Source organism: Balaenoptera physalus (genome assembly GCF_965194825.1).
Source record: "Balaenoptera physalus genome assembly, chromosome: 1".
NCBI lineage: Eukaryota > Metazoa > Chordata > Mammalia > Artiodactyla > Balaenopteridae > Balaenoptera > Balaenoptera physalus.
In genome coordinates, this window is record NC_138882.1 from 166,242,323 (window position 1) to 166,314,144 (window position 71,822).

At 47.6% G+C, this 71,822-nt stretch overlaps 1 long non-coding RNA gene across 2 annotated transcripts; it reads left to right on the forward strand.

Moving 5' to 3' along the window:
• Positions 1-11,266: 11,266 nt before the first annotated feature.
• LOC309655655 lies at positions 11,267-34,481 on the forward strand. Of its 2 annotated transcripts, none has more exons than XR_014260916.1 (3): positions 11,267-11,953; positions 17,425-17,551; positions 19,077-20,052. It is a non-coding gene; the product is annotated as an uncharacterized lncRNA (long non-coding RNA). The 2 variants fall into 2 exon arrangements; XR_014260917.1 differs by lacking the exon at positions 11,267-11,953 and adding an exon at positions 23,762-34,481 and having other exon boundaries at positions 14,569-17,551; positions 19,077-19,211.
• The last annotated feature ends 37,341 nt before the right edge of the window (positions 34,482-71,822 follow it).

Genomic DNA, 71,822 nt, shown 5'->3' on the forward strand with positions numbered 1-71,822 from the left:
GAGCCTAAAGCCTGCTTCTCAACCTTGACATTAGAATCACCTGGGGGAGCTTTTAAAACACACCAGAGCCTGGCTACACCCTGGACCAGTGAAGTCAGAATCTGGGGTTGGGGCTCAAACACACCATTTTCCAAAAAGTCCTATGTTAATTAAGGTAACCTTAGATCTGTAACAGACAAACCTTTACATCTTTTTTAAAAAAAATTATTTTATTTATTTATTTTTGGCTGCGTTGAGTCTTCGTTGCTGCGTGCGGGCTTTCTCTAGTTGCTGGAGCGGGGGCTACTCTTCGTTGTGGTGCGCGGGCTTCTCATTGCGGTGGCTTCTCTTGTTGTGGAGCACGGGCTCTAGGCACGAGGGTTTCAGTAGTTGTGGCGCGAGGGCTTCAGTAGTTGCAGTGTGTGGGCTCAGTAGTTGTGGCACACGGGATCCAGAGTGCACGCTCAGTAGCTGTGGTGCACAGGCTTAGTAGCTCCGGGGCATGTGGGATCTTCCCTGACCAGGGCTCGAACCCGTGTCCCCTGCATTGGCAGGTGGATCTTAACCACTGCGCCACCGGGGAAGCCCAGACCTTTGCATCTTAATGGCCTAGTGCAGGAGGAGGATTTCTTGCTTACGTAAAGTCCATTCTGCCTGGGGGTGGTTAAGTTCCCTGTGGTCGTTTAGGACCCGGGTGAGGGAGGCTCTGGCATCCTCAGTGCATGGTGTCCAGGGTCATCTGGGTTTAAACATCTAGTCAGCCGATGGGGGACGAGAGAGTGGAGGATTGCTTGGGAGGGTTTTTATGGGCCAGCTCTAGAAGTGATGCGCACGACTCCCACCCACATTCCATTGGCTAGAGCTCAGTCAATGGTCCCATCTACATGCAAGGGAAACTGGAAAATTTAGTCCTTGGCAGGGATGCCACTTCCTAGCCACCCTAGGAGGGAGTCATAAGTCTCGGTAGCCAGCTGGCCACTCTGTCACAGCTTCCCAGGTGATTCTAATGTGTAGGCAGGGTTGAGAAGAACTGGTCCAGAGCTTCACGACTTGATCAGAATACTGTTCCAAATCCTCGCCACTCAGTCTGGTGTGATGGAGCTGCAGATGAACCCCCTCCTGGGTTGCCATGCCTTCCAACATCATGCTGTTTCTCCCAGCCCAGCATATAGGACGGGTGGGAACCTGCAGAGAATCTCAGGATGCAGCCCTCCTCCCCTGGGGAGGTCCACACAAGGGAGTGATGGGAGGTGAGGATGACCCCAGAGGGGTCAGCCTGGGAGGCTTGGCCTCTGCTCTGAAGCCATCAAAGGTTTGGAGGCGGGCAAGTGGCAGGATGGAAATGAGCTTTAGGAGGATTAATCTGGTTGTGCAGAAGCCTGGAGGAAGTGAGGCTACAGGTCCGTTGTGTTTGGACCAGGCTCTCTGAATGGTCCTGCCTGGTCCGGGGTCTCTTCAGTGTCCAAGAGAGTGATGGCTGTAGGTAGGAGAGAAGCTGAGTCTCCGCTAGCTTTAGGGACAAAACCTTTAGGGAGAATCAGAGTGCCTGGCAGATAGTGGGGCTCCATGGTTTGTTTCCAAGAGGAAGAGATGGAGCCTGCCTCCTGCTTTACCTCTAACATGCCCCCCCTTCTAGGAGGTCTTCCTTTGACTCTTCGTGATTGGCCATCCAGAGACTATTCAAAGGAATACATTATAGACTCTGGAAGCAATTCTACAAAACTAATTTCTAATGTTTTATGCCATGGGAGCGCCGTGTAAGAACTATTTAGTCTCCCAAGGGGATACTTTTGTGAGGGAAACACTCCTTTGTGTATACAAGGTCTGGTGTGTTTGTAAGGGGGAATAAGTACTTTGTAGTTAAATGTATTCACTCATTTATCTAACAAATACTTATGGAGCCCAGGTCCGATGCCAGGCCTTGGGGACACAATAGTGAGCAGGACAGGCTTAGAGTTCCTGGCCCTCAAGGAGCTCGTGGCCTTTCTCTCCTTTGCCTAGACTCAGAAATGTGTTCTTTTGCAGATGATTCTACCTGTTCTGAAATGCCCATTACCGAGCCCCATTTAGGCCTATTCAAATTCAAGCCATCCACGGGCATCCTTTGATAGAGAACTAATCGGAACATAGACACAAAGGTACCTTTACATTGTGTGGAGTAAACCAAACAATTTCCTCTTGAGAAAGTGTTTGTAAGGCATTTGGGCTTTGAAAATTTTGCCCAAAGATGGTGAAAGTCAGAGGACTGGTTTTTGTGGAGGCAATGGTTTGTCTGTGACATTCCATTTCAGTCAGACTTAATAGTCTTAGCAGTTTAAAAAGAAGGATTTTATTGTGTTTCTGATTATACAAGTAATATATAAAAGTAGAACATTTGGGAAACAAAGACAATAGGAGGGAGAAAATAGTGATCACCCATGATCTTACCTTTGAGAAATAACCAGCAGTAACACTTTGGTGTTTTTCCTTCCAGTTTTTCCACTAATGCTTACATTAAAAAAAGTCACTATCAAAACATTACATTATAAGCATTTTCTCCTTTTATTAACATTTACTATAAGCATCTTTTAAAATGACATCTTTTGAATTTGAATACATGCATATCATAATTTTCTTAACTAATTTTCTATGTGAAGCATTTAGGTTGTTTCTAGTTTTTTGATATTATAAGCAATGCTGTGCTGTACATCTTCATGGATGAAGTTTTGTCTGCTCCTCTGATTATTTCCTTAGTATTGATTCCTTTAGAAATTTAGAGTTAGAAAAAACAGCCAAACAATTCGAAGAGACACTTTACAAGATATGCAGAGAGCCATAAGCACATGAATAGCAGTACAATATCATTACCCACCAAAGAAATGCACATTCAAACCACAATGAGATTACGTGATACACCAGATGGATAAAATTAAAAAGACTAACAGCATCAAGTGTTGGCAAAGATAAGGAGCAACTGGACCTCTCATACATTGCCGGTACAGTTGAAAATGGTACAACTATTTTGGAAAATGGTTTCTCCTTAAGGTAAACACAAACATACACTATGACCCAGAAATTTTACTTCTAGGCTTATACTCAAGAGAAATGAGTGTGTGTGTCTAAAAAAAAAATATACAAGAACACTCATAGCAGTTCCATTCCATTGTAGCCACAAACTAGAAATAATCTAAATACTCATCAATAGTTAACTGAATAAGTAAATTGTGGTACTTTCCACACAATGGAATATTATACAGCAAGAAAAAGGAATAAACTTCTGGTACATGCAAACATATGGATGAATCTCATAGGTATTAAGTTGAGTGAGAAAAGCCAGAAAAAAAATTCTGTATAATTTTGTTTATATGAAGTTCAAGAACAGGCAAAATGAATCAATGTTTATTAAAATCAGAATGGTGGTTACTTCTGTGGGGAGATACAGACTCCAAAAGTGCATGAAGGAAGCTTATGGGGTTCTAGAATTATTCCTTATCTTGATCTTGGTGGAGGTACATGGGTGTAGAGAAAAGTAAAAAATTTATCAAGCTGTATAATGAAAACAAATACACTTTATATGCTTTTCTGTGTGTAGGTTACCTTTCATTTAAAAAAAAAATAAATAAATTGGGGTGGAATTTCTATGACATCAGAAGGTATTTCTGCCAGAAATTCAGAAATGCCAGAATCCGGCCTCCCCAGCCACTGTCACCTGCATTTGAGGATTTAAAGAAGCATAACACCAGAAACGACAGCAAAACTGGAATCAAGTACCATTTTGTTCATAGCTATGAAAGTACCCGAAGTCCCAAATTCAGGACTCTGGTGCAAGGCGGAGTGGGGTGTGTATTAGTCAGGGTTCTCTAGGGAAACAGAACCGATAGGATATATATATATATAGGAAGAGATTTATTATAAGGAATTGACTCATGCAATTATGGAGGCTGAGAAGTTCTACAATCTGCCATGTGCAAACTGAAGACCCAGGAAAGCTGTTGGTGTAATTCAGTATGAGTCCAAAGGCCTGAGAGACAGGAGATCCGAGGGCAGGGAAAGATTGACGTCCCAGCTCAAGCAATCAGGCAGGAAGAGCTGAATTCTTCCTTCCTCCACCTTTTGTTTTAATTCAGGCCCTCAGTGAGTTGGATGATGTCCACCCGCATGGGGGAGGGCAAACTATTTTACAGAGTCCACCAATTCAAATGCTATTTTCATCCAAAACACCGTGACAGACACATTCAAAGTAATGTTGAGCTCAGTCTCTGGGCACCTCATGATCCGGTCAGATTGACACACAAAATTCACCATCACAGGATGCGTAGCTGAAGCTTGAGTCTCGAGTGAGGCCAAGTACTTCCCTTCTCCTTGGATTTAAGCCGTGAGAACAGCATCTTTAGGTGAGCCCACTAATTCCATCCCCCAGGATAGAAGCAGGAAGTACCATCAAGAGCTCGCCACAGGGATGCTGACTTTATTTATTTGTTTATTTATTTATGGCTGTGTTGGGTCTTCATTTCTGTGCGAGGGCTTTCTCTAGTTGCGGCAAGTGGGGACCACTCTTCATCGCGGTGCGCAGGATTCTCACTATCGCGGCCTCTCTTGTTGCGGAGCACAGGCTCCAGACGCGCAGGCTCAGTAATTGTGGCTCACGGGCCTAGTTGCTCCGCGGCATGTGGGATCTTCCCAGACCAGGGCTCGAACCCATGTCCCCTGCATTGGCAGGCAGATTCTCAACCACTGCGCCACCAGGGAAGCCCCAGGATGCTGACTTTAATGCACAGTGACCTCATCTGCCAAAGGACATGGGACTGGTCAACACCCACCCAACTCTGATCAATCAGATGGCAGCTTCTCCTTCTTTGGGGGGCAGTGTGGAGTCCTAAAGGGATCAGGCAGGGGATGACTTGTATGGGGGAGTAGCTGAAGCATTTCTTCCCACTCCTGATTCCAAGAAGGGCAAAGGGAATGAACATTTTGAAGGTTTTGGTCAAACTGTCCTCCAGAAAGATCGCATCAATTTCCATTCTCACCAACAGCACAGAGGAAAGTGCATCTTACCACAACTCTGCCAGAACTGATTATTATTATTTTGTCAGGCAGGCTATGAATCTGCAAGTTGCTTGCCTTGGACACCATCTCCAGAACTTGTTCTTTCTTGTCTAAGTTGCTCTGACTCTGATGTCTGTCTGGGTGAAATGAAACTGGGCACTTCTGCCACGGTGGATTAGATTTGGGATTGAAGAAATAGGTAGACCTTAGCTAGATCTGAGCATGACCCCAAAGGTATGGGAGTCCAGGGTAGAGGCTCCTTTTTGGGTGGAGTGCCCATCGAGTCCTCTCTCTGGGTGCCATGCAGGTGGGCATGGACACCCAGAAAGCAGTGGCTGGAGCTTAGCTGCATCCCAGAGCAGGCTGAGCTATTTCTTTCTATTTCCGCTGGGCTCTGTGCCCACAGTGGCCGAAAAGATGGTTCCCTTGTGACCCATTCCACTTAGGTGTCTTGATGATGAACCCTCCACAGCAAAGAAATCTGCCCAGGGTCTTGTCTCTGTTTCCCTACAGACCCAAGCTAACATGCACGTTTTTTTTTTCAAAACCTTTTCTAATTTGACCCACAAAAATGGTTGTTATAATTGGCATTTCTTTGACTACTAGTGAGGTTGAACCTTTCTTCCTAGGTTTATTGGCTATTTGTCCCTCCACTTCTGTGGACTTGCTGTTTCTGTCCTCTGCCAGTTTCTCCCTGAGGATTTCCTGGTGGTTTGACTGGCCTCAGAGCACTGTCTTCCTTTGCTGGGTGAGGCATGGTCTCTGTCAGCACAGGCCTTTTGGGTCCTGAGCCTTTATGGGTGCGCTTGGATGTATTTTTGTTGGTGGTGGTAGCACTTGGCATTTTTGTCTACAAGTACTTTCCTGGGAAGCTGTGTCAGCCCTGCAATTAGCTCCCTCAATCAGGAAAGCAACTCATTGTGAGATTAGACACAGCTCACAGGCTGATTGCTGGGAATTTGGGAGAGAGCTGGCGGGCGATAATCTCCTGCTTTCTCTCTTTCTCTGTGTCACTTTTCCTTTTCCCATTTTAAATAACTGCTTGATTGTAAAGAGGGATGATTCACACTTGAGATTTATTCTGTAACTTTGTGGGGAAGTTAAGAGAAAAGAACTACCTCCCTTCTTCCCCCTCCCCTCCCCAAGCTCCCAGATCCCTTCTGTTCCATTTGCTCCCACAGAAAGGCAGGAAGAGGGAAAAAAGTGTGCAGCTTTGGCTGGGCCCTCCCTACGTGGGTCGGGGCAAAATCAGACAGCCTCCCTCACTCTGACCCTCGCTCTGGGAACCCACATCCTAATTGCAAATCTCCTCCTAACCCACCACCCCATCTAGATCCAGTACCTTACGTCTCGCACTGTCAAAAAAATACTTTCTATGTCTAACTCCAATCCCTCTTAATGAATTTCATTTTGGTTGGTTCGCAAGAATAATTTATTCCCATCTTCTCTGATGCCTTCCTCTGTAAGTACTGGTCAGCCTTCCCCTCCCTCCCTCCCAGCATTCCTGTATTCCTGCTTCCCTTCTTTCCTCTTTGCTCCCTCTTCCTTCCTTCTTGCCTTCCTTTCCTTCTCTTTCTCTCCTTCCCTTCCTCCAACAAATATTTATTGAGAACCCACCACGTGTCATGTATTGTTTTAGGCATGGAGGCTAGACATTGAATAAACCAGATATAGTCCCTGCCCTCATGGAGCTTACATTCTATTTGGGGAACAAGACAATAAAGAAATACACATACATTCATATTATAATGACAGGTAGTGATCAATTCAATGGAAAAAGGCAGAACAAGGAGGTGAATAGCAATAAGGGATGCTTTTTCTGGTGTGCAGCGACAGCCTCTTTGAGGAGGTAACTCTTAGTAGAGAGCTGAATGAGGTCACGTGGGTATCTGCGGGGTGGGGGAGTGTGCCGATGCAGGAGCAGCAAGTGCAAAGGCCCTGAGGCAGGAACATATTGGTGTATTGTGGCAGCAACATCATAAGTGAAGAGTAGAGATTTGGCAACGAGGCTGGAGAGATGGGCAAGGACCAGTCACGCAGGGTCTGGTAGGCCATGATGAAAATTTGCTTTTTTATTCTAAATAGGATGGGAAGCTACTGACGGTTTTTGAGCCGAGGAGTCACGTGATCTGACTTAGCCGCTTAATGCCTCATCTGGCTTTTCTCTGCTGATTAGACTGTAGAGGGGCAAGAGTAGAAGTAGAGAAATAACCCAAATAACCCTTCTTTTTCTCTCAGTGAAATAACCCCCTCCCTCCAGCTGATAGCAGGGAGCATTTCAGCTGGAAGTGTCACAGGCAGCTCAGTGACTGTTCAGTGAGGCAGAGCCCAGAAGCCACCAAGGTGTAATTCGCCTTTTACAAAGAGGGGAGTTAAAAGGACAAATTATAAAACTCAGCCCAGTGGTTTTTTTTTTTTTTTTTTGATAAGCATCTACTGATTTCTTTCTCTTTCAGATGTTTTGTTGAACAAATTATATTCTTGACATTTTGGGGACCTTCTATGTTTTCCCAAATGCTGCCTAATGATACCACTGTGCAATTAAGACTCATTTGTTGGCAGAAATAATGGGAAGTTGTTCATTTCTACAAAAGAACAAACCTCTGTGCTCTTATTATTATGGTTCTTATTATTGAGGCCATTATTATTGCTAGAAGCATGTGTCAGGTGGAGAGAAGCAGGAGGGAAGATAAAAAACATCTGGGAAGGGAAAAGGGGGAGCCTCTGGGGAAGTCAGAGCATTTGGAGTCAACCTTCCAGGGTACAGATCTCACCTGCACCACCCGCTTGTTGTGTGACCTTGGACAAGTGACTCAACCTCATCAAGCCTCAGTCTCCTTATCTGTAAATTGGGTACATAAATATTATCTACATCATTGGATAGTTGAGGAGTAAATAAGATATTTAAATTATTTCTAGAGAGATGGAGTATTGTAACATTTAGGATTAAGTCTGGTTGTGACAAACTCAAAATAACAGTGGTTTAACGAGAGGATGTTTATTTCTCTTTCACCTACAAGTCTGATGTAGGCAATGCAAGGCTGGTGCCAAGTCTGCTCCATCAAGCCCTCAGGGACCCAGGCTATTTCTAGTTCCCTGGTCTATAACAGTGGCCAAAACTCCATCCATCATACCTACTGTCCAGGCAGCAGGATGAAGAAGGGAGACAAAGAGGGTGTCAAAGGACACACGCCAGCTACCTTTAAGGGAGGCTCCCCAAAGCAACCACATGGCACTTCCATTGATCTCATTAGCTAGAACTCAGTCATATGACCATATCTGACTGCAGAGGATGCTGGGAAATGTAGTCTTTATTCTGGGATGCCGTTTGTCCTGCCTAAAACTGGGGATTCTAATGCAATGGAAAAAAGAGAAACTGGATATTAGGCGATAAGTGGAGGCTCTGCCACAGGTGGCCCTGTGGAAGGAAGAAGAGGAAGAGGAAGAAGGCAGGGAGAGAGACCCAGAAACTACACCACACATTAGATTCTGTTTCTCTTTCTCCCCCTCTCTCTCTCCTCCATAGCCAGTCAGCCACCAAGTCCTGTTGGCTCTACAACCTAAAATTCTCTTAAATCCACACTCTCCCGCCAGTGTCTGTGGAGATAGCCCTAGTTCAGACTTCATCATCACTCACTAGGGCCATCATTGCAAAGGCTCCTCACTGCCTCTTTTCCCAACCTGTGGTCCCTCCTTTTTGCTAATGAGTTGCTCATGACTGAGATCCAATGGAGTCCCCACTGCCCACAGGATAAAATCCAGCCCCTTGAGCTCAGCCTTCAAGACCCTTTAGGATGGTGCCCAATTTCTTGTTGCTTCTGCTCATATGCTCTTCCTGGCAGCCAAGCAGAATATTTTGCTGTCAGCTGAATAAGCCACATTCTCTGTCTTTGAACTTGCTTTTTCCTCTACTTTTCTCTCTTTTCTGCTTGCAAAGATACTATTCATGCTTTAAAACCCACATCAAATGTCCCTTCTCTGTGAAGGTTTTAGAACTGTGCCACTTATTTGACTATTTGCCCTCAAGTCCATCCCTTGTTCTTCCTCTTCTCTTCTTATCATTGGGGGAAGGGGATTGCTTACTCCTGCAGGCTGTGTTTTCTAGGCTCCTGGCAAGCTGCCTTTTGGCTGGGTTTGACCAATCAGAGGCATTGGCAGTAGACCGGAGGTTGGAAGGGAGAAGCTGGGGGCATTTCTCACCTTTTTCTCTGCCAGGAGCAGCCATCTCTGGCAGCAGCTACATCTTCTGCCAGACAGTGGCCCCCTCTGAGGTTCAAGATTCTTCTGTGCAGGCTTTCATGCGGTCTAGCTCTCTGTAGGTAAAATATGGTTTCTGGGATCTCATAAAACCATCTCCTCTCACTGTTCTTTCATTCCTAGGGGTGCTAGAGGCTTCCTGCCATTGCAAATTTTTGGATGGTGCAAATTTGACCTCTCAACTCTTATATCACCTGTGTAACTAATCCCCTGCATTAAATTCCCACTGTGTGAAACACCTAAAATGGTTTCTGTTTTCTTAACCAGACCCTAACCGATTCAAGTGCCTAGCCTAGTACTTGGCATAGAGTATGTGTTCAGTAAATAGCTGTTGAATGAATAAATGAATGGAGCTTTCCCATCCCCTCTAACCACGGTCTTCCCTGGCTCCTCAGTCATTAATTGACTATAGCATGCATTGCACTTGTTTGTGGATTCATCTCTCTTGGCCATGAGACACAGCTGGTAGTTGGGGATGCAGACCTGAGAATCCAGACATCCTGACTCATGGCAATGTTTCTTCCACCTTCTGCAGCTGGGAACTGGGAAGAAAGGGAGAGGAAAATAGAGTGCAGGGGGTGGAGGGTTCTCTACGAGCCTCTCTGCCTCTCTTATATTAAACACAGGGCCTTGCTTCTGGTTCAGGCAAGGATTTATGAGTGAGCTTAGGCAGTAACACGAGGGAAACTTTGGTGAGAAATGCTCCTTGTCACACTCTGACAGCCTATGGAGGAAGGCAGCTGAAAACATCAGAAAGATTTTCTCAAGCTGGTAGAGGCTCCCAGCCCATCCCCTTTCACCCTTCTAAATGCCACCTGGAAATGTGTGGGGGGAGAGTGGAGGGTCCTGTTTTTTTTTGGTTGGGATGATGCTTTGTCAGAGAGGGGTTGCTGTGAGTGTTCTCCAGTTTTAGTTTGGGGTTCACTGAAGACAGAGCAAGGCAATGAGGTTTACACGGCAGTTAGGAGGATTTGGATTAGACATTGGGAGGAATTGTCACCTCACCGTTGATGATGATGTGAAGATAGACTCAGGTGCAAACCTTATCAATATTATCTCCTAGCAGTCTCCCTGGTCCCTCCACTCCAGCCCAGGTGGTCTTCATTTTGTCCCTTGAACGTGCCTTTACACTTACTGTCTTCTCTGCCTTGCCTGCCCTTCCCCCTCACTACTGGCTCCTTCAGATACTAGTTCCCTTCCTCAGCGAGGCCTTCCCCAACCTCTATATCTAAAGTGTCCACCTACTAGATTATAAGTTTCACAAAGGCAGGAATCCTTTCTATCGCTTTCCCACTCATACCTGACACCCAGAACAGCGACTGGGTCATACGAGGCACTCACTCATAATTTTATTTTATTACTTTTAATTTTATTGGTGTAGTTGATTTATTCAATACAATGTTGTGTTAGTTTCAGATGTAGAGCAAAGTGATTCAGTTATACATATACATATATTCATTCTTTTTCAGATTCTTTTCCCATATAGGTTATTACAGAGTATTGAGTAGAGTTCCCTGTGCTCTACAGCAGGTCCTTTTCGGTTATCTATTTTATATAGAGTAGTGCGTGTATGTTAAGTAATTTTTTGAATGAGTGAGTAAATTAGTTAACATGCCTAAGAAAGCTAGTTATGGTAGCCCAGAAGTGACCCTGGGTGGGCTTAGCTGAGGTCAGTTTGGGAGATCTTGCTGGGAGAAGGGAGAGCATAGGCTTAATACTGGGCTCTGGATTACAAGCTGATGCAAGGGTTGAATGGCATAATGTCTGCAAAGCACTTAGCATGGGGTCCAGAACATCACTGAGGGCTTGGTAAGTGTTGGCAGCTCTTAGGTTCAGACGTGCTCCGTGATGCTCCACGTGGGAGACCCTCCTGAGTGCTGGGGGCGGTGCCTGGGCTCTCTGGGCTGAAGACGGCTGGGTACCAGGCCTGGGCTGGAGGTTGCCTGAGTTGGCCCGACTGTGGAGGCTGCTGGGGTGGAGGCCAGGAACAGCTTGCTTCCTGCTGACGGGAGAGACCGCCTGCACTGCCTGTGAGCCTCTAAGGACCGTGTAGCCAGGCATAGAATACAGTTGCTGAGAGTGTGGACTCTGGAGCCAGCTGCCTGAACTTGCATCCTGGCTCTACGGTTTACTAGTTGGCAGGTTACCGAACCTCCCTATACCTTGGTTTTCACATCGGTGACGTTGGGACAATAGTAACATCTGCCTCATAGGACCTACGTGGGTCCCTGAGGACTTCATGAGAATGAGTAAAACACTTAGATCCACACCCGGCATGAAGTAAGTGCTACATGGGTGTTGGCCAGTTACATCAACATCAACAACAATGATTTTGTTGTTGATTCTCTGGGTGTTCTGGGCTGAACTGTGCCTTCCTCCCCCTCCTCCCACAGAACTTATCTGTTGAAGCTCCCACCCCTAGTAACTCAGAATGGGACCGTATTTGGAGATAAGGCCTTTAAAGAGGTGATCAAATTAAAATGAGGCATTAGGGTGGGTCCTAATCCAATCTGACTGGTGTCCTTATAAGAAGAGGAGATTGGACACACAGGGATTCACCAGGGATGTGCGCACACAGGGGAAGGGCCATGACAGGACACAGAGAGAAGACAGCCATCTGCAGCTAAGGAGAGGCCTCAGGCGAAACCAAACTGGCTGACACCTTGATCTTGGACTTCCAGCTTCCAGAACTGTGAGAAAATAAATACATCTCTGTTGTTAAAGCCATCCGGGTGTGGTATTTTGATATGGCAGCCAGAGCAAACTAATATACTAGGTGAGGAAATTCAGAGGCGCAGAGAACTGGGCTGAGTGTCTTCACCCTCTGGAACATTCCAGGGATGGCGACAGCCACTGTGCAGCCCAGGCCTCCCTCTGCCTGGACCTCCCTGAGTCCACCAACAGCTCCTGGGCCTCAGCTCTCCCTCCTGCCTGATGGTCATCATCAATGTGGTTGTAATTCCATCCCTCGATCTGTCTCCGACTCGCTCATCGAATCAGAGCAGCTAAGGAGGCTGAGGTCAGCCTTCTTGAGATCTGTGCCTGGTTGATAAGAAAGCAAACAAGTAAGAAGGCTGCCTTCTTGGGCATCTCCTTATGGGACAACCTCTTGATCATTGGTCTGTGGGCCGGGGCCAAGCTCAGCTCTTTCCGAGGATGTTATCAGTTTATTTTGCTTCAGTCGCAGGGATGCCCTGAGGAGACTGAATGGGAGTGTATGGCTGAATCCGCACCAACCTCCCCCACGTCCAGACAGGGGAAATAGCTCGAAGCACCCAGCCCTGTGGTGGTGGGGCAGCTGCAGCACCCGAAGTGGGGTTCCTCAGACTGAGAGGCCCTCAAAAAGCGAGTCTGGAGGGCCCTTAGGGGCATCCTATTTTACAGATGGGGAAACTGAGTCCCCAGGAAAGCCCCATTGGTTATAATATACCAGGAATACTGATTAGTTTCAGGGATAGTGACAAACTGGAGAGGGTGCAGAAGTGGAAGTTAGGATAGGAAAAGGGGGCTTGAAACTATCCTGGAAAATCAAGTGAAAAGAACAAATAGTTCAGCCTGGAGAAGGTCAGACAATTCAGGATTGCTGAGGGCCAGAGGATGCAGATGGGGGCTCTAGGGAACGAGCAGGAAGAACAGCAGGATGGTTTACAAAATGTAAGGAAGTCTCTTCCACAAAATAACCATAAATTTGGATTCCAACAGGTGGCGATCCCTTCCATCCACCTCACCCCCAACTCCCAACTCTGCCTCACCCTTGGAGTCTTATATTCCCTTTCTTCAGTCAGAGCCAATCCCAGAGAAGCAGTCAGGAACAGGCCTACCTGATTGGAGCAGGGAGCACCTGTGGGTGGGGCCAAGTGGCTTACTGACAGGAAGGGTGGTCTGCCTTGGCCAGAGCTGTGGCTGCAGGGAGAGACCAGGCGCTTACTGCAGGGCAGGGTGGGTGGGCAGAGGCTCCGGAGCAGCTGGGCATCTGGGGGCCTTTGGCAGTGGCGGCAGCTCTGCTCAGCTGGTGAAATGATGTTCTCTGATTGAGCTAATTATGCTGATTGAATTCCCTCCTCTCTTCAGGGCCTCCTTCTGCCTCCTCCTCTCTCCTGTCTCTTCCCTCCCCTCTCCCTTTAGAGAGAAAAGGAAAGATTTCCTTAATGTGACTGGTAATTGTTATGCACACAGTGTCAGATGTTAATGTGGGCCGTGATTGACAGCTAATCAGCCCATCAGCTGCACAAAAAGAGTGAATAACTCAGTAATTTGATTTCCCCTGATTCCCCTGCGTGGGATGGCAGGAAAGTCTAAATTAGCAATCAGGGAGCCCGTGGCAGATCCTGGAGAATGGTGGTGGGGATTCAGGGGCTGCGGGTGCAGCTGCAGCATTGTGGGTCTCCGTATCCAGGATGGGGGAGTACCCTTTGGCCTCGACTTGGGTGAAGGAGGGGCTTTGTGAGTCTAAATGTGAAGAGATGCTGGCAGTGGGTAAAGTCCCCATCCCGAGGGCCGCCCCTTCCTTGGTGGAGGTAGGGGAGACAGCTCGGGCCGGCCTCCAGCAGGGTGCTGGGGCCTGGGCTGGGGGGTGCGCTCATCCTGCTGTCCAGGAGACCACCATGGAGGTGGGTGGGATGTGGCAGACAGGCGCTCCCACACCCCCATCCTTTGGAGCTGGTTGCCAGGGTTTTCACTGTGTGACCCAAATTCTTCCAATTCAGAGAAATAGCTGTCCCCCCACTCAGCTTCCGGCAGATTCCATTCAGTTAAAATGGAGCACAAGAGAAGCACATGTGGAGGGTCTGGTCCCTGGTGAAGCCATCTCTCGTCCTCTTGGGCAGGCGATAGTAGCTAAGCACCGTTAACATCCACTGGGGACGCGCTGTGACCCAGGAACCGTGCCAAGTGTTTTGTCTGCATCCGTTGTATGGAGGAAGAAAGGTTGAGCGCCTGCTCCAAGTCCCACAGTGAGAGAGTGGAGGAGCTGGCATTCGAACCCAGGGTAGGTCCAGCTTCTGGGCTGTGGTGGAGGAGACAGCCTGAGCAGCGGTTTCCACCTTGGTCCAGCCTTGGGTGGCCACTTCCTGGTTAGAAGACCTCCCATCACTCCCCATGAGGTCCTAGCCCTGGACACCCGCAGCTAGAGAAATGGCTGTGAGTGTCTGTAGTCACACAGACACGTGTGTGAATGTTTGTCCTTTTACAGGTGGGGAAACTGAGGCCCGAGGAGGGAAGGGACAAGCCTGAGGCCACTTAAAGAGCTATTGACCCACCTGGAGCTGGAGCCCAGCTCTGCCGCCCCAGCCTAGCAGTGCCCAGCCCGGGCCTCCTCCCTTGCTTGTCTCTCCTTCGGCTCCTAGTCACCCCCAGCCCCCGCTCTGCCCAATCCCTGGCCCCCACCCCCAAGTGTGGGAGACAGAGGGGAGCTGGAGGTGTGGCTGGGAAGCCAGTGGGGTCTGGAGATGCTGAGGAAGACTCTAGAGGGCAACACACATTGCTGGGGGGCAGCAGCCCCCAGGCAGCTCCTCTTGCTGTGGGAGAGGCAGCTTCTTTAGGGGGTGAGGCTTGGCCCCCCTGGTGTTCTGAGCACATGGTGGCCTGGGCCTGGGGGCCAGAAAGACTGGCTGTGCCTCCCATTAAAAGAAAGACTGGTATGCCTGGCCCACCTCCAGCCTTGAAGCCCTTGTTCCTACATTGCTTTTCTGGATTCTTCTTGAGAATGAGGGGAAGGTGGGGGCATTGGTGATCTTCCCTGATGGAGACCTATTTACCTGGGTCACTCAGCTGCATTCTTGGGTGGTGCGGCCCATCTCAATCCACACTTGGTGTGTGTGCACATCTGGCAAATCGGAGTGCATGTGTAGGTAGCCACGTGTGTGCACCTTTGTCCTTATTGTGGGTGCTCACACATCAGTCTGTGTTCCCCTGTGCGTGCACTGAAGTGTACGCAACCTTAAGTGCATGCCACAAGCACCAGCCCATCTTAGATGAGCCTCCCGGGTGCTGAGAAAGGGATGAAGGGTCCGGGAAGAGACAGGATGCAGGAGCCACAATCTCTGTTTTCAAGGGAGCTTGGAGGCTGGGATTATTGAGGAGCCTCATCCAGTTGGAGCAGGAGTTGAGTAGAAAAGATGTGGACCATGGCCTTGACCTTGGGGTCAAGAGTAGGGAAATGGCCTTGGGAGGGGCTGTGGTCAGATCTGAGTCAGGAAGTGGTGAAATCCAGTAGGGGTGGGATTGGGAGAGGCAATGTCCCTGGGAATAGTTTTGGGGCCTAATTTTTTTTTTTTTTTAATTTTTATTGGAGTATAGTTGATTTACAATGTTGTGTTAGTTTCAGGTGTACAGCAAAGTGAATCAGTTATACATCTTCATATATCCACTCTTTTTAAGAATCTTTTCCCATATATGCCATTACAGAGTATTGAGTAGAGTTCCCTGTGCTATACAGTAGGTCCTTATTAGTTATCTATTTTATACATAGTAGTGTGTATACGTCCTTCCCAATCTCCCAATTTATCCCCCCACCCCCCTTATCCCCTGGTAACCATAAGTTTGTTTTCTACATCTGTAACTCTATTTCTTTTTTATAGATAAGTTCATTTGTATTGGGGCCTATTTTGTTCCAGCCCATGTGCTGGTGAATGAAGGTAATTACCCTCATTGTGCAACCAACGAAACTGAGGCTCAGAGAGCTACAAAAGGAGCTGTTCAAGGTCACACACTGAGGGAGGGGAAAGTGTAGATTCTGCTTTGTGCTGAAGTTCACCCTTGTTTCCCTGTAAGACACAGCAGAAGCTGGAGGTGGTGGGGGAGGTGGGGGGGAGCAGCCATAGTCAGGAGCCGGAGCTTTGAGGAGGGGCATGAAGCAGAGTCAAGTTGAGCTCGCTGAGCTGCCGAACTCAAATATTTACCTGTCTCTCAGCCAACAGGTGTTTATTGGGAAAGTGCTGTGTATAAGGCTCTGAGCTACCTCAGTGAGCCAAGCAGACTGCTTGCCCACTCTTACTGCCCAGTGTGTGAGTGTGCCTGTGTGTGTGTGTGTGTACATGTGTATGCGTGCATGTGCGTGGGCATGTGTGCATGGTGGGAGGAGGTGGGCAATGTTAATCACAATACTGGCAGGAATGATTGTAGCCAATGCTGATGGAGCTCTTATTACCTCATTTAATCCTCACTGCAGCCCTTTGGTGGTGCTCCTATTCTCCCCATTTTACAGATGGGAAAATAGAGGCACCTCAAGTTTAAATGACTGGCCCTAGACCAGCTAAGAAGTAGTAGAACTGGCTTCTGAACCTGGGCTGCTTGGCTACAAGGTCAGCACATTTACTAACCATACAAATAAATATACACTAGCAAATTGTGATGTGTGCCATGGAAGAAGAGTAAAGGGACTGCTAAGGGATGCTAGGTAGACCCTGAGCATGCCTGGAGCACTGGAGATTTTGCAAAGCACTTGCTGTTCATCATGTCATTTCGTCACCCGAGTGGCCCCGGAAAGCTGGCTTAGGACCCCCTCTGCCAGATGGGGCAATGCAGCTCGGAAGAGACAAGTCACACGCCCGGTGTTGTGCAGCTTGTGAGACTCAGAGCTGACTTCCTGAGCACCTCACTCCCACCCCCAAGGGGGCCCCAGGGGCTGGCTCCTGGGCTGTTGAGGCCACTCAGTCTTATGCTCACCCTTGGCCATCTCGGAGGCCTATGGGCAGCAGACCGTGCGGGTCACCAATCCCGATGTCTCTGAGTGACATTTTCATAGTCTGACCGCTCTGGGCTGTAAGCTGTCCCTGAGCGCCACCTGGCACACCTGAAGAGAAGGCTGACAGGGCCTCAGCTGGGAGAGGCCTTTAGATTCTGCCCCTGAACTTGCCCATCCTCTTTCTTTCCATTTTAACCAGCTGCTGCCCCCAGACTCTACCCAAGTTGCTGGCCGGAGCTCTGTGTCTCCTGACCCGTGTCTCCTTGGGGACCCCTGTCCCCCCAGGGAAGCTGAGGCTCTGGAATCCCAGATCCATGAGCAACACCTCTTGACTCTTGACTCCCACTAGCAGCCTTCGTGGACCCACAAGGGCCAACTGCCCAGCAGCACTGGGCATTTCCAGGGCTATCTCACCCACGACTGGTCCTGACCCTTCCTCTCCTGACCCATCCTGACCCTCAGGCTCATCCTCTACCTAGGTAGCATCAGAGAAGACCCCGCTGACCCACTGACACAGAGTCCGTGCATGGTGCTGGAAGCTGCTATCACATACCCATTTTACAGATGTGTGGACTGACTCTTGGAGAGCATGAGTGCTTGAGCAAGGTAAGAAGTAGAGCTGATCTTCTGGAATCCAGAGTCCACATTCTGGAGATAGAAAGAGGTGCTGTCCCATTGCCCCCTAGCTCACCTCCCCATCCCTGAGTTGGCTGGAACCCTGAGCCCAGGCTATCTGTTTGGGTGGAGGCGCCTTCCTGGTCAAGCTCATCTGAGGAGCTCTTGTCACACCTCCAAGCCTGGATGGCTCGTACGGGGTGAGGTGGGGAAGAGAGAGGGTTTTTAGGATAAACTGAGTCAGAGGCCAGGTACACGGGGATGAAGCTGGGTCAGGACTCTGAGCTAGAAGCCGAAGGGCAGAGGTGCTGAGGGCTCTCTTGCACCAGAGCGGGACCTGGGGACTGGTTGCTTTTGCTAGCGAGCCCTCCCCCGTGGTGGGGCTGCAGTGGCGGTGGGAGGGGATGGAAAGGACAGCCACAGTGGCTCCTGTCCACTTTCACTTAGGTGTGGAAGCTGGGGAACAGAGATGTCCTGTGAACTGCCTGAGGCCACATGGACAGAGGGCGGTTAGTCAGGAACAAGGACCCTGGTGTCCTGGCCCCCAGCCTGGCAGCTGACAGCCCCAGAGGACCCTGCTTCCCCAGGGCCAGCCATAGCAGCCAGCCCAGGCTGGGGCTGCGTGAACTGCAAGGCGGGAGACCCTGCTGTATGTGGCCGAAGGGCCGTGGACTTGGGGGTGCTGGTCAGAGGGGCTGGGCGCCGGCCTGCGGAAACTCTCCTGCACCCAGACACTCACAGACGCACGGCCGCTCCCCGCCCCCACCCGTTTACACGCAACTCACACACAGACGCAGGAACACAGATGTCCTAGCTCACAGACGTGCACACTCACACCCAGCAGACTCGCCAACCATGCACACACAGCTCACACTCACACACACAGCGCAACCAGGTGAGCTGGGGGCCAGGCGCCCTGGAGTTGTGTGTCTGTTACGTCTTTGCTCTGTGACCTTGAGCAAGGTCGCCTGTTACTTTCAACCCTTTTCTGGCGGCTCCCCCCATCTTCCCCTCCCCCGGGGCTGACCACCCCCATTGTACCGCTGCAATCTCAGCACTCTGGGGCCCCTTCTTGTTGTCTCTGCCACAGACTGGACCACCCTCCAGGGGGGCTGCTGGGGCCTGACATCAGGGAGGTGCTCAGCTAGTGTCCTCCAAACAGGTGACCGAGCCATTCTCTTTTCCACGTGCCTTGCTCCTCCTCCCAGCCCTCTAACCCAGTGCCTCTCACCAAGGATCTTGTTAAAACAGAGATTCTGGTTTTGCAGGGCTGGGGGCTGAGATTCTCCATTTCTAACAAGCTCGCAGGCAATAAGATGCTACTGGTCTGTGGACACACTCTGAGTTCCAAGGCTCATGTCTTCAGGCTAAACCTTCATAGACCCACCATCCCCTCTGCCACTGCCCACAAACAAAAGTGGCTTGAACCCTGCTAAGGACAGGAATGTTACTACCCGTAGGGTGAGGTTCCTTTACTATACAAATCCAGTAACTCAAATCCTCTTTTCTCTACCAGGTTGAGCTCCATCTCCAGGTAGCCTTCAGGGATTGCAAACAAAGGTCAAGGTCTTCTGCGTTTACCTCCTCCTTGGTGGGTGGCCACAGTTCCTTCAGTGGGCCTGGGGCTATATCCTGTGGACATTCAAAGTTGGTAAGTTTCCCCCTGAAATGTAGTGAGAACCACATGCAACATTCCAGGGAAGTCTGGCCAGAGCAGGTGCAGGGAGGCAATGACCTTTAATCTGTACCTCACACTCCTACTGATATAGCCTAAGAGTGAACAAAATTTCTTCCGCAGTCACCTCACTCTGCTGGCCCATGTTTATCTCATGGTCACCTATGGACACCAGAGCTTTGCCCTCACACATGTTCTTATCATGTAACAGTCCTAATAGGTGACGACATCGTTCCACAGCAGTCCTAAGGAATGTGCTAAGTGGGGCCCCCTCCTTCTTCCCTCCTGCCCCTGTACGGACTCAGAGATCTCTGCAGTTTCCTTGCTTGATGGCCTGTTGGTACATTCTCTTTAGCACGTGTGGCGCTCCCTCTGCATTTTTGTCTTACCTGTTCTCTGCTGCCCATCACAATTCAGGAACTACAAACTCTACTTGCTATTTTCTCTCCCTTGTACTTTGGGAACCAGCTGCAGCAAGAGAATGTCTAGATTAGGGAAACTGCTACAAATGCTAACCTGTCTTTTCCCAAGGAGTCACTTTAGCGCCCAGGCTTTGAAGACCTACCATATGCCATGCAGCGGGCAAAGCTCTGTTTGCCTGTGTCATTTGCCTGACTCCAAAGCCCTCCAGAGAAAGGGCAGAAGGAGGTGGAGTCAACTGGAACACTTTATTCATTCATTCGTTGGTTATTCATTCATTCAATAGATACGTGTTAAGCAACCATCTTGGCCAGGTACTGCTGTGGTCCTGGGGAAACAGGAGAGAATAAGATAGAAGAGGCTCTTGTTTTCATGGACTAGTGACATCCAAGTGGGATGTCACTTGTGTGTGGGACACACAAGATAACCAAATAAAGATAGAAGGGAAGAAGCCACTTTAGTCAGAGATAGTGTAGAGCACAATGGTTAAGGACCCAGACTCTGAAGCTAGAATAGCTGGGTTCAAATCCTATTTGGCCCTGGACAAGTTAACAGTTCATGCCTCAGTTTTCTTACTCCCTGGGTTGTTATAAAGTACCTGATGCAGTGTTGGCCCATAGTAAGTTCTTCTTAATGCTTGGGGTGGTCTAAAAGGGCTTCTTTGAAGAGGTGATATTTAAGGTTAAGTAGGAGCCAGCCATGCACAGATCAGGAGAAAGTAGAACAGCAAGTGCAAAGGCCCTGAGGCAGGAAAAGTCTTGGCTTGTTTTGGGGAATTGAAAGAGGCCCTTGTGGCTGGAGAGGATGAGTAGAGGGAGATAAGATCAGATTCAGGGGTGGGAGGGAGAAGATCAAGTGGTCTGGTTTGGAGGCCACTGTCAGTGGTTTGGAATATAAGCTAAGGTCAATGGGGTATCACTGAAGGGTTCTAATTAGGAATACAGTCTGGTTTACTTTTTCAATCTTGTGTGTGCTCTGGTATAGAGGTGGCTTGCAGGGAGCCAAGAGGAGGGACAGCTGAGGACTAGAGTCCCAATCCTAGGCTGGCTCTGAGCTAAGCCCATGCACCCAGCCTGGAACTCTTGCCAATAAGGGTGTTTGGAGAAGCTCCTCCCCACTGTTCCTGAATCTTCTTAATCCACTAGGGCCTTGAAGGGAGAAGCAAAGAAGCCTGGAGGGGAGCTTTTAAGGGATGTTATTTTGCATCTTAATTGCATGCTAAGAGGCCCGTGGGCAGGGCCAGCTGCAAAGCATTAGCTGCCACCAACTCCAGTGACTCAGGCCACAGAGTCTTAAAATATTTATTTTTCGCTGCATTTGGAATTCAGCATCTGCGAGGGAGCCACCGCCAGGAAGAGAGAAACGGAAGCAGGAACCTGTTGGCAACAGCAATCTGGAAACAGCGCAGGGCTGTGCGGGTCTTGCCTCCTGAGCAGGGAGCCAGTGCAGCAGGCAGAGCAATGCTCTGCAGTGGCTGCTGGTGCCTCGTGCTTGGCTGCCTGGTCCTCCCAGGCACCTGCGGGAGATCAGATAGTGGCTTCCTCCATTACAAATTGATCTTCCACCTTATAGTTTGAGGCTGTACTTTGCGGTTTGTCTCGCATTCCTTCTGGGTCCATTTGAGGGAAAAAAAAAAAAATCAGATTTTGAATCCCAGACACACGAGTATGTGAGTGGGTGTATTCTGGGAGTATATGTGTGCAGCTGCAGTGACGTACACTGACCCTCCCCAGGAACCTTAGCAACGTGGTTAGATGGGGGTGGATTTGCAGTGCATTCCTGCCACTGGCCAGCACTGCGACCTTGGCCGAGGCACTGTACCTCTTGGTCTTTTGTCTAAAAAATGGGACTAAAGCTCCCACCTCACAGGGCTGTCCTGAGGCTTGTATGAGGTTATTCATGGCCCAGTGCCTAGACCATCTGAAGTCTCCATAAATGGTGGGTGTTAATATTATTGGTGCATTCTCTAGGGTGTGAGCCCTGTTCAGGGGCGGCCCCCATATGACCGGTGGGGAGGCTGGTCATGGACTTCTGGGTGCCTGGACGCAGGGGAAGGCTCAGACAACATGCAGCATTATCCCACCCCCCTTCAGAGGCGTGACTGCTGGAGGGATGGGTTGATGGGGGAACTTAAATGTTCAATGACTCAGATCCATCTCTTTTATCTTGGAGAGTCTGCCGAGGCCGGGAGCAGGACTAGATTACCATGAAGTGCTCCTAATTTGCAGAGAGAGATAAGGAGCTCATCATGCCTGAGGGAGGGGGTACTGCTCTTCCCCAGCAGCTGCTGTGAGCTGGTCCTTGGTGAGCCAGACTCTCTGGTCTGGGGTGGGATGCCTGAGCTCACTCTGCCTCAGCGGCCCATCACTAGGCGATCTCAGTCCTGGTCACCAGGGTGGGAGGTGGCAGGGAGGGACAGATACTCCTAGACAGAGGTGCTTGGGAGAGAGACATGGACACAGAGAAGCCTGGACTCATATTTCTGAAAATTGGACAAGTTATGAGCTTTGTGAACGCCTGTCCTGCCCAAGGGATGCACAGCTGTAAATTGGAGGCTGGGCTGCCATTTATCTGTCCCCCTCCCTTAGTCACTCCCCTCACCCAGACGTCTCAGGGACAGGGGAGAGTGATCCAGCTGCCTTTAATTACTGGGACTTGTTCAGCCTGGGGCCTGGACTCCTGATGCCCAAAGGATGCAGGGCAGATCTTGGGAAGAACTTTCTAAGGAAGCATCAAGAGGGGCCAGTGCAATCCTAGCTTCTGGTGGTCTGTAAGGAAAGGCCTCTGTCTGATGCCTCATTTCCTGGCTCTGAGTGCCAAGCAGACATTGGCCTTGGGAGGTTGACAGGCCCTGGGAAGGACAAGATGCTGAACTTTCTTAGGCTTAGAAGGAGGTCAGATGGGCAACAGAAAGGTCTAGGGGACTTCTTTCTGGTGAAACAAACTCGTCTGAGCAAGTGGACGGTTTTCACGGACGCTGTCCTACAGGCTTCTCAGAGCAGTCTGAGAAGGAGGAACCATCATCCCCATTCTGCAGATGAGGAAGCTGAGGCACAGGGAGGGCAATCCCAGGAGGAGGGAGCCAGGATGGGAATGCAGCTCTTCAGGCATGGAGTCCTGAGTGCTGTCCCACGGTGTGGTGGGCTGGACACCAGGATGCTGCCTGGGACTATGGCTTCAAGGAGAGGAGGGCCCTCCAGGGTGGTCAGAGCGAGGCTCCCCTTGGCTGTAAGCACGACGGCTGCTCTGCAGGGCTGGGGGTCTTGGAACCGAGAGATTGTGCAGCAAGGGGGCTGATGGAAGCCACCTCCTTGCCTTCAGTCCTGTTGCCTCGTGGGTACTGCAGAGGGGCAGTGTTGGGGAGACTGCAAGGCAGAAGAGCACTGGACTGGGAGTCTTGGGTCCTGGGTGGGAGTCCAACCTCCATTTAGTCAATAAACATTTATTGAGCACCTTGCTATTATCCCATTATTAACCTATCTGGTCCCCACACAGCTCTGGGCGGTGCACGCTCTTTCTGTATTTCATTGATTCTGATATGTACTCTTAGAAATGGGAAACGTGATTGATGGGGTTAAAAGTGATAGTATTCTTCTTTCTTAGTGGTCTATGCAATAATGGTTTTATAGCCTACAAATAGTTCCACGAAATATGGAGCTATTCCAATTTTACAAATAAGGAAATAATTTTTTTTAGACTTTTTTATTATTTATTTATTATTTATTTATGGCTGTGTTGGGTCTTCGTTTCTGTGCGAGGGCTTTCTCTAGCTGTGGCAAGCGGGGGCCACTCCTCATCGCGGTGCGCGGGCCTCTCACTATCGCGGCCTCTCTTGTTGTGGAGCACAGGCTCCAGACGCTCAGGCTCAGTAATTGTGGCTCATGGGCCCAGTTGCTCCGCGGCATGTGGGATCTTCCCAGACCAGGGCTCGAACCCGTGTCCCCTGCATTGGCAGGCAGATTCTCAACCACTGCACCACCAGGGAAGCCCATAAGGAAATAATTTAATGGCAATAGTATTAATGGGTAACATTTGTTAAGTGTTGATAGCATGGCAGGCACTAGATTAAGAACTTTATTATTTTTGTTATTGTTTCCATTTTGTAGATGAGAAAACTGAGGTTGAAGAGGTTACTCAAGGTCACACAGAGCATAAATGGTGGAGCAGGGACGGGAACCAAGTCTGGCCGACTCCAGCTCTGCGGGTTCTTGACCAGCACAGGACTCCACTGGTCCAGCTCCTCTGTGCTGGGCCCTGGGGAAGAGCCAAGAGCCAGGCAAATGTGGTCCTCGCCTGCTCAGACCTTAGCCATCAGCAATCTGGCATAGGTGGGCGGCAGTGGGGGCTGAGATGGCTCTGAGGGCCTTGAGGAACTGCTGATGAGGGTGGGGGTAGGGAAGGTGAGTGGAGTGGGTACCAGGGTATGCTTGGGATTGAAGGTTGGTTTGGGGTTGCTGAGGAAAGTGATGCAGCTGCTTTAAAAAGGACATGGCCTTTCGCTCTCGCACCACTGCCAACACCTCCTTCCTTCGCCTCTTCTTTGCCATTGTTTCTTGTACATGATCACTTTCTCCAGGGTCAGGGTCAGGGTGTCCATCCAAGGTAGCACCAGAAGTCATGGGATCAGTGTGCCTCAACTGGGTCTCGCCAAGAAGTGACTGAAGCCTCAAAACCCAATAAAGTCAAATCCCTGAACAGGAGAGCCTTGGACAGGTGGATGAGGGGGATGATGGATCCTGTGTCAGGAAGGCCACTTGACTTCTGCATTATTGGGCCCTAGAGAGGAGGCAGGGGTGCTTGGTGGATAAGAACTCAGGTTTTGAGGTCAGATCAACTTCGGTTCTAATCTGGGGTCCTCCACTTACTCACTGTGTGGCCCAGGCAAACTTGGTGATTTCTCTGAGCCTTGGTTCCCTCATCTATAAAATGGGAATCATAATTGTATTAGTTATCTGTTGCTGTGTAACAAATATCCCCCTAAATTTAGTAGCTGGAAACAATACACATTTATTATCTTGCAGCTTCTGTGGGTCAGGAATCTGGGCATGACTTAGCTGAGTCCTCTTCTCAGGGTCTCCCACAGGCTGTAGTCAAGGTGTCACTGGGCTGTAGTTTCATCTGAAGGCTGTGCTGGGGAAGAACTCACTTCCTAACTCATGCACGGGTTGTTGGCAAGACTCAGTTCCTCAAGGGCTGTCGGACTGAGGGTCTCAGTTCCCCGTTGGTGGTTGGCTGGAGACTGACTTCAGTGTCTTGCCACATGGGCCTTTCCAGCTTGCTTCATCACAAAGAGCCAGAGAGAGTGCAAATGAGACAGAAGTCTCAGCCTTTAATAACCTAGTCTCAGACATGCCATCATGTTTGCCCTATTCTATTCATTAGAAGCAAGTTGCTACACACTCAAAGCAGGTGGATTATTACACAAGGGAATGAATACCGGGAGATAGGGATCATTGGGAGCCATCTCAGAATATAATAATATCTATTTTGTCGGAAAGTCATAAAGATTAAATGAGATCCTGCCTGTAAGTAATTAGCATGGTGCCTGGCACATAGTTTATGCTCAATAAGTTGACTACTCTTATTATTGTTGTTGTTTTTATTCTCAAAGCCAGGCTGAGCTGAGGCTGACAGGACAGACTCCAACAACTATCCCCAGCTCTCGTTGGCCCAACACCAAGGGAGATCATCCAGCTGCATACCCTTGTCGTCAAATCCTGTCTGTTTCCCTGGGCTCACTTCATATGCCTCCTCCCCCAGGAAGCTTTTCCCCTATCACCTGTGAGCTGCATTTCCCTGAATGCCCCCTCCTTGTTTGCAGGGAAGGGAGCGCCCGCCCCCAGCTGCGCTGACAGTCACGAAGACTCCACTGGCATTGTCTCTATCTCATAGACTTTAGGCAGGGTGGAACTACAATGTTTGAGGTTTACAGATTTCTTGGATGTAGCCGTAGAAGATTGATGTTTTTTTATCTGGAAGGAAGAATTGTGAAGTTTACATCATCGTAAAATAAACAGAACTCTGACTTCTGTTTCACGATTGACGTGGCTCCCCTGTGTACTTTGGACAGTTATTACATGTTCTTGACAGTTAGAAGATCTTCTCTCCCTCTGAAAAATTGCGGTGGTCCAGGGGAGGGTTCATGTGACACCTTCTCACTCTGAATGCCCTGCTTGTGTTAAAGATGAAGAAACTGCCACTCACGGGGGTGATTGGCTCAAGATCACAAAGTGGTAGAACTAGGATATGAAGCCAGTTATCTGGTCCCAAGCCTACGCATGGTCTTTATATTATATGTGCTTATTCATTTATTCAAGAAATATTGTGTAGTCCCTAGTATGTGCCAGTCTCTGTGCCAGGTACTAGTAACAGAACGATGGGCAAGTTTTTGTTGCAGCCCTAAAATGCTTTCAGTGTTTCCCTTCTCCCCCGACTCCCACTGGATTATAACTTTCCCTAGTAGAGCCGTCGCTGTCTCAGCATCTCTCCTTCCCTGTGTCTACTGCATGGCTTTGAATTTGAAGTGTGACTGTAGTTAAGGAGAGGTTCTATCAGCGATTGGTTTGGGTGGAAAAGTAGCAGGAAATGGCCTAAGGTCCCTCGAGAGAAGAATCTAACCAGATACAGAAGTCGGATGGAAAGTGGTTAGAGGCCCAGGTGGAAAATAAGGAATGAGGTCTACAGATTAAAGAAGCTGATTGACATTTTTTTCCCTCTTTTTTTTTTTTTTGGCCATGGCACATGGCATATAGGATCTTAGTTCCCCGACCAGGGATCAAACCTGTGCTCCCTGCAGTGGAAGTGAGGAGCCCTAACCACTGGACCATCAGGGAGTCCCAGAAGCTGATTGACTTTTTTTTTTAAATTTTATTTATTTATTTATTTATTTATTTTTGGCTGTGTTGGGTCTTCGTTTCTGTGCGAGGGCTTTCTCTAGTTGCGACGAGCGGGGACCACCCTTCATCACGGTGCACGGGCCTCTCACTGTCGCGGCCTCTCTTGTTGCGGAGCACAGGCTCCAGATGCGCAGGCTCAGTAGTTGTGGCTCATGGGCCTAGTTGCTGCGCAGCATGTGGGATCTTCCCAGACCAGGGCTTGAACCCGTGTCCCCTGCATTGGCAGGCAGATTCTCAACCACTGCGCCACCAGGGAAGCCCTGATTGACTTTTAACAGCAGGTCCTTTCCACCCGTTGCCAGCCCCAGACCTCTCCCCTCTTCCCTCCAGGGCCCTCGAGGAGTTGAACCCAAGCCACTGCTTTCCTGCCCAGTGAGCCAGGTGATGGGTTTGCAGCTAATGGTAATTTGAACAAGTTTGGTCAACTAGAAATACATAAGGAGATTGAAACATGACAATGTCCTTGAAATTTACACAATTGATACATTGCAGCTCAGCGAGCTGTTAACTCCATTGTATGAAAAATGGCAGAAATAATTGGTAACCAACCTCACATTTGTTTACTGAAACTTTGCAAAGGAGGACATGGAGGAGTCAGCGTGTCACCAGGAATACCCCCCATGTCCCCAATATGTCCCCCAGAGCAACCCCTCAACCAGGCACGAATTGTTGCTCGGTGGGTCATTTGTGTCCCAGGCAATCTTCTGGGCACTGGGCATGTGATGGTCAACAAGAGGGAGAGAGCCCTGCCCTCCCGGAGCACGCTTACTAGTGGGAGAGACTGACCATAATGGATACATGAATACTTGGGTAATAAAGTCAGGTAGTGAGAAGTGCTATGGAGAAAAGAAGGCAGGGAGTGGGTAAAGGGGAGGCTAGGAGAACTTCCTGACAGGTCACTGGGGACTTAAATAATTCTTGAGATGCTATAAGTGCAGGCCTCACCTGGCTCTCTGCTCTGCAGCTCCTGTTCTATTTGCTAGCTGTGTATCTTTGGGACAGTGACTTGACCTCTCTGAGCTTCAGATGTCTCATCTGTCAAGCGGGAATAATACCTGTCCCAGGATTATCTGAGATAAAATGTATTAAAGCTCACTGTTCACTGTAAAGTGCTCTATATATATGAATTGTTCGGATTGCAGTTGCAGTGAAAGGTCATTCATTCATTCATCCATCTATCCTTTCCTTCACCAAATATTTATCATATGCCTTCTATATGCATTGAAGGGCACCCCACTCCTGACTTGTTATTCTGGTCCAAGCATAGAAAGACTTTGGCCTAGTTGAGACTGGGCCGGAATATTTAAACAAGACTTTACCAAAGGCTTGGGGATGAGAACAGGGAAATAAACATGGCGTAATTTGTAGGTTGTGTGTAAATGAGCATGTGTACATATCTTTGTCTATGTGTATATGTACGTATTTGTGTGTGTGTGTGTGTGTGTGTGTGTGAGTGTGTGTAGGTGTTAGGGAATCATGCTTCATTGCAGGGGGCAAGGTGACTTTGCCCTACTTGGGGTCTGTAATATTTCCAAACCTCTTACATCCATCACCCCATCACCCTGCAGGGCACAGCACAGCCCTCAGGGGACAGTCCAGAGGCTGCTATTCCCATTTGGTACCCATGGAGGTTTTTCAGAATCTCTGGCTTAGAGAAAGCAGCACCACACAGCACCACGCTCCTAGCCCAGCCTCCATGTCACATAGCATCCTGTACCCCACACTTTGACTTCTTGGGGCTCTGAAGACCCTCGGATTCTGTTTCGTCCGTTCTAGGGGTGGGTGAGGACCTGGCCTGGCAGGAGATTGGTGTTGCTCACTTCCACCAGAGTGCCTGCCTTTCTGGCTTCAGTCCTGAGAACATCCAGCCCACCACAGGGCAGCATGGCCCCTCAGCCTGGGGCCATGGAAAGAGCTTTGCAGCCAGACCCTGGCTGTGACCAAGCTCTCTGAGCCTCAGTTTTCACATCCGTAATTTGTTCATAATTTCCTGTGATTGCAGGGCCATTGTTAGGAGTAACGGGATGATAGACCTGGAGCCCCTGCATGGGGCCTGGCCTTTAGTAGGTGTTTAGGGAATATTCATTCCCTTCACCCCACAATGCTGCCACTATTCCCGGTCAGAGGGGCTTCTGGTTCTGACCGATTCTTCCAGGGCAGAAACCCAGCCCTGAACTTTTGTCCAGGAGGGTGGAGTCCTGGGTCTTCTGCCCAGTTCCTGCCAGATTCCTCCTTCCTCGGGGCAGGACCATGCCCCTCCTGGGCACCTGGCAAGTGATCGGGGACCTGAATGTCCTCAGCCTTGGCCTGTAATGCTCCGACCCTTCCAGCCAGTTCTGAGTGTTGCTTCTGTCCAGAGACACCTGTTGCACTGTCTGCAACCCCCACTGGGCTCTGCGGGGGCAGGAATCCTGGTGACATTTTTGACTCCTCTGTGTTCTCCTTTATGAAGCTTCAGTAAACAAGTGTGGGTTGCAAATTAACTCCACCTCTGCGTGGCTCTCTGATGGTCCTACCTGCTCAGCACTGTGTCTCAGCTGCTAACGTCCTCTACCCAAGAGCCAGACCTCGGCCCAGCACCGTCCCCGCTGCTCACTCCATAGCCATCCTCTGCTGGTTCACCCACAGTGGGATTCCAATGTATTAGGACAGGAACTTCCATCCACTCATGTGTGTTCTGTTCTCTGGAGGTGTGCGTCATAAGTGCCATCCCTCCTACCTGTGGCATCCTTTAGAGTAGTGGTTCTCAACCTTGGCTGCACATTGGGACCACCTGGGGAACTTTGAAAAAACACTAATGCCTGGGTCCACCTCAGACCAGCTGGAACAGAATTTCTGGGAAAGAGGTCTGGGTATTGGTGTTTTCTAAAGGTTCACCAGATGATTCTAAGAAACAGCCAGGGCTAAGAACCACTGCTTTAGAGAATGAATGATTTCTAGCTTTGCTTTTCCCCATCCTCATCTGCCAGGAGCTACCTGCAACTTTCATAGGATTCAGTTTTTGGACTTTCATCATTCTAGCCACTGTTTGCTTTATATGTGACTGTCTAGGTCAAGACTAAACCTCCTTTGCTCATGATATTATACCTCTATTAATATGACCCCAAATCAAATGAACTCCTTCTGTCTACACCCCACTCCATGACTTATTTAAAGTCACCCAGCCTCTCCCCTTCAGCAGCTCCTCCTCTATTTTTCTACTGTTTCCACCAACATAATAATGCCTCTTCAAGTAGAGTGAAAAGTTAATTCCACAAACACAAGCAATCAATTCCAGGAAAACCTTCCAGGACTTGGTGCAACCTTCTGCAGTGTTCAGAGTGGTTACTGGCTCTCCTTCTGTTTCAACAGGTCTATCCTGAGGTTAGCTCCATTCATTGCCCCTGATTTAAGATATACATAACAGGTATCTAACTCCCGTACATTCAATACCCGCTCTTCTTAAACTTAAATAACAGATTCCATTAAAAGAGCATTAGCATGGCACTCCCGTAATTAATCTTCTCTGGCGAACTAATAGTCTAGAAGGCACGCAGTGGAGCAAGGGCATCGTACATCACTAAGCTCATTTATCCTGATTGATTTATCTAATAATTGTTGGGGCAGCTGGCCTTGTGCCCACTGACACATGGTGGGGGCCCCGTGGGTGCTTGGAGTTGGGAGAAAGGAGTAGTGTGGATAGATCCAGGGCTGGAAGGGGCTGACTTCATCCTGATCACAAGGCAACAAACAACATAATGGGCCAGCCTCAGAGACGGGCCGGCTCAGGGAAGCTTTTAGAGGCTCTCAGCAGCCCTTGTAGTGCACCCAGATTACACGTGGAGCTATTTCACATCATTAAACCCCCGTTTCGTCCCTGGGTGCTGCACACTCTCTCTGCATCAGGCTGGGCTTCAAAGTAACTGCTTTGCCAAAGCAGGTGTAGCCACTGCAGCAGGATGACTCTAGGGCACAGGGACACATTTACTAGCTGTTTGTTTGTTTGCTTGCTGGCCTCCCAGCCCTGGAGCTAGAGATGATGTGCTGGGGACCTGCATCTGCTCAGCCCGTCTGTTTTGGTTCCTACTGCCATTGGTGCCAGGAGCTGGGGAGTGGGCAACACTGGGCTCCAAGGCCCATCAGAGGCCACTGTGGTGATAATCTCCCTGCCTTCCCCACTCCCCAGCCCCAAACATGTCCTTCCTCAGGCTAGTCAACAGTATGTGGGCATTGGGAATGGTCCTCTAGTGCAGGACGAGCCTGGGCTGTGCTTGATCCTGCATCTATTTTCCTTAAGAAGCAGGAAACAAGGCACCAACAAGGGATAGAAGAGCCCAAGGGGACAGACTTCTGTGCCAGGTAATACCCTCTCTGGCCTCCTGGAGCTCTTCTTCTCAGTGTTTTGTGCCTGTACTGACCCTTCCCCAGGCTCATCTGCTTTTCTCTCATAACTTCCTGTCTGGAGCCCTTCCCGATGCCCAACCCATAGTGTTGAATCTCCCTCTGAATCCACCCCCAGCCAGCACGTGTGTCCTGCCTCCCCTGCTTCCAGGCTCCAGCCCATCCTGATCTCCATTCTTCCAGGCTCCATCCTTCCCAGTTTCTCCTTTCACACAGTCACAAGCCCAGTAGGCCCCTGGACTGCAGTCCCTGCTGCCAGCCCCTGTGTTATTGCCTGGGTTTATGTACTGCCTTCTGCATTGATTTCCTGGTTGTGTCTCCCAGGTCCTAGCTGGAAATACAGTCCTGCCCTGCATATCAGCCCATCTGTCTGGAGCACTAATGCTCCCAATCCCCATCCAGCTTTTGCCAGCTTTGTCCTCTCCTCAGGGCTGAATCCTGTTTTCTGTATCCCTGGCCAAACCTGACCGACCACAAGAAGTCATGATGTTGCTATTCTCTGCCCCATGTGCCATTTTTGTATCCCACCCAATAGATCTGACAGATCGTTGCATATTGGACCAAGGTCACTCCTCCTGGAAACTGAAAATTCTGGCTCCTGTTTTTTCCCCTCCCCTCATTTCCCCTGCTATAGTCCTAACTTGCAGGAAGGCTGCAGAATGTGGGACATCTGCAGACTCAGTGGCTCATGCTTGAGTGACCTTGGGCAATTCCCTTCCTTTCTCTGAGCTTCAGTTTCTTTATCTGTGAGATGAGATGGTTGGAAATAATGATTCCCAGGGTTCTTTTACCTTCGAAACAAAATGGAAAACAAGAAACCCTGAAGACAAGAGGGATTAATACAATGGTCAAATCAAGCTGGGTCTACTCTCCTCTCTGCCTGGGGCCTCCACATCACGCAGGACTTGGCAGTGGATTTACAGAAGACTCTAGCACAAGGGCTCTGGGCTCTCACCTTTGGAAAATGGTGCAATTTAATGGTAATGCAATTACAGATGTGCTGAGATTGAAACAGCCCATCTTATCTCAAACTCATCTTCCCCACCAAGTATCAGGGCAGGTGCTGATCCCTAATAGCTGCTGAAATAAATCCACCAGGCAGCTGGGGGCTCCTAGAGAGGAGATCTGTGTGCAGAGAAAGAGAGGATGGGAGGGGGAAGGGAGATGGAGAGAGGGAGGAAGGGAGCAGAGAGGGAGGGAGAGAAAGGGAGGGAGACACAGAGGAAGAGAAATGACACATAGAGAAATGGGGAGAGATAGAAGGAGGGTTGGAGGGAGGGGATGGCTAGGAAAGAGGGGAAGAGAGGGAGGCAAAGAGAGAGAGAGAGACAGAGAGAAAGTGACAAAGCAGGAAGAGAAGGAGGGAGCTAGTTAGAGTGAGGGAGGGAAATAGGGAGGAAGAGAAAATGGTGGGAGAGGAAAAGAGAGGGGGAAAGAGGAAGTGTAATGGAGAGAGATACAGAGATGGAAAGACTGAGACAGACCATGAGGGAGACAGCTGGAGAGAGAGAAAGGGGGGAGAGAGAGAGAGAGGAGGAGAGAGGAGAGGAGGGAGTGAAAAAGAGATTGAATGGGTGTCAAGAAGTGGGTAGGCAAGAGGGAAGGACCAAGGTAGAGGGTGGAGATGATGATGAGACAGGAAGAGAAAATGAGGAGAGGAAGCATGGGTAAAGGGAATAGAGACAGTCTGTATTTCTGAAATATTGAGCTTCTCGGACACACCAGAGACTCTGTGCTATCTTAAGGAAGAGTCCAAACGAAAAAGAAAAGAAAAAAAAAAAAAAGAAAAATCATGACATAGCTAGTAAGTGTGTGTTCCCCAGGAGGAAGTCAGCCGCCAGAGAGAGCAAGCAGGGGCGAAGGCACCTGAGGATTGGATCCAGAATTATAGAGAGGATTGGGAGCCCTGGAAAGAAGGAAAACGTAATAATCCAAGACTCTAGAATAGGCACAGCTCCCCAGACAGTCAGCCAGTCCCTCTAGCCTGCATTCATTCCCACTCCCTGGCAATTCTGGGACGGCTTGGGTTCAGCACCTCGGACAGCTCCCAGCATCCCTCCCGGATTCGAGCTCCACAGACCAGGGCAGCAGTACACTGATCCCTCCCTGCAGCCCCCTCCCACGTTGGCCCCTGACTTCCCCTGAAAATGGCTCTTTTGGGCGGTTGGAATGCAGGCCTGCTAGCTGCTGAAGAGATCAATTATTTTTCAGAATGGTTTTGATCCCGATGTTACTTCACTGGATCACTGAGTGAAAAGGGCTCACAGAGAAAATGGCATTTTTTATAACCCTGGCAAAATGCTCCCGCACTGATGAGATGAGCCACCCAGCGAGTGTGCACGTGCACATATGACACATAACTAACCAGAAGCATAATCTTCTAAATTGAAAGCCATAATGTTTGCTGTTGGAGCTAAATATTAACAGGGCGTTGTCTCCCAATGACCCTCGGGAGGCAGCTGGCTTAGCGGGAGGCTGTCGTCATATACAAGCAACATGATTAAATTCCTTTCTGCCGTCAGAATTAAGAAATGAATAGTTTTATGAGGGTCATGCCACAAAGGACAGAGAAATGAGATGCTCAACAGAGAGGGCGGGGCTGGACGCCTGCCAATACCTGCTTTGTAGTTCTGGAGGGTGCATCATCACCCTTCCTAGGGTGGGCTCAGGACTGCAGGCTGTCTGCTGGTTGATAGCCGCTATCTCCTTCCTTGGGGCATCCCTGGTGACCCGGCTTTGCAGCCTCCTTCCCCCCCGTTTATCTGAGAGCAGAATGGATGTGTGGGATCCTCCTCAAGAGGCCTCTCAAAAGTTCACACAGAATGCAGTAAAATCTAGTAGCTTAAATCATGGCCCCTGAAGCTAGACTACCTGGGTTCAAATGACAGCTCTGCCACTCACTAGCTGTGTGATCTCAGGCAAGTCACCTAACCTCTCTGTGCTGAAATTTCTTTAGCTGTAAAATGGATTTATAGTAGTACCTACCCTGCAGAGATGTTGTGAGGATTTAATGAACACTAAGATGCTTAATACATAATAAGCACTGTATAAGCATTTACTATTATTATTATTATCATTATTATTTGATTTAGGTTGAACCATATAAAATTGCTGTATTGTAGATTAAAAAATTCAATACTGGCAACTTGATATGAAGTTTATACAGCAAGATTTTTTTTTTCTTCTGTGGCCATTCTTTCCTACCCTGTGGCCCTGACTCAGCTTCAGCAGTGTTGCAAAGGTTCTGTTACATACAGATATATTAATGACGTGTTACTTTTATACTCAGAAAAAATGCTTTAAAAAAAAATTGGAAAAATTCCAGCTAACCTCAGACTCAGAAAGTTTAATCTGCATTTCTTTTGGAAGGAGGAAAGCATGCAGAATTATTATTTATTGGCTACTTTAGTAAGCATCATGCACTATGCTTGTTGTACTGCGTGTGTTAAGTTTGTTTAATTGTCTCAATAATTCTGTGAAGTGGGCATTGGGACTCCATTTTTTAGATTAAGAAACTGAGATTAAGGGAAGTTGAATGATTTACTGAGAATCACACAGCCAGGGAGGTAGAACAAGAATTCAAATCTACTACATCATTCTGGAGAAAGAGGGTGGAATGGAATGCATGTTTGATGAAACCTATCTGACCTCATCCATCATTCTCTTTGGATTTCTCCTCCTGCCCTCTTCCCCTTGCATCTGTATGTCCCACACGGGCCTCTTCCTTTTCTCTTTTGTAAAGTGATGAAAATATAAGATCATGCAAACTGCCCCACAGCCTTTCCAGAAAGCCCACTCTGACTTTTAATAACCTGATCTTAGGAAGAGCTATGTTTAAATGGGTGGCCCCAAACTTCTGGAGACCTGCTCCTGTAAATAAAATCCTTTTCATAGTAAACAGTCCAGAGAAAAGGGGGGATGGAGTGGAAATTAATAGAATTTGAGCGAGTCGGATGGTGGGACGGGGGACTTGGAAAATAGCTACCTGAAATGTCATTTGTATTGGAAAAGAAATAGTCCTGGGGGAAAGGGAAATAATGTGTGAAACCCCAGTTTTTCTTACTTTGAGTCCATTTTGCCCCCAGAGAGAAGTGGGCAGAGAACATTCTGTTCTGACCATGAATACATCATGGTCAGCCTGACCTGGGGAACTATTTGTAGTGGTTCTTAGGAGGGTGAGGGAGAGGGACAAGTGGTCTAGAAAATCTTGGTGGGGGTGGAGCCTGTGAGAGGGGCTGGCTTTCAATTTATAAGGGCGCTGAGCCCCTCATGTGTCTCCCCAGCAGGAGCTCAGCCTAGGAGGGCCTGACCATAAGAAGTACTCTAGGGGTAGTTGGGGACTTAGATGTGGGTGGAGGAAGAGACAGGTAGTAGCATTCATGCTTTCACATTGTTATTTAATGCTCATCACAACTCACAAGATCTGTATTATTATCTCTATTTTATAGAGCAACTATTAATAAAAATAGTAGTAATAGCAGTGGGGTGGTCATGGTGGCAAGCAGTAGTAGAAGTAGCTGTTGTAACTACGTACCATGCATCCAAGATATTTTTGTAAGCACTTGTAGACATAAGCAGACATGACAGCGTGTCTGTCCACCATAGGCTTGTATCTCCCCTACACCCCCTCCATACTGTAGAGTTGTCACTGGGAAGTGCTACCCAGCCAGGGACTGTTTCTATTCCTAATCCTTCTTACATCTAGATGAGGACCCTGTCTTGGTCTCATCAATAGAATGTGAGGAGAGATAATACCTGTTCCTTCTGGTCCAAAGTGGGTAAGAATACGGTGTGTCTTCTCCATATTCTCTTTCCTGTCCATTGGCTGGATGCAGAGAGCTTCATGCCTCTAGGGGATGACAAAGCCACTAGCTAGAAGTAGCCTGGGCCCCCAAGCCACCAACTAAACAGAAACAATCTCATTCAACTATTATGTGAATGAGAAATACACTTCTGTTGTGTTAAGTTACTGAAATATCAGGGCTTATTTGTTACAGCAGCTTCTATTACTCTAACTAGTATATGTACATGATCTCATTTATATATTCACAACAACCTTTAGGGGGCATGTATCAAGAACCCATCTTTTTTTTAAAGGAATTCCTTTATTTTTATTTTTTATTTATTTAATTATTTATTTTTGGCTGTGTTGGGTCTTCGTTTCTGTGCAAGGGCTTTCTCTAGTTGCGGCAAGCGGGGGCCACTCTTCATCGCAGTGCGCGGGCCTCTCACTGTCGCGGCCTCTCTTGCTGCGGAGCACAGGCTCCAGACACGCAGGCTCAGTAGCTGTGGCTCACGGGCCCAGTTGCTCCACGGCATGCGGGATCTTCCCAGACCAGGGCTCGAACCTGTGTTCCCTGCATTGGCAGGCAGATTCTCAACCACTGCGCCACCAGGGAAGCCCAAGAACCCATCTTAAAGATGAAGAAATCTAAACTCAGAGGTTAAGCGATTAATTGCCCAGGACTACACAATTAGTAGGTGCTTCAGCCAGGATTTGGCTCTAGGTCCCTCCGACTCCAGGTTTATAGCATCAAGTCCCCTCACTGACCTTCAAGTGAAAGGATGACAGGACTTCTAGGGTGGAACTATGGTAAGAAAGCCTGTCCTTGCCCCAGAATTAGAACCAGTCTTGTGTGTGAATTTCAGAACAGCTTTAGGGCTAATGAGTCAGAAAGAGAAACCTTCAGAGACCACCTGCTGGGCTTAGATGCAGGAAAAGGGAGGCAGGGAAGAGAATGGCATTTGGCGGGACCTGAACCTGAGAACTCTGCACAGGCTAAAGGGGCCTCCACGAGGCTAAAGTGAGGTCTTGAAGCCAAGGGCAGGAGCTTGATCTCTCCCTTCCAGGGTCCTCCCTCTGAGACATGGAAAACGAGAACAAGAATGACAATCCCAGTAATGATAGCAGGAGATGTAGCGGTAGAAGTAGTGGGAGCTGGTACTTATATAGCACTTACTACGTGCCAAGCCCTCTTACTCCACGATGCATGCTCTTCACCTCCCAGAAAGAATGGGGCTGATTACAGAAGCATGACTGGGGCCAACACTGTCTGGAGATAAGTATCCATGTCCAGCCTCAAGCAGAGCTACCTCATAAGACCAGGGGGAAGATTTAGAACCCTGTGTGCCTGGGCTTAGTTAAAGCTGACCTTGGTGGCTGTCTAGATTTGCCTATGAGCCTTCCAACCTCTGACTTAGTTTTCTTGGGCAACTGTCTCTGAAATTCCAGCTGACTTCATGTGGGGTTTTTCTAGGGGCAAAGAGTGGGTGAGGTCAGTAATTGGGATTTACCAGGGAAGGGAGTTTATGGATGTGAGGTGGTGGATCAAGGAATATGCCTTCCATATGTTCTGAGAACAGAAATTCAGAACTGAGCAAGTCCAGGTCTTTGGGGTGAAGAAATCACCCAGGCTGGATCAAAGCTCAAAAATGGCAGAACAGGGAGAGAGGGTGGGCCTGACTACGTATGGAAACACTCCCTGCCAACAGTTTTCCTACAATGAGAATTAGTGCTACCTGTATCAGTTTTTGCGGTGCAGCAAATCCTGGCACTTAGTGGCAGCAGGACAAGTCTATGATCTGGGTTTGGCTAGGCTAATCTCAGCTGAATCACTTATGTCAGCTGCACCTGAATGGATTCAAATGGCCTCACATACACATCTGGTGGTTGGGCAGCTGTTGGTTCAGGTGATGAGGGTAACTGAACCACGTATTTTTCATCTTCCAATAGGCTAATCTGGGTTGTTCACATGGTAGTTGAAGGAATCCAAGGACAGCATGGGGCGATAGGCAAGGAGCAAGCACTTTTCAAGTTTCTGCTTGTGACGTGTTTCCTATGTTGTCCTCCTGGTGAAAGCAAGTCCTGTGGCCAATTCTAGAGTCAACGTGCGAGGGGGCGCACCAGGAGCACAGATCTAGGGAGGTGTGGACAAATCGGGCCATGACTTTGCTTTAGTATCTACATCTGAGGTAGAGGATGTGCAATTAAGAAGAGGGTCTCTTAGGGAGACCCTCCCTAAAGGGCTTTGGATCTAGGAGATCTGGGTTGAAATCCTGGATTTACTCCTAAATGTCCTAGGACATGTGACCTCAGCATTATTGTGAAGATCAAATGAGGTGATGCTTGTGGAAGCCCTTTGCGAGCTGTAAAATCCCGTACAAATGTCAGTTGTTACTTTTCTTCCCCACTAGGAATGTAGGTGGGCCTTATTAATTCCTCACTTGGAATTATCCACTTAGTGGCAAAACCTCAGCCTCCAGGATGACTTACTTTGGCTCCCCACCCACTTCTGGAGCAGCTTCACTCATCACCAGTATGCTCAGGGAATGCAAAATCACTTTAATATTGGCTAGAGACAAGAGTAATTAGGAAGGTAAATCTGCTGAAAAAAATCATATTATGCAAATATGATTAACAACGACTTTTGGGTTCTTTGTTATCTGAGAGTTTCAGTTCCTTGGCACAAATGTGGAGAGTTGGCTGCTGTGTTCACTGGGGTGACTCCTAGTAGGTGTTCAGGAAATGGGAGCTTGTGAACACAGAAGTAGGGAGAGGGGCCTGCAGCCCTGGGCACTGGGAACGGGGCTCCTCTGTCAGTCCCTCAGGGAAAGGCTGTGGGTCTCCCAATCAGGTCCTGAGCTGATCCCTGTGGAGGAGGTCTAGGGAGCAGACCCTCACTGGTGATAAGGCTCCCCAGGAGGGGAGGGGGGCCCTTTCTTCCTGGCTAGAGCTGAACCTAAAGAAGAAAGAGCTGGAGGGTGGTCCTGGGACAGCTGGTTCCTGCAATGGGGCTGCCCCTGTTAGGGACCGGTGGCATCACAACGGTTTGACGGTGTGACCTTGGCTCTGCCTATGTGGGTCACCAGGAGGTATGTGGTGAGAGTCTCGGGCAGTCTCATGCCTGCTGGGGTCTGGTGTGTTAATTTATAGTAAGGACATTCCTTCCAGGATTAGAATACACGATGGATTCTGCCAGATTCAGGTGTTCTCTGGACAGGGCTGGGGAAAGCACACACTCTGGCTTTTGGAGCTCCTTTTATAAAGGTGATGATGGTCAAAAAAAAAAGAGGCACCAACTTAGCGAGTGCGTACTAAGTATCAGATGCTGTGCTACGTGCTTCATGTTATTACCTCGCTTAACTTTCCTAACACTTATACAAGGTGGGCACTATTATTATCATCTCTATTTAGGTTAAGAAACGGAACGATGTAATGGATGTTCGCTAAATTTATTGTGGTAATCATTTAACAACATATGTAAGTCCAATCATTATGCCGTACAGCTTAAACTTATAGTGCTGTCTGTTAGTTATATCTCAATAAAACTGAAGGAAAAAAAGAAGCAGAAACTGAGGCCCAGAGTGGTTAAGTGATTTTCTCAAGGACGTCTCTGTCACTAGCAGGACTGGGATATGAACTCAGGCCTGGCTTGATTCTGAAGTCTAAGCTGTGAACCCAAGCCATGCAAGTCCCATCCTTCCCTGTAGGGCGTCCCATGACTGCGTCAGCAGTGACTGTTTCCTGCACTCACATTCCTGTCTTGCCCACGCACAGCCCTGCCCATGCGCGGGTGACCCCACCGAGACTCTGATGTACTCCAGCTTCTCCAGAAGTTTCTGGAAGCTGGCAGTCCCTTCTCCATCCTGGGAGGGTGGCCCTGTCTCGACTCCTGGGCTTCTATACACTGATTTCAGCCCGCTTTCTCAGACTGTGGGGACATCTGGGTCTGGAGTGGATAAGGGGTCCTGGGGGAACTTCTGAGATGGCCTTTTGGGCCCCCTCATAGCTCACCTCCCAGCCCAGCCCGTCTCTAGATTTCTGAGAACCCACGATCTCTCCTTGTGCCCCCATTTCTCTCCTGTCCCTTGGGAGGTTTGGGGCCCCAGTGTGACTCCCTCCCCCACCTCTGAAAGGACTGCAAAGCATCAGGGAAGTTCTCAGAAGAATCATTCCTGCCCCAGGTGTGCTTCTATCACCAAGCAGGTGGGCAGACAGGATGTGGAGTGGCCAGCACCCCCCTGTAGGGCCAGAGCAGTCGTGCTGGGGTGGGGAGAACAGCTGCCGAGCCCAGCCTGGGGACCCCAGGTCTCTGCAGACAGGAAGGCCCGTCTGTGCCGGCAAGCCAGGCACAGACAGGCCTTCCCTGACTTTCCTTTCCAACAAGCAGCGGGCCATCCTCCCTCCTGGAGCAACTCTAGGTCACTGAGGCCTGACACGTCCAGAGCTGGCTCCTCTTGCCCACTCCCCGTTTAGGGATGGCATCTGTGACCCCCCTTCCCATCCCTCACTTCCACGTCGAAAGGAGACTGACTCTCTCCAGTGCCTGCTTCTCCCTCATCCCCCTCTATCCACACACCTTGGATGAGCTCAGTGGCTCTCTCCTGTATTATTGCAAAGACCCCCGAGGTGGCCCAACATGCCTGGCACCAGCCTCCTCCTGGTTCACTAGCACACTGAGGCCACAGTGATCTCCAAACACAAACTGTCAATGGGCTCTCTGTTGCCTATGAGTGACATCAAAGTCACCTGGACAGCATCCAAGGCCTGCCATGATCTGGCCTCCGCCTCTCCAGCCCATGACCCCTGACACCCCTCACAGCACACTCCATACCAATCTGCCTTTCCTTTTAATGGGCTCCCTTAGACAACGTGAGGCTGCGTCCCCTGCCGCCTTGCCATCTTTGCCGGCTCCCAGGGCAGTGCAGCTCCTCTCCAACAGGTCCACTCCCCCCCGCCCCCATGTTCGCCCAGCACTCTGTCTGCTTCCCTATTACAGCTCGATTGCATTGCATTTATTGGTTTGCACGCTTGTGGCCCAGGGCACGGACACAGGCTTATTTATTGCTGAATCCCCAGCCCGGCAGAGGGCCCAGTACATAGTAGGCGCTCAATTAATGTTGGTTGAATTGAATTCCGTCACCACTCATGCAATTGATTTAATTTGGAAATGACTTTGAATCCAGAGAATTGTTTTTTGCCTCCCCCAAGGACGTGTGATGATACAATTCACTTCCTCATTGGTTGCTCTTTTTACAGAAAATAAAACTCCTGTTTCTGGATGGAAGTGAGCCTGCAGCCTGTGCAGGAGGGGCAGGGGACCGTGAAGGGGAGTGGACTTTGCTTTTCTCAGGGAAAGGTGTGCGTCAGCCAAGGCACCCCGTCATGTCATGGAGATGGAAGATTGGGGACCACTGTATTACTTTCTACAATCCAGCCAGAGGCTAAAAGTAGCCTTCCTTCCTCCTGACTGACAAATAGGGGGAATAAATTACCCGGGCACTAAAAGATGCATTAGGCAAATAAACATTTCGACAAGAATGATATGTGACATTCAAGAGAAAGCAAATAAACCCTAAGTTATGGGGACCTGTCAACACTCTAGGCGAATTAAGTAACTAAAAATCATTAGTAGTGTCTGTGACAGGCTCTTAAACCTTCCCTGGCCCCCGCCCCCCGCTGCAGGGGCTTGGAGAGATATCACGTATCCCCCGTCATGTGTCTCCCTAGAAATTCTCAGGTTTCCGGGACCTCAGATCTGGAGGAACCTCAGAAAGCCTGCAGGTCAGTGCTTTCAAACACTGTTCCATGAAACCCCAGGGTCCTGCAGAAGCACTGCAGCGCCTGCAGGGAGGCGCAGCCCTGTAGGTAGACCCTACCCCCCATGCCCCACACCCCTGCTCCGTCCAGCCAGGGGAGCTTCTCTTTGATCTGGATTGTATTATTTAGGAATCCCAGGAAGCTCTCTTCTGGTAGAAGGGTTCTGCTACTAAGTGGTTTGAAAACCACTGTCCTGGAGCTAACATGCTCCAGATAATAGAGACAGAGAAATCTCCCTTAGGACACTTCGGTAAATAACTGTTCAGCCTCTTTTGAACACCCCTGAGGACAGGGAACTCATTCCAGGATTTTCGTCAGATCCAATTTCCTCTATCCTCCTTTGCACAAGATTCCCATCCCAGGAGTCTGGTGCCAGAGGCTTGAGTTTGAACCCAGTTCTGCTACCTACTCACTGTTTAACTCTGAGTAGCAACCGATGCCTCTGTTTTCCTATCTGTAAAAAGGAGATGAATTGTATTAGTTTCCTATGGCTGCCAGTCACAAATTACTTCGAGGTTTAAAACAACACAGATCTGTTATCATACAGTTCTGGAGGTCAGAAGCTCAAAATGGGTCATAAGGAGTTAAATTCAGGGGTCTCGGGGCCCGTGTTCCTTCTGGAAACTCCAGGAACACCCTTGCCTTTCTGGAAGCCACCTGCATCCCTTGGCTTGTGGCCCCTTCTTCAATCTTCACAACACATGGCTCTGGTCTCTGTCATCACATCTTCTTCTCTGACTCTGACCCTCCTGCCCTCTTATAAGGACCCTATGATGACACTGGGCCCATCCAGATAATCAGGAAAATCTCTCCGTCTCAGGATCTTTAACTTGATCACGTCTGCAAAGTCTCTTTTGTCAAGTAAGGTGACATATTCATAGGTTCTGGGAGTTGGGATGTGGACAGCTTTGAGGGCCATCGTTCTGCCCACCACATAATGATAGTTCTATCTCCAAGGGTTGCGGTAAAGGTCAAGTGAGGAAATGCAGGACAAGTACTGAGCACAGAGCCTGGCACACAGTTGGAGCTCAGTAAGTCAAATATCCATCCCGTGTGTGACTCCTCTGAATATGCCTATATCCTCCATGCCCTCCTATAGCTCAGGGACAGAATGTGCCAGATCCTGGAGTTTAGATGGTAGAGGCCTTGTAGGGCCCACTCAGGAGTTTGGATTCAGACCCATGGCTGTAGGAAGCCCTTGGGGTTGTTAAAGCAGGGGAGGGCCCTGGCAGACTTGGTGTGTAGAAAGAACCTGCCAATCACAAGTTGGAGGAGACAAAGCAAGTGCCAGGAGAATGGGATGGAGGCTGCATCCTAGTTCAGGTGAGATGAGGAGACCTGGACCAGGGCCAAGAGGGCTGGGTTGGATTCAAGAGCTATTTAGGAGGTGGAATTAGGAGGACTTGATGATTGATTGGATGCATGGGGTAGTCAGGGAAGAATCCACGATGACTCCCACTTCTGGTTTTGGCAACTGGGGTTGTTCTCTGAAGATGGAGAACCGGGAGGAGGGACAGATTCAAGGGAGCAAAGAGGGGATGATAGGTCTAGCTCAGGGCCTGCTGGGTTGGAAACGCCAATGGGATGCCCAGGGCAGGATGTCTGAGTGGGTGTTGGATAGATGGGTCTGGAGCTTAAGAGAGAGGACTGGACTAGAGACAGTGCTTGGAGAGCAAGCTCTCAACTTAGAGGTGGTACCCGAGGGCCTGGTGGGTGGGTCAGATCACTGTGGGGTGAGAAGGAGAGGGACGGATGATGGATACTGGCAAACCCCAGTGTTCATGGGACTAAAGTGTAGTCAATGACAGTGGAGCCACCCGGGTTGGGGAGGCCCCAGAATGCAAGCCCCTACATTCATCCCCACGCAGCTGGACCTGCCGGAGTTATGTCATCCGTAGATCACAGCTGGCACCACACTCTGGGATAACAGTGGGGGCATTTTCCACCTTAATCAGCAACATCACATTATCTTGCTTAATCTGCATAAACAGCCTGCCCTGGAGGGATTTTCCTTTTCACTTTAAAGTGAGGATGTTGAGTCTCCAAGAGGCCCAGAGATTTGCTGGAGGCCCATAGCTAGCAGGAATCTGTGCGGGGATTTGACCCCGTATCTGATCGCTGTGGATTCAGAGCTTCCCCACAGACACATGCACACAGGCCTCACAGGTCTGCACAGCCGGCAGGCATTCTTCCGCTGTTTTGGGTGAGGCTGAGACTTAGCTTTGCTCGCAGACTACAAACCCAGGCCCTGGTGCTGAGCATCCTTTGGGAATTCAGGGAAGCCCCACGGGGCCCAGGGTGTCTTTGGAGCCTGGGGAACTGCAGGGAAGAGGAATATGACTTCAGATCCAAGATCCTCTCCCTTCTCAGAGGAAAGGAGGGTGTCACATTCCTTAATCTTAGACATCTCATCGAAGTCCCACCCATCGGGAGCCGGCAGTGAAAAGTGGCTTAGGAACCTCAAGGTGGGATCTCAAAACAAGGGTCCTAGAGAGAGCTGGCCTCCAGATTTCCAGAATCTCAGAACAACTAGGATAATATAACCTCTAATATATGCCGTGCTCTGTTCTGAGTGCCTCGCACAGAGTAACTCATTAAATTCACACAACAGCCCTGGGAAGTCAGTGCTGTTGTTATCCCTGTTTTACAGATGAGGAGATTGAAGCCCAGAGAGGTTGCCCAAGGTCACACAGAGCTGGGATTCCAGCCTGGGCTGAGTTCACACTCTTACCCGTCATGCTCTACAGACTCTCTATGACAAGGGGTGGCGCACCTGTACACGGGGACCCAGGTGTACTGGTGGCCAGGCCCCCTGTGCTCACCCCTGAGGTGATAGGGATGGAGAGGTAGGAGGCTCCTGACCGCGGGCAGCCTCCCTAACCTCTCTGAGCTGTAGTTTCTTTATTCATGAAACAAGACTAATAACTCTTTCCTCCCAGAGTGGTGCTGGTGGTGGTGATGCCCTCCAAATCCTCCTCCTTCATCACCATTATCCCGGCCAGCAGTTGTTACCTTCAGGCCAGGACTTGTTCTCGGGGCTTTGCATCATTGCCCCTTTAACCCTCACAGCAGCCCTGCAAAGTAGGTATTTTGATTCCCACCACAGATGAAGACACTGGGGCCCAGAGAGGCACAGCAACTTCCCTGAGGTCACTCAGCTTGTAAGCCAAAGGGTCAGACTTGGACAAAAGCCAGATCTCCTTCACCATGCTGGGCTCCCCAGCTGTAACCTGAGTACCTGGTCTGGGACACATGGGTTTCCCTTCTCTTCTGCTCAATATTCCCTTGGCAGAGAATTTTCCCTTCTCAGAGCCCTCCCTGCCAAGAGCCACAGGCTGTCCATTGCCAATTAAAGATGCCGGTAGGCCTGAAGGTGGGTGGGGGGAGCCCTGCTCGCCTCTCCTCTCCACCATCCTACAGCCTCGTTGAGCATCCCCTATTCCAGGGACCTGCCCTCCCACCAGCATCTTTGCCAGCTCCCAGTGAGTTCAGAGCCCTCAGAAACAGGGGATCTAAATTTAGACCCTGTGCTCTGTTAACTCTGTGAACAATGCTAATTAGCATAACAATTCTTCCTGCAGTTAAGTTGGGGAGGGGGCTGAGGAGGCGGTGCTCGGTCCAAGAGGAAATTACACAGGGAGCCCTGTCTTACTGCTGGTTTTCAGAGGACTCGCTGGAGGTGTCTACTCGGCATGGCTCTCTTCTTGGATGGCTGGATCCAGAAAATGCCTATTTGGGGCAGAGGGAAGGAGTGTCTGTCTCTAACCTTATTGTGATGTGTTATTGGTGCATGTGCAGCTTGGAGCCCTGCATGGCAGTGAATTAGGTTTCCTAAGCAAGCTGTCACCTGCACGGAAAGATGTGAAAAAATTATGAACTGCATTGTCCTGGAAACCACAAAATAGCACTTTCTCCCTGAAGTAAACACGAAAGTTTGGGATATAAAGTTGAAATGAAGTTACATTTGGAATGTAGATTTATTTGTTTAGTGAGATCTGCCAATTCTCTTGCATGACCCAGCCATGCCAAGTTGCCTGCCTGTGGGTCAGGATAACTCTCTGGTCCAGAAGCTACTCGTTGGGCCTGGAGACTCCACCTGCTGCTCTGCCCTTCCCAGGGGGATGTCGGAAGGTCTGATATCTGCATTGGCTGGGATGAGGCAGGGCAGTCGAGGAAAGGGCTGACGACCTACCAGGTATTTGCAGACAGCTCTTGTGAGCTCTGAGGCTCCCCTCCCTGGCTTTCTTGAATACTTTCATGGCACATATTTTTATTTTTTAAAATTTTATTTGTTTATTTATTTGAACAACTTTATTGGAGTATAATTGCTTTACAATGGTGTGTTAGTTTCTGCTGTATAACAAAGTGAATCAGCTATTCGTATACATACATCCCTATATACCCTCCCTCTTGCATCTCTCTCCCACCCCCCCATCCCACCCCTCTAGGGGTCACAAAACACCAAGCTGATCTCCCTGTGCTATGTGGCTGCTTCCCACTAGCTATCTATTTTACATTTGGTAGTGTATATATGTCAATGCCACTCTCTCACTTCGTCCCAGCTTACCCTTCCCCCTCCCCATGTCAAGTCCATTCTCTACATCTGCATCTTTATTCCTGTCCTGCCCCTAGGTTCTTCATAACCTTGTTTTTTTTTTTTTTAGATTCCATATATATGTGTTAGCGTATGGTATTTGTTTTTCTCTTTCTGACTTACTTCACTCTGTATGACAGACTCTAGGTCCATCCACCTCACTACAAATAACTCAATTTCGTTTCCTTTTATGGCTGAGTAATATTCCATTGTATATATGTGCCACATCTTCTTTATCCATTCATCTGTCAATGGACACTTAGGTTGCTTCCATGTCCTGGCTATTGTAAATAGAGCTGCAATGGACATTGTGGTACATGACTCTTTTTGAATTATGGTTTTCTCAGGGTATATGCCCAGTAATGGGATTGCTGGGTTGTATGGTAGTTCTATTTTTAGTTTTTTTAAGGAACCTCCATACTGTTCTCCACAGTGGCTTTATCAATTTACATTCCCACCAACAGTGTAAGAGGGTTCCCTTTTCTCCACACCCTCTCCAGCATTTATTGTTTGTAGATTTTTTGATGGTAGCCATTCTGACCGGTGTGAGATGATATCTCAGTGTAGTTTTGATTTGCATTTCTCTAATGATTAATGATGTTGAGCATTCTTTCATGTGTTTGTTGGCAATCTGTATATCTTCTTTGGAGAAATGTCTATTTAGGTCTTCTGCCCATTTTGTGTTTGGGTTGTTTGTTTTTTTGATATTGAGCTGCATGAGCTGCTTGTAAATTTTGGAGATTAATCCTTCGTCAGTTGCTTCATTTGCAAATATTTTCTCCCATTCTGAGGGTTGTCTTTTCGTCTTGTTTATGGTTTCCTTTGCTGTGCAAAAGCTTTTAAGTTTCATTAGGTCCCATTTATTTATTTTTGTTTTTCTTTCCATTTCTCTAGGAGCTGGGTCAAAAAGGATCTTGCTGTGATTTATGTCATAGAGTGTTCTGCCTATGTTTTCCTCTAAGAGTTTTATAGTGTCTGGTTTTACATTTAGGTCTTTAATCCATTTTTAGTTTATTTTTGTGTATGGTGTTAGGGAGTGTTCTGATTTCATTCTTTTACATGAAGCTGTCCAGTTTTCCCAGCACCACTTATTGAAGAGGCTGTCTTTTCTCCATTGTATATTCTTGCCTCCTTTATCAAAAATAAGGTGACCATAGGTGCGTGGGTTTATCTCTGGCCTTTCTATCCTGTTCCATTGATCTATATTTCTGTTTTCGTCATGGCACATATTTTTTAGACTCTACCTCGATTCTCATCTCCCTCTTCTGGGCATTCTTTCTGAGTAGCATAGATCAGAGAGGGACACTCTCTTCCATTGCTCTGGTGACAATACTTCTCTTGATGCAGCCTAACTAAGGTCACATTTTTAAAGGAGCCATATAACTCTCTTGGCTCATTTAGAGCTTGGGACCCCCTAAAACTGCAGTGAATTCATTCATTTATTAACTCACTCATTCCCTACTTGTGTTAGGCATTTTGCTAGTCTCTAGGGGTATGAGTAAGAGGTGAATCAGACCTAGTTCCAGCCTCAGGAGAAGGAGCAGACTACCTACGGTGAAGGAGAGAGAATGGGAGTGGGATCCAGCATGTCAGGCACTAGGAGGAAGCATGTGTGAAAGGGGTGTCTGCGGAAGGCTTCGCCTGGGAGGTGAGGGATGATCTGGGCCTTGAAGGATGTGTAGGACTTCGTCAGCTCGTGTTTCCAAGAACTTCTGCCAATTCAGGCCCCTCCATCTTTTGTGCTGGAGACTCTGATATTTGAAAGTAGGGGCAGGATGTTTGATTTATTCTAATTAAGGGGCTGTCTTAGTGCTGACCCATCAGCGGTGAGCCTGGGATGTGCCATTCAGATGAATGAGCTCCCTGTCTTGTTTTGGGTCATTCACAGAATTGACCCAGGTGCTTTAATATGTCCTCACACGTGCCACTCAGGAGCACGGTAACCAGGAGAGGGCCAGCCTAAGGGTCTTTAGCAGGTTCTTTCAATGACTCAGTTGCTCATGTCTGTTGCTCTGCCCCTCTCTTGCCCCACATGGCCTCCTACCTGTCCCCTCACTGGGGGGTACCAAAGCCCCCCTTTTGCCCGCTGCACTGACCGCTCGCTTCCCCACCTCACAGGTGCTTAGCCAGCACCCTAGTCGCTTGGTGCCCTGGGGCTCATCACTGCCATGTACTGAGTACTTTCTCCTGTCCAGGCCCTCAGCTAAGTGCCTGGTGGACACAAAGCCCTCAGGGTAGGTATCACTCAGTTTGTCCAGTTTGTTAACTGAGGTTTTGGAAGGTTCAGTCGTTAGCCCAGGGTTCCAGGGCTGAGAAGTGGGATTCGGCACCACCTCGCATCCACGCTTCCCTCCTCCTCAGGGCAGAGCCTTTGGATGGAGATTCCAAGTCACCTAGTCCATTCAATGGCTTTAATTTCTGGATGTCAACTGGGGACTCGTAGCCTAAGTGGTGTGACTCGTGATCTGACCCATGTTCTCGCCCATATGACCCGCCAAGAGGTCTGGCACATGACTTGCTGTTTGGTAGTCCCTTGGCCTGACCCATACCCCGCCACAGGGCCTAACCTGTGGACAAATGGACACAGAAGCTGAAGTCCAGCCCATCCCAGAGCCTCCAGTTGCCTGCTCGTCTTGCTCCCTGGGGCTTAAGCTGGGGCAGAGGCAGGCAGACAGGCCATTGGTGAGGGGCAAAGACATGCCCTTCCTTGTGAGGATGAGGCCCACTGAGGTCTGCTGGGCAGATGGCGTGTGCACACAACACACACACACACACGCAGCTGGCACCCTCTGCACTGCCGTGTGGAGCGGACTGCTGGCTCTCAGCGATGATGGATGTGTTTCCGTGTGCTGCTCAGCTCTGCCTGCCCCACATTCTGCACGCGGGACTTGCTGAGTAAATGGCTCCACCCCGCTGCCTGGCAGGGGTGGTGGATGGAGGGACCGGGGGAGAGAGGGAGGAGCGGAGCCATTTGTCTGGGGCTCCGGGAGGGGAGTTGGCCACTTACGGCTGTGATGGATGGCGATTCCGCTCTGCCATCTGTTGGGGCTGGCAGGCTGCTTAGCACAGCACTGCACACCTGGCCGGGGCGTCCCTGTGGACCTGGGCCCGCCTTTGCTGGGGCCCGGGGACCAGGCTCCCAACACACTAGGGCAGGAGGCTGGCGGGCAGGAGCCTCCCTTCACCTGGGCCCCGGTGAAGGAAGGACTGCCATATACTCAGAGAAGAGGGCCTGGTGGGCCAGTCCTGTCTTTCACCTGTTTTCCTTCCTATCAGCCTGGAGCCTCTGTGAAGAGAAGAGGGGCCATGCCTGGGCATTTCTGGGCCCATCAGAGCTTAACTGCCCACCTCCATTGACAAGGGATACTTGCAAAGCCCTTGGCACAGTATCTAGCACACGTGTTCTCAGTAGCAACAAAGCAGTTGGACCATGCTTTGCACCCAGCCCTTGGGAGTGTGAGGGCATGAAGATGCTTTCAAGGTCACCTCGCTGCTTGGGTGGAGAATGGGAAGTGTCTTGGTCCTACTAGTCACACCTTCATTTATGCTGTACCCACCCTCTTGGATCCAGGAATGTTAGAGTTACAAGGATGCCTGGAGGTCACCTATCCAAAATCATCTCATTGAATGGGAAGCTGAAGTACAGAGAAGGGAGGGGCCAGCCCAGTGGCCTGCAGCATCCCGTCCTTTGTGCTCTAACCTTTTTTTCCCTCCCAAGCTGGCCTCTCTTCAGGGCCCAGACCCTGGACGTGGTCAGCCAGGCCCTGCTCTAGCGCTTGGGCTTAAGTGGTTGCCTTCTCCTTAGGGCTCTGCCGCCCCATCCCATACCTTCATTCTTCAGGCTTACCCCATCCGTGCTCTCCTGCACACAAGCATGCGTGGGTTCTAGTCTCTTCCTGGGAGCCACCTCCCTCTCTAAGTCACAGAGTCCAAACCCCACTACTCTGGGGCCTCCCTCCTCCTCCAGGAATGGCAGCCTTGCTGGCGGCGGTTGGGGGGCGGGGGGATGGGGACAGGGTAGACTGAGTTCAAGTCTCCTCGCAGGAGGCACCTTGGGTCCTCAGGAATAAATTGCTTCTGCTTGTCCAGAGATGGGCAGACCCCCAGGTCAGCCCCTGAGCTTCAGCTCGGGGCTGAGTTTAGACTGAGTCAAAGAAAAACAGAACGTGGGACATTTTCTCCACACCTGAATCAGCAGGGGCGAAACCATAGCTGGTCCAGGCATATATTCTAATCCATTTTAAAGTGGAGTCAGGGGTGCTTCAGATGGAAGGGGCAGCACGAGTAAAGCCCTGCTGGCCAGAAAGTTGACTGAAACCATAACAAATTCTGGTAGGCTAAAAGAGGCATCATATTTTTGTCCCTGCCCTAGCGGAATTGCTTCATGGTGGAGAGGGAAGACGTAGGCATATGGTACGAAATACAAAGCAGAGAGTAAGATTCCTGTAATTCAGCGGGAATTAAGAAGAGAGGAAATGGGACTTCCCTGGTGGTCCAGTGGTTAAGACTTCGCCTCCCAATGCAGGGGGTGCGGGTTGTATCCCTGCTCTGGGAGCTAAGATCCCTCATGCCTCGCGGCCGAAAAACTAAAACATAAAACAGAAGCAATATTGTAACAAGTTCAATAAAGACTTTAAAAATGGTTCATATTAAAAAAAAAAAAGAGAGGGAGGAGATGATATAGGTGCAATCTGGCAGGGCTTCTTGGAGGAGGTAGTATCCTAACTTCTAGGTCTTGCTGGAACCTCCTCTCCTGTAAGACCTGGGCGCCTGAGACAAAAACCACATCAGGGGCCTGGGGTAATCAATAAATAGATGATCTCACCTTCCCCCTTCCCTCTGAGCTCCGACAAAGGAAGGTAAACCCCACTGGTCCAGTGTGCGCCAGGCAGGTGGGAGGCGTATCTCTCTAGATCACGTTCTCAGGGCAACCTTGGGAGAGGCATTATTTTTATTTTTATTTTTTTAAAAATTATTTATTTATTTATTTATGGCTGTGTTGGGTCTTCGTTTCTGTGCGAGGGCTTTCTCTAGTTGCGGCAAGCGGGGGCCACTCTTCATCGCGGTGCGCGGACCTCTCACTATCGTGGCCTCTCTTGTTGCGGAGAACAGGCTGCAGACGTGCAGGCTCAGTAGATGTGGCTCACGGGCTCAGTTGCTCCGCGGCATGTGGGATCTTCCCAGACCGGGGCTCGAACCCGTGTCCCCTGCATTGGTAGGCAGATTCCCAACCACTGCGCCACCAGGGAAGCCCCTGGAGAGGCATTATTGTTTCCACTTTGCAGCCCAAGAAAGTGAGGCTCAGAGAGGTGAAGTGATTTGTCAAGGTCACACAGCCAGGAGGCAGCAGAATGGGGACTGCACAGCCAGGTCTCTGACTCCAAAGACAGTGTGTGCTTTTTGGCACCATTAACACCCTGTGGGAGACCCAGCTCCTGGCAGGTAAGCGGAGCTGCCCAGTGAGGGGTTGATTCAGTGGGGGAGGGGGTGGTGGTGGCATTGGCCGCTGGAGGTGAGCGCTGAAATGTCAAACCCGCTTCTAGACATGACAGCTGTTCTTTGTTTGCCAGGCAGCTGTGGGCTGCAGCGTTCCTGGGAGCTGGGGAAGACTGGCTCCCTGCAAAAAGCAGGAGCATAATTTGACTCCTCTTAATTGATTTGCAAATGTACTGAAGAATTGTGGTAATTCCTTTTAAATTTTACTCTCATTCAAATTTTGGAGGTAAACATAATGAGAGAGGAAAGTCAGCACCATATAATGGCAGGGAAAAAAGGTCTAGCATTTTATTTGATTTTTACCCTGGGCATAAGGAAAGCCAACTCACTATGAATACCTCATTATTTGAATTTCAAATATTTCTCTGGAGTTGAGCACAAAAGGAAACTTAAAAAAAATATTAACACACACTCACATATACATACCCCGAACCATTTCTCCTCTTCAGTATGTGACTCAGAATGTCCTAGTTTAGGTTAATATAGCCCAATTGCAAGAATCAATCAGACCTAGATAGATGTGTTTACTCAGAAGTGGTTAGAAAGGAGACCAGTCAAAAGAACATTAATATCTTTTTTTTTTTTTTAAATAAATTTATTTATTTATTAATTTATTGGCTGTGTTGGGTCTTCGTTGCTGTGCGCGGGCTTTCTCTAGTTGTGGCAAGCGGGGGCTTGTGGAGCATGGGCTCTAGGCGCACGGGCTTCAGTAGTTGCAGCACACGGACTCAGTAGTTGTGGCTCACGGGCTCTAGAGCACAGGCTCAGTAGTTGTGGCACACGGGCTTAGTTGCTCCGTGGCATGTAGGATCTTCCCAGGCCAGGGCTCAAACCCGTGTCTCCTGCATTGGCAGGCAGATTCTTAACCACTGAGCCACCAGGGAAGTCCCAAACATTAATATCTTAAAACATTGAAATCATCTTTACCAAAGGACGTTGGCTATAAGCATTAATATTTGGGAAATCTTTTTTTTTGCCTGCAAAGTGTCTACATTCATCTGAGCCCAGAGGTCAGGTGGGGGAAAAGTGAGAAGGTGAGGTGCTCAGATGAAAGCACAGCATGCTAGAAAGAACTCAAGAACCCAAGTCCTTCATTTATTTACATGGCAGTTATTAAGCCATCAGTACAGAGTACGGATGAAAACCATGGGCTTGGCAGCCAAGAAGACCTAGGTGAAAATCCCTGCTCCATCACTTTATTAACTGTGCAACTTTGAGTGAGTTTTTTAAGTGCTTGAGGGCCTCAGTTTTTTCATCTGTAAAATGGGATTAATAATAGTGTTAGACAAAGAATGACCTTTCAACACACTCAGCACAAGACCAGTACAAAGTAAGCCCTCAACAGATAGTAGTGATGTCATTGTCTTTTCTATGCAGGGTTTCTATATACCAGGCACTGCTAAGCATGGGGACAAAAGGGTAAACCAAACAAACACGGGACCTTTCCTCCCGAAGCTTATCATCAAGTGGGGGAAAGGGGCAATTACAACATCACGTTGCCCAAAAGACTGGGTTTGGATGCTGGCTGAACCCATTTCTTAGCTATGTGATCTGGGCAAGTCAATTAACAGCCCTGATCCTGACTCCTCATCTGTGAAATGGTAAGAAAACTCTGCCACTCTTCACTTAGGGAGGTTATGAAAACCAAGGAGGTAAAACACAAGGAAGAGTTTAGAAACTCGAAAGAGTTCTGCTGTAATACAGTGAGGTCCCAGCTAGGGGAGGTTTTGTTCTGATGTGTTTAACCCTTCCAGGCCCAGGACCCGAGTGGAATCAGGAATGACCACCAAGGAGTCCTCTTTCCTTTTGGGTCAGGTTTTCTGGGAGGGACTCTGTTTATGATTGACCGGCCTTATGTGGCCCATCACATTAGGAGTTTGTATGTTATCCTGAGGACCATGGGAGGCCAGTGGAGGCTGTAAAGTGGGAAAGAGATGGGATCAGACTGAGTTTGGAGAGACAATTTTGACTGTGTATGGAGGAGGATGGGCTGGAGGAGTGAGCCTGGGGGAAGAGGGCTCAGAGATGAGTGATAAGGACTTGACCAGCTTTAGTCAGGCTCCTCTGAGCCCTCTTCTCCACTGGCTTAGTCCTTGGTTTGCCATCTTTGGTCTGCTAGGCCCAGGGAGCAAGAATTCTGCCAAGTCACCTTAGCAAGAATCCCCCCAGCTTTGCTATGTAACCAAGTTCCTCTTGGTAATTTTCTATCCATTGACCCTCTCACCCTACCTGCTGTCTATAAATCCCCAGTTGCCCCTGCTGTATTTGGGGTTGAGCTGTACTGAAGTCTTTCTCTCCTACTGCAGTTGCCCAAATAAAATCTGTCTTGCCATTTTCAGCAAGTGTCCGGCACAATTTTACTTTGACCCAGGGCAAATGTCAAGTCAAGCTTAGGAAGATGGAAATGATGGAGAGGCAAGGGCAGGCTTTGGAGGTAGAATAGAAAGATCAGGCAGGGTCGAGGAGAGGAAGGAGTCAGGGACCCATCTCAGGTTTCCTGGTGAAGCAACAGAGATGTAGAATTGGGAGGGAGAGTGGAGAGTGGCTTTTGGGACGAGAACACCAAACTTGGTTTTGAACTGTTGGATTTGGCCCAGTTTGCCTTTGGTGCAATCCCCTTGGTGTTTTCTGTCCAGATGCCACCCTTTGGAGCTTCCCCACCCCCTTCCCAAGGTGACCCCAGAGTTCCCTCTGGGCCCGCTTCCCCGTATCAAAACTCCTGTGTCTCATTCCCTCAGGAACCTGCTCTCCCCTTCAGGTGCCTAATTTAAGCAGCAAGTCTGGGCTAACGGATACATGATGCATGGGCTCCTCCACTCAGTGGATGTCTTTACATTTTTTTTTTTTTGGGAGTATAATTGCTTTACAATGGTGTGTTAGTTTCTGCTTTATAACAAAGTGAATCAGTTATACATATGCATATGTTCCCATATCTCTTCCCTCTTGCATCTCTCTCCCTCCCACCCTCCCTATCCCACCCCTCTAGGTAGTCACAAAGCACAGAGCTGACCTCCCTGTGCTATGCGGCTGCTTCCCACTGGCTATCTATTTTACGTTTGGTAGTGTATATATGTCCATGCCACTCTCTCACTTTGTCACATCTTACCCTTCCCCCTCCCCATATCTTCAAGTCCAACAGGGACATTTAGGAGGTAATTCTTTTACCCCAAAGACAGTGAAATGAGGTCACAGAGGCCACAGACCAATGGTGGAGGAAAGACTTCCAGAGTGGGGCAAAGAGCATGGGCTTTGCAAACAGGCGAAGTTGAGTTCAAATCCAGGCTCAGAGGAGTCCTGACTCTTAGCTTGGCTGCTTCGCTGGGGGCACTGTGCCTCCTTTGAGAGCTAACCTATCATACCTGGGGCACGCCCCGCACCTCTCTGGGCCTCCACTTCCTCACGTGGAAGGGGGATAGTCATGCCTCCCTCATGAACTAGCACACACATCTTCCCTACCCCCGGAAGTGCCCCTCGTTCCCACCACCCCCCCGCCCGACACACACACTCTGGTCTTCTCCTTCGTGGGTGGCCACCTGCTCACTATACCCCTTTCTCTCCCTTGACCTTTGTGCGTGCTGGGTGTTTGGTCTGAATCTCCAGTGCCAGAGAGTTCCAGCTGGAAAACTTGTTGTTTCTAAAGATGGGTGGAGAAGCCCACCCTTGTGGCACCGCAAGCTAGGAGCAGCGGAAGCTGGGGCCCGCAGGAGGCGGCCCTATAATTAATCCCCCAGCATTCTCGCCACCATTGTGTCTTCCCTGTTGAGATCAGCCAATTAGTGGTTCCGCACTCCTCTGCATGGCAGCCACTTATTAGCGAAGACAAAGGCAGCATTGATTCCAATTTGTCCTGCATTTGGCTGTCTCTGAAGTTAAAGACTGCATTTGGGCAGCAGCGCTGGGGAAGAAATGCAGGGGCCATGTAGAGAGAGCCCCTAAAATTAGTTGAAATAATTTTAGCTCTATTGTGAATGGCTAAACTAAATATAAACAGAAGAGAGAAGAAAAATCTTCGTCATGTTAATTACTATCAGCATTAAGAACCCCAAAATGAGGCATACGATTTGTTTGGTGACACTCTGATAATTAAATAATTTTCTCCCATTGAGGCTCCTTGAAGGTTTGTGCCGAGCCTGGCTCTTCCTGAGTGGTTTTCTCTGGCTCTGAGGGATGCTTCAAATTCTGCTTCCCGGGTTTCTGAGCCCACAGTTTTTCTTCAGTCCAGGTGAGCTGTGTGATCACCGGGTCTTGGGCCAGCCTGGGACATTTGAGGATAAGGTTGAGGGTGTGGCTGACACGGACAGGAAGATTGCTGACTGTCCATCTACCCATCCATCCATCCGTCTGTCCATCTGTCCATATCCATGCACTGTTTCATTGATTCATTCACTATGCATCTTCTTTTGCACAAGGCATTGAGGATACAGAGATAAGTAAGGTACAGTTCTTACCCTCGAGGTATCTAGTTGGGGAGGGGGAGGATGACATGTAAAGAATTACTTATAACACAATGTCAAAAGCCTTATAATGGAGATATAAACCAAGTACTCTGAGAGCATCATACTGACAGATTCATTTTGCCCAGGGAATCATGGAAGACTTCTCGGAGGAGGTGACATTAGAACTGGGCCTAAAAGCATGAATAGGAGTTTGCTGAGCAGGAAAGTGGGAGAAGGGAAACCCCAGCAGGGAGGACAGAGCAGGAACAAAGGGCCAGCATTTCCAAGAGCTCTGGCAGACTTGGGTGAGGGTGAGAAGGCTGGTTTAGGAGGAGTGGCAAAAACATTCATGACAACAACATATTTATTAAGCACGTACTGTGTACCTGACACTGTGACAAATGTCTTACCCTAGTTATCTTATTTAATCCTCACCTCCACCCCGACCCCGAGATTTATTATCGTCTGCTGTACTGATGGGGATTCTGGGACTCAGAATTTACAAAGCTGGGAAGACCTGTTGGTGATGACTCAAAGCTGTGTTCTTTGTCATGATACCGTTGTGCCAGGCTGTGGGCCAGCCTGGGAAGAGCTTGGACGCCAAGCTAAGGAGCTGGGCTTTATTCTGCAGTTGGTGTGGATGCACACCCAAGAGAAGATCCTGACTTTGAGCTACCCACTTGGTCTGGTTAAGGAGTGAGAGCTTTGTCCATTGCAGGGGTATGCACATTGGTTTTGCTGCCTGCTCATTCATCCTCTTGCCTCTGGGGTGTCTTTTGTGCCATATACTTGCCCCTTATGTCCATTGCCCCAGCAGTAATACAATCAGGGACAAAGGTGTGCCTAGTGACTGCTTCACACACTGTGAAACCCTTTCTGTGTGTTACTTCTTCTTGCAACATGGGTCTGACCGTGCCATTAATACTGAGAAGGCTTAACTCTTAGAGGTGTCGTGTGACTTGTCCAAGGTCACCTGGTCTGTGTCTTGGTCCTGGGCTCTCATGTGGCTCTAAAGCAAAAGTGGCTCACTCTTCCAACATTACCTTTCTTCCTATTCCATCGTAAAACTCACCCATCCTACATCTTTGAGGAGATCACATGGTTTGGAGGAAAGAGATGCTGGAGGATTCTCCTCAATTTCTCAATGTCCCTTGGGATGTGGGGCTAGAACTGAAAGGAACGTGATCTGAAGGGGACCTGAATAGGACCAAGCCAGGTGGGGGATTAATTACTCCCTCTCAAGTGGCACCATGCCTCTTTCATCCACCACCCCATTTATTTTGCTCTTTTGTGTGGCAAAATTTCTCAAAAGAGTTTCTTCAGTTGCTGACTTCAGTTCTTCACGTCTCATACTCTCTTTAACCCTCTCCGCTCAGGCTCTGGCCCCGTCACTCCATGGCAATCACTTTGGTCAAGCTCATTAAATGACCCCATGGCCATTTCTTGCCATCACTCCACTCCTCCTCTCGGAGCCTCTCTTCTCTGGTTTCCATGATCCCAGTATCACCTGCCTTTCCTCCCGATGCTCAGGTCTCTCATTTTGGGCTGGATCTTTTTCTCTTGCAGAAGCCTCAGCGTCATGATTCTCTCCTTAGCTCGCTGTGTCCCAGCCACTGGTTTTTCTTCTGTTCTTCCCACACAGTGGGTTTCTTTTTCTTTTTTAAAACTACAATTCACAGTAAGAAATTCATTTTATATTCTATCCAGTGAACCATCCTTCTCTATACACCTGAAACAAAAGTGTAACTAAACAACATATGAATCCTTACTAGGTTCAATGCACTCTGGTATTTTTAGTCTATTCTGTTCCATTTTATTTCATTTGAAAAATACCCATTTTGACCCACTCAGTCAATTTTGCAACCCACCAATAGGTTTTGTCTCCTCATTTGACAAACACTATTCCAACTTTTCAAACTAGTTCCACATGAGGGCCTTTGCACTTGCTGTCCCATCACCTAGAATGTTCCTTCTCCAGAGAATCTCATAGCTGCCTCCTTCTTTCCTTTCACGTTTCAGATCAAACATCTTCCTCAAAAAGTCCTTCCCCGACTATTCTGTCTAAAGGAACTGCATTACCTCATCCTTCTCCCTTGATCCTGCTGGTCTCCACAACACCTTTCACTATTGGAGATTAATTTGTTTCTTTTTACACATTTCCTATCTGTCCCTCTGCCCTGGCTTTTGCAGTGACCTGCAAAAATACTTACAATGTAGAATGATAGAAAATGAGCTGAGAGACCAAGCTCAAGGGTGAAACGAGGTGAGTAAAGAACAAAGCCAGGGTGTGTCATTTAGGCTGATTTTGGCTGTAAGTGTTAAACAATGACCCCGTTTATTACCTTATGTAACGGGAAGTCCAGAGAGGGTGACCCAGGGACCTACATTCCTTCTGTCTCTGTTCTGTTATCTTCTTCTTTTTTTTAATCTTCAGACTGGTAGCACTTCTGGGGATCATATCCATACATCATAATGCCCAAAGGAAGAAGAAAGATCACCTCTTCTTTTTTTTTTTTTAATTTTTATTTATTTATTTATTTTATTTATTTATGGCTGTGTTGGGTCTTCGTTTCTGTGCGAGGGCTTTCTCTAGTTGTGGCAAGCGGGGGCCACTCTTCATCGCAGTGCGCGGGCCTCTCACTATCGCGGCCTCTCTTGTTGCGGGGCACAGGCTCCAGACACGCAGGCTCAGTAATTGTGGCTCATGGGCCCAGCTGCTCTGCGGCATGTGGGATCTTCCCAGACCAGGGCTCGAACCCGTGTCCCCTGCATTAGCAGGCAGACTCTCAACCACTGCGCCACCAGGGAAGCCCAAGATCACCTCTTCTTGAGAGTGGAAACTCTTCCCAGATCCCCCAAGCATACTTTCCCTCACTACTTCTTATTAGCTGGAAAGAGGTCCCTTGACCACTCCTGAACAAATCATGCACAAGGGAAATAGAATTTTCATAGCTGGCTTTTACTAATCATATGGGCTGGAATAAATACTGGGGCATCGAATATAATGCTCATGACAGCTGGGGCAAGGTGACATAAATACCATGAAATACGCAGAAATATACATCATGTGGTTCTGTATAGCTGCTGGAGGTGGGCCCTAAATTTCACTCTGAGTTTTCCAACAGCCAAGGCAAAAAGGGGAAGCCAAACTCCTAAAATGTTTACAATGTAAACTGTTAAGAATTTTACAATGCCCATAAGTTTTAAATAAACCAGTTGCTTAGGAGAATCTCAACTTTTTTGGGGGGTGGTGGGCTGCACTGCCGGTCCCTTGGCAGTGAATGTGCGGAGTCCTAACCACTGGACTGCCGGGGAATTCCCGAATCCCAACTTTTTCTGATACTGACATCTGAAAATTTCTCCATCGGTCTTCATAAGTAAGATATAGTGATGGACCATTTCCAGGTCCTATGCCCACATTCAGTGCAGTAGAAGGTTACATATAGCTATTTCTTATAGTGCTCCAAAGCAAACTAAAGCGATAATTCCAAAGCTCTAGCACCAAAGTACAATTTAAAAAGTGATTCAGGGGTAGGAGCGAGGGAGGGTAGGAGAGGCAGGCTGGAGTAAGTAGTCTAAGTTACGTGCCTGGCTTTCTGATGGACTACACTGAATTTTACCCAAGGGTAGAATTTAGATTAGCTAAAAGAATGGATGGGCAATTTGTCTTTCAGGCAGTCCACCATGAATATCATTTCTCTCAGCAAAGTTTTTGATAAAGAAGGGGCAGCAGAGAGTTCGAGGTTGTCTTTGCTCACAAGGACCCCCATGTACAGGTTTTCTCAGATATTCATATGTTTTGATGGTTGGCAGAGTAGATGGGACATTTCTAAAATAGCCTCCTGATCGGAACGTGTACCTGAATGGATGTCACAGTTGTGGGTGCTCTTACATTAGCCTCTCCTGTGCTTGTGAAGTTGATATTTTAAATCCACATCCAGGACTTTATACCTCTCTAGGGTGACACGTCCCAGCAACCCTAGAGAGTGTTTTTTTTACTCTTAAATGTGACCTATTTGCAGATAAATTATATGGCCATTCTATACCTATCCCGACTGGAGTTTATCTTGTTAGCCATCCAACCCAACTGAATCTTGAGTCTGTTACAGAATGTGTTTGCTCCTTCAGCTGCAAATGTGAGTATATACAGTATCACCCCTGTCTTAACTGAAGGCCCACAAGTGAGAGGTTGGATAGAGATGTATAGAACATGGGATGTCGGTGTGTGTGTGTATGTGTGTGCATGGCCCTATTAGTGTGAAGGCGAGGGTGTTTGTGAATGTTCTTCTGTGTGTGAAGGTATCTCAGCGTCTAAGTGTCCCCACTGAGCAGGTACATGTGATGACAGGGCATCCACATTTGAGTATTTGTGCAAGTCTTTGTCTCTTTAGATGGCTTGTAAACTTCCAAGGTCAAATCGTGGGTTTCTTCTTGGAGGGGTAGCTAGTCTCCAGAGATGATACCTAATAAACCTTGTCGTACTCGTGCCCTTGCATATCCCCTCCCACCTGGAGTCTGGGCTGGCCTGTGACTCAATTAACAAAGAGAATGCAGCGAAGGAGTGCTGTGCCTTGTCTTGACCTAAGCCTTAGGAAGTCTTGAAGGTTCTCCTTTTGTGCTTTTTGGAGTCCTGAGCTGGTGACCACGCCAGAGAGACCATGTGAAAAAGACCACGTGGAGGAGAAGACCAGAGACTTCACAGAAAGGGACAAGAACCCCAGCCTTCCATCCACTGCCATCGAGCACGAGATGTGAATGACCCAGCTTGCGTGTCCCTGCCCAGCCTAACCCCCAGATGAGCGCATTACACAAGCAGGAGAACCACCCAGCTGAGTCCAGTTAACCCTCAGCATCAACCCTGACACAATGGCTGGCGTCTTGGGTCCCTAAGTTTAGGGGTGGTTTGTTAGTTGCCATAGAGAATTGAAATACTTGGGTAACAGTTACTCTCACCATCTCTCCAGCCCCACACGGGAAAGGGCTGCTGACCTGCAGGGGGTGGGGTGTTTTGTGTGAGGGACTTAGGGGCAGACCAGGTACTGGGGAAGGCAAAAGCCACTTCTCCCTGCCCCTTTCTGTCCTCCCTCTTTGTTTCTCACCCAGCCTGGGTGGGAGGAGCCTGGGCTTGGGCTTCCCTTAGTCTAAGTGAATGGTTGATGCCTGGTGTCTCGCCTGCCGGGCCCCTCAGAGCAGGTTGCAGGCCTGTTGGAATTCCAGCAGCATGCCGGCGGGCAGACAGGCAGCTGTATAAGTGGGTAATTTCATCAAGGGGAGAGGCATTCGGCACTCTGCCTAGAATCCTAATGGGTGAGAATGCACTTGAACCTGGGAGCACAGTGGCCAGGCCCCAGCTAGCGCCTAAGCTGTGGTCCCTACCCTGGGATTCAGACCCATTTGGGACTGCAAGTAGAAAGAAAGAAAGAAAGAGGATTGGGGATCTACCTACACAAACGTTCAAGAGCCTCCTGGAAAAACTCACCTTAAAAGAAGGAGAAGGGCTTCCCTGGTGGCGTAGTGGTTAAGAATCCGCCTGCCAATACAGGTGACATGGGTTCGAGCCCTGGGCCGGGAAGATCCCACATGCCACGGAGCAACTGAGCCCGTGCGTCACAGGTACTGAGCCCGCGATCTGGAGCCCGTGCTCTGCAACAAGAGAAGCCACCGCAATGAGAAGCCCGCATGCAGCAACGAAGACCCAATGCAACCAAAAATAAAAAATAAATAAATAAATTTAAAAGAAGGAGAAGATGGTAAAATCAGTTTGAGGCCATGGGCCGACTGTGAGGGGAGATCTGAGCTCGGGGACATCTTCTCTTAGAGTAGCTCTCAGCACAGCCCCTGGGCCTGGCTCGAGTTCTGGGGCCAGGAGGCTGAACTAAGAGAGAGAGAGAGAAATACTCCATTTCTCTACTTTCTTAGGCTGCAAGTAACAGAAGCCCCCGTGGGCTGGCCTGGGTGGAAACTATGTTGTAAAGCCACGGGGTGTCTCCCGGAAGCCAAAGATAGGAATGCAGTTGGGCCCAGAGGACCAAGAATCAGGAGCTCCTCCACTTCTCACTCCTGTTCCTTTCTCATCTCTCTGTACATCACCTTGCTGTGCTTCCTCATACCCAGAGTGTAGTAGGACACCTCCCAGACCCCGGGTTTATGTGCATAGTTCCAGCCACCTGCAGAAACCAACTGGCGTTTGACAATCCTCATTCCAGATTCCTGGGAGAGAGATCTGACCGGTTTTACTTGATCAGGTGTCTCCCCTGCCCCAGTCAGCTAGGGTTGGGGGCACGGCATCATTACAAAAGTGGCTTCCAGGGCTTATTTCTTTTAATTTTCTTTTTCTTTTTTTATTTATTGAAGTATAGTTGATTCACAACGTTGTGTTAATTTCTGCTGTACAGCAAAGTGATTCAGTTATATATATATATATACATTCTTTTAAAAAAATATTCTTTTCCATTATGGTTTATCACAGAACATTGAATATAGTTCTCTGTGCTATCGGGGCTTACTTCTTACAGTCAGTCACTGACGTCAGGTTCCTGAGAGTCACCATTGCGCCCATGATTGCTGTGAAATGCCGAGCATTCAGGGTACTGACCACGTGGGCCAACATTTTTGGCTGTGACGGGCAGAACTGGGACTAGAGTGACACAAGCAAGACACCTAGGAAGTAAAATTTAAGGAGGCCTTCACAGTGGGTCTTGTGAAAGTGCATGGTTGGCCCCTGCATGACCCTGAGAGCGAGCACAGCCCTAAATTGTGCACCCTGGCAGGGGAGTCTGCACCCCTTGCTACATGCAGCAGCGATGCCCTGGATATTGGCATCCTCAGAGCAGACAGCGGATGCCCACAGGGTAGTGCCAATGCCCTGAGAGGGTGTAGATGGCACCTCTGTCATGTGTGGGGCTGGCAGTAAAAGGGGGCATCATTTCAATGAGTCATAATGTAGCAGAGGCCACACAGTGGTATGACTATACACGAGATGCTCCTGGGAGGTGCTGGGGATTTTGGGAGGATTTAAGGTGGGGTGTGTGTGGGTGTGGGTGTGGAATTCTCCTAGAGCGGGTGGAGGGCAGAGCCAAGAAGTGCCAACTTATCACTATTACTGTGAGCTTATTCCTACCTCTCAGGCTGGGGTGGCTTGGAAAACATGTCACATCTCTGTGATTCCCAGTATCACGCTTTCCCATGCCCACTGTCACCTGGTCATCGCAACAACAATCCTGGGCATAGACAGGCATCAGCACCTCGCATGTGTGTCTGAATGAACCGAGGCTCAAAGTGGCTACGTCACTTACTCAGCAGTTTGCATCACGGACGTCGTAGCTATTTTAGCCTCCTCTCTTCACACGTAGGGAAACCGAGGACTGGAAAGTTGTGGTACGTACTCACTGTCCCACAGTGAGTTAAGTAATGGAAATAAATCCCATTGAATTTAATTTCCAACCATTATCTATCTTGCATAACCCAACTGAAGCCTGACTAGTACACCCTGAATTTCCAAACTGGGGAGAAACCCTCCCAACCTGGTGTGTTCACAGTCAGTGCCCGAACCCTTGCAGACTGTTTTGGCATCCACACCCGTCTTCTCTGCCCGATTCCCCACGCTTCTCCCACCTCCCCAGGTGTCTCTTTGATTTTAGTGGTTATAGGGCAGCTTGATTAGGGCTTGCCACAGATCCTGCTCAGCTAGCAGATTCCAGCCGTGTTCCTGGTGTCCTTCAGGGGCTCCCCTCACCTTGAAGGAAAGCAGAAGGACAGAGGCCAGCCAGGTAGCAGCACAAAGGGCGGACCAAACGTGGGCACCCTCTCCTGGCCTGACAATCTTTGCTCAAGCCCCAGGTTTCCTGCCAGGCAGCCACTGCATATTTGAAGCTTGAGCTTGTATTACTGCTTTTTTTAAAAAATGATAAATTTTAAAGCAATAAAATGTGCACATTAAACACTTCGTCCTAGCTGCGGTAGCTCAGACAACCTTCCAGCGCACTTTTGAGTCAGCTTTGCCAAGGGAGCTTCTATTATCTCCAAGCTCTACAGAACTTCACCTCTAAAGCACATTTGCAAGGGATATACGGTGGGTTTGAAGGAGATGCAAAGCAATACTCTTCTACATAACCCTCAGGTCAAAGAGGAAATCACAATGGAAATAGAAAAATATTTTGAATTGAACAGGAATGAAAAATAGGAACAAATCAAAACTTGTGGGAAGGCAGTTGAAAGAATACTCAGGTATTCTTAACTTGGGGAAAGAATTCAGGGACCCTGTGAACTTGGTCGGGAAAAAAATATTTATTTTAAATAACCTGAAGCAGAAATTTAGCATTTCTTTCAATTTAAGAATATAGGCAGCAGATTGGAATTGTATTAGTGGTACTGTATTTGTGATGCCACCAATAGATGTCACAGATAATGAATCGACACTCTCCATCAATTTAAGGATCCAGGCGATTTATTTTCTCTGCCTTGGTCTCACAATGTGCACTCAGGCTTGCCTAGACACAGGGACACAAACGGCAACAGTTTATGTTTTTTATTGCTTTATGAGCTATGTTGGCATAACTACTGAAGAAAGATGCCTAGAATTTTGCCAAAGAAGTGGCATGGGCAGGATTTTCAGGTTGCCATGCATGGAAATGTCCACGGGTGTATCTTGCAAAGAGGTCAATTTACTAGACTCTTACAGCAGTTTGAAAGGTCTCAGATCCACTATCAGTATTATTTATGTTAAAAAACCCTTTTTATTTTGAATAGTTAAGATTCGCAGGAAGTTGCAAGCATGGTAGAGAGAGGTCTAGTGAACCCTTCACCCAGTTTCCCCCATTGTTTACACCTTATGTAAATATCAAAACCAGGCTATTGACATTGATAGGGAGTGTATATATAGTTCAGTGTAATTTTTATCACATGTGTAGCTTTGTGTAACCATTACCACAATCAAGATACAGAACTATTCCATCACCACGAAGATCTCCATCATGCTACCCCTTTATAATCATGCCCTGCTTGTGACCGTCTCTACCCTCTGGCAATCACTGACCTATCCTCCTTCTTTATAATTTTGTAATTGCAATAACATTATATAAATGGAATCTTCCAGTATGAGACTTTTGAGATTGGCTCTTTTCACTTAGATAATGTCCTTGAGATCCATCCAAGTTGTTGCATGTATCAATAATTTATTCCTTTTTAGCATAATATTTCATGGTATAGACGTACCATTTTGTTTAATCATTCTCTGATTGTAGGACATTTCGGTTGTTTCCAGTTTTTGACTCTGAACAACTGTGTACATGTTTTGTGTGGACACGTTTTTTTCCCCCTTAGTTTATTCATATTTGAAGTTTAGGAATATTTTTTAATGCATGCTGAGAAAACAGTAATATTCCAAACTTATAAGTTACTATCTGGTAAGGATGTTGGGAAAGGCTTTGACATACAGATATGTTGTTTGCAAATATTTTCTCTGGGTCTGTGGCTTACCTTTTTTTCCTCTTATCATTTTCTTTTTAAGGCAAATTTTATAATCTTGATGAAGTCCAATTTATTAACTTTTTTCTTTGACGGATCATGCTTTTGCGTCATGTCTAAGAACTCTTCACTGACCCCCAGATCCAGAAGATTTTCTCCTATGTTTTCTTCTAAAAGTTTTTATAGTTTCATGTTTTAAGTCTATGATACATGTGATTTAATTTTTTATGTAAAGTGCTCAGTTTAGGTCAAGGTTTATTTTTTTGCCTGTGAATATCCAATTGTTCCAACATCATTTGTTGAAAAGACTATTGTATTCATTTTTTAGCCTGTTAATATGGTGAATTACATTGACTGATTTTCAAATATTGAACAAATCTTGCATCCCTGGAATAAACGTCACTTGATCGTGGTATACAATTCCTTTTATGTAGTACTCCACATATTTTGCAACTCTTTTCTTTAGTGCATACACATTTAGGATTACTATATCTTCTTGGTGGATTGACCCTTTTATCATTATATAATGTCTATCTCTGTCTCTCATAATTTGCTTTGCTCTGAGTATACTTTATCTGTTATTGATATAGCCATTTCTACTTTCTTTCGATTAAAGTTTGCATGATATATCTTTTTCCATTCTTTCACTTTCGACCCGCCTATACTGTTATTTTTGAAGTGAATTTCCTATAGATATCATATAGTTGGATCATTTTTTTAACCCATCCTTGCTAATCTCCATCTTTTACTTGATATATTTAGATAATTTATAGTTAATATAATTATTAATATGTTAGGGCTTAAGTCTGCCATTTTATTTATTTATTTTTGTTTTCTGTTCGTTTTCTCTTGTTTTTTTGTTTCCTTGTTTTCTTTTTCCTGCCCTCCTGTGTGTTACTTGAACATTTTTAAGAATTAATTTTGAATCATCTATGCTATTTTGAGTGTGTATCTTTGTATAATTTTTTTAAGTGGTGGCTCTAGGTATCACATTATGTATATATAACTTACCACAGTCCGCTGGTGTCAACATTTGTCAGTTTGAGTGATGCATAGAGAGTGATAATTCTCTTTGTATCCCTCCACTCTCCCCCATATATAATATAATTGTCTTAAAAATTTTCTCTACATTCGGTGATTCGCACTGTACGACTTTCACTTCACCATCAAATGTAACTTAGAAAATTCAAGAAAAAGAACGTCATATTTTTACTCTTTTCATTGTTCTTTTTTCCCCCGATGTTCCAAGATACATTATTTTATTGTTTCATTTCTGTATTTCCTTATTGTCTAATCTCCAAGTCATTTTTAAAGGGTATATCTGTTGACTACAGATTTTCTTAGTTTTCTTTCATCTGATAATATCTTGATATCTTCTTCATTTCTGAAGGATATTTTTGCTGGATGTAGGTTCCTAGTGTGATAGCTCTTTTCTTTCAGCACTATGAAAAACTGTGCCATTTTCTTCTGGCCTCCATCGTTTCTGATGAGAAATCACTGTCATTCAAATTTTTTTCCTCCTATAGATAAGGTTTTTCTTTTCTCTGTTTCAAGATTTTTTTTTTTTTTATCTTTAGTTTACAGAAATTTGACTATAATGTATCTTGGTGTGGATTTCTTTGGGTTTTTCCTGTTTGAGGTTGCAGCTTCTTAAATTTGTACGTTTCTGTATTTTGCCTAATTCAGGAAATTTTCAGTCATTGTTTCTTTGAATATTTTTTTTCAGCCCACCTACTTTTCCCTCTCTTTCTAGGACTCTGATAACATGAAAGTTAGATTTTTTACTAAAGTTCCACAGTACCCTGAGCTTATGTTCCTTTTTTGTTTATTTATTTTTGGTCTATTTTCTCTGTTGTTCAGATCTGGTAATTTCTATTGTTTTGCAATTTCACTGGCTCTTTCCTCTGTTCTCTCAATTCCATTATTGTGCCAATCCACTGAATTTAAAAATTTTAGTTATTGTATTTTTCAGTTCTAAAATTTCCATTTTGTTCTTCTTTATATGTTCAATTTACTTGCTGAGTTTTTTTGTTTTTTTACAAAATTTGTTTCAAATGCATTTGTAATTGTTTGCTGAAACATTGTTATGATGATGGCTGCTATAAAATCCTTGTCAGATGATTCTAACATCTGTTATCTCAGTGTTGGCATCTGTTGATTATCTTTCTCATTCAAGTTGAAATTTTCCTGGTTCTTGGTATGATAAGTGATTTTTTAATTGAAACCTGGACATTTTGGGTAGGTTGTTATGAGAGTCTGGATCTTATTTCAATGATCTATTTTAGCTGGCTTCATCTGACACAGCTCTAGTGGGGGAAAGAGAGTACTATATTGTTACTGTCAGGTGGGGATGAAAGTTCAGGTTCCCCATTCAACATCCATGGACATCATAGTGGGGGAAGGACTACTTATTACCATGGTGTGGGGGTGGGAGTTCAGGCTCCCCACAAGGTCTTTACTGATACCACCTTGGCTGGAAGAGGTAGAAGTGCCTCGTTTCTGCTCCCCATGTGACCTCCACTAACATGATGTGGTGGTGGTGGTGATGGTCATGGTGGTGGTAGAGAGGCCTCATTAATTCTGGATGGTGGTGAAAGTTTTGACTCTTCACTAGGCCTCTCTGACACCAACTCTGCAAGAAGGTGGAGGAGCACCTTGATACAGCTGGGTGGGGGCAGAAGTCCAGGCTGCCCATGTTATCTCCGCTGACACAGCATAGAGAAGCCTCATTACCACTTAGTGGGGGTGAAGGTCCCAATTCTCCACTTGACCTTTTCTGACACCACCCAGAGGGGGATAGGAGAGGGTTGAACCCCTCATTATCACCTGATGAGGATGCAAGTCTAGGCTCCCCACTCATCCTTTGCTGGTGGGCGTGGGAATGGGGCTAAAAGTTTTCTTTGATGTTTGGTTGGAGTAGAGCAGTTATTCTCTAGAAGTTTTCTGTCTTGCTAGGCTGACCATTCTTGATCCTTTGTCTAAAGAGAGCAGACTTTTCTCAAGGCTTCTTTTATCTTCACCCATTGACATTCCCAGGCTGCCAGCTTCTCCAACACCCAGTGGGTTATATGAGGCAAAAAGAAAATCCAGGGAGCTCACCTGAGTCATTCCTTGGGTCCTGAAGTCCCTAGCCAGCTTGTCATCTTCTCTCCACCTTTCAGAGTCTTATGTTTGTTTTGCATATAATGTCCAGGGTTTCAGCTATACTTAGCAGGAGGAATAGGGAAAAGTATGTCTACACCATCTTTCTGGAAGCAGAAGTCCAATCTCACTTACTAAGACAATGACCGAAGAAAGGAAGAAAAAATCAGATCAAGCTTTTTTGCAGATGTTGGGGCATTTTGATTACTTTGCCCTCAAGCTATGTCAGCAACTTGGAGAGCCAGTCTGCCTGAAGTTCTGAGCATCCGCATAATTAATTCCAGGCCTTGGTGTGATTATTAATAGAGTACCTCCATAGTTTGGCCTTACAGATTTTGATTGAGTAGGTTCAACCTTGAAAAAAGAAACTTGCTCAATAAGCTGGTTTTGCGAGTCACTTTATCATGAAGGGGGAAAAACAGATTTATTCAACTCATTGATGTTTTCACACTAGGTTTTTTTTTTTGGGCTGCATTGGGTCTTCATTGCTGTGTGCGGGCTTTCTCTAGTTGCGGCGAGCAGGGGTTACTCTTTGTTGCAGTGCGTGGGCTTCTCATTGCTGTGGCTTCTCTTGTTGCAGATCATGGGCTCCAGGCATGTGGGCTTCAGTAGTTGTAGCATATGGGCTCAGTAGTTACGGCACGCGGGCCCTAGAGCACGCGTGTTTCAGTAGTTGTGCTGTGTGGACTCAGTAGTTGCGGCATGCACACACTAGGTTTTGATGTCTCAGAAACACTGACCATCAGCTCTCCTTGCAAAACTGGCGTATGTTAGTGAGTTAGGACAAACTTTTCAAGGCACTCTCCACAAGATAAGTATTCAAACCACTCCTTATTACAAAATTTACCCATTTTGCTTCCCCAATGAGAACACTAAGGGCATCAAGAGGCAGACCCTTTGAGGGGAAGCATTACCATAATTGAGGCAATGGTTCTGCCTCATTCAGGATGTGTCTGAGCCCGCTCCTGCCACTTCTGCAGTTGTGCAGAATTTTACCTCCATCTGTTCACTTTCTCCAGCCGATACCGTGGTTTGCTCCGAAGCTCATGTTATCTTGTTAAAATTTTCTTAACTAGTTATTTCACGTCAGGAAATTTGCATTGAACATCTTACAGGCATCATCGTCATAAACATTGTGAACAAAGACCAATAAAATGCCCTAAACAACAACATCTGTTCAGTCACATGACTGTAAGTTAAAGAACCCACTTCACCCTGGTCTCCTGACTGGCGGCTCAAACATGCCTTTTTGAACACATTAAAATGCATTATTTGGGACTTCCCTGGCGGTGCAGTGGTTAAGGCTCTGCACTTCCAATGCAGCAGGCCTGGGTTCCGTCCCTGGTCAGGGAACTAGATCCCACATGCATGCCGCAACTAAGAGTTCACATGCCACAACTAAGGAGCTGGCAAGCCGCAACTAAAGAGCTCGTGAGCCGCAACTAAGGAGCCCACCTGCCGCAGCTAAGAACCTGCGCAACCAAATAAATAAATAAATAAATAAATAAATAAATAAATAAATAAAATACATATTAAAAAAAATAAAATGTATTATTTTACAGTTCAGTCTATAAGGGCATTTTTTCTAGCTTGGCTGCCTCTTTTGACACAAAACCTTCAATCATATCTACAGTCCCTCATCTTCTCTCCCCCTCCCCAACTACATGGGCTTTTCCTTTCAGGGTGATCTTAACAGAAATGTGATATACATAACATAAAATTGACCATTTTAACCTTCTTTTAAGTGTACATTTCATGGCATTAAGTACATTCACATTGTTGTGCAACCATCATCATCCTCCATCTCCAGAAATTTTTCATCTTCCCTAACTGAAAATCTATACCCAATTAAACAATAAATCTCAATCCCTCTGTCTTCCCAGCCCCTAATAACCACCATTCTACTTTCTGTGTCTATGATTTGACTACTCCAGGTACCTCATATGAGTGAAATCATGCATTATTTGTCCTTTTGAAGCTGGCTTATTTCACTTAGCATGTCTTCAACGTTCATCCATGTTGTAGCATGTGAAAAGATTTCCTTCCTTTTTACTGAGCTCCTTTTTAAGTCTGAATAACATTCCATCACATGTATATACCACATTGTGTTTATCCATTCATCCATCAGTGTACACTTGGGTTTCTTCCACCTTTGTCTATTGTGAATAATGCTGTTATAGACAAGGATGTACAACTATCTCTTTGAGACTTTGCTTTGAATTCTTTTGTTTATGTACTCAGAAGTGGAATTGCTGGATCATATGGTAATTCTATTTTTTTGAGAAACTACCATACTGTCTTCCATAGCAACTGCACCAAAAGTATGGAACGCTGCATGAATTTGTGTGTCAGCTTGCACAGGGACCATGCTAATTTTCTCTGTATTGTTCCAATTTCAGCATATGTGCTGCCGGAGCAAGCACCCAAGGTGATTTTTAAACTGACCTTGAAGGAGGCTTTAGACACCTTTTAAATTTGCTTGATTGATTGTGCTTTTTCACCAGAGGGTCTCTTTTTTCAAGTTGCAAAAAAAAAATCTGTCAATTATTATTTAAAATGTACCTGTGTGAATTTATTATTATTTTAAAATAGTAACTTTGTCATTTCATAAAAGTAATATACCCTCATTTAAAAGTTGAAGCACTATAGAAAAGTTTTTCTTTAAAAAGAGCAACTAATCATCCCAAATCCTACTAGCCAGAAATAAGTAGTGTTAATACTTTAGATACTATTCCAACTATCTCTCTCTGCATATGAGAGACAGAAAAAAATGGGTTGATAGAAATAATTTTATAGAAATGGGATTATATTGTACATATTATTATAAAATAAAAAATTAAAATTAATTTTATTTTAATTCAACAGAAAAAAAACTGAAGGGAAACTGAAGACATGCTAAGCTTCAGATAAATATTTCCTTACTCTGAGATATACAAGTTCCTAAAGTGCCTTTTAGATTAAGAAATGTATGGAAATCTTTAAAAGATGGGAGCCATTATGTAGATCTTACTTACATAATCCTGTTTTTAAAATTTTGTGGACAGAAATCTTATCACATTTTAGATAAGGTAATTAGCACCTCACACTTTCTCTCAACCTCTTCCCTCACCCCTTGATTTTAATTGTTTTACTATTTTTTCTTTGTCCAGATTTATAAAG